The 72089-nt window shown below is 38.4% G+C and overlaps 3 protein-coding genes across 16 annotated transcripts; 2 read left to right on the forward strand and 1 right to left on the reverse strand.

The window, feature by feature from the left end:
* Window positions 1-18516: 18516 nt before the first annotated feature.
* Window positions 18517-28651, reverse strand: LOC110796197 (heterogeneous nuclear ribonucleoprotein Q). 5 transcript variants are annotated; one of them, XM_022001225.2, is made up of 9 exons: window positions 28400-28651; window positions 26631-27141; window positions 26428-26544; window positions 26043-26183; window positions 25748-25933; window positions 23662-23869; window positions 23381-23553; window positions 20006-20094; window positions 18517-19039 (listed from the first exon to the last, which is right to left on the reverse strand). In XM_022001225.2, exons 2-9 carry the CDS (start codon window positions 27105-27107, stop codon window positions 18886-18888), a joined length of 1545 nt encoding a protein of 514 aa, XP_021856917.1. In that variant the 5' UTR covers window positions 27108-27141; window positions 28400-28651; the 3' UTR covers window positions 18517-18885. The 5 variants fall into 5 exon arrangements, with proteins under 5 accessions (XP_021856917.1, XP_021856920.1, XP_021856918.1 ...); XM_022001228.2 differs by having other exon boundaries at window positions 26631-27121; window positions 28400-28646; XM_022001226.2 differs by having other exon boundaries at window positions 26631-27254; window positions 28400-28646.
* A 1655-nt stretch (window positions 28652-30306) lies between these two features.
* On the forward strand, window positions 30307-32128 carry LOC110779631 (protein FAR1-RELATED SEQUENCE 5-like). Its single transcript, XM_056841816.1, has 3 exons — window positions 30307-31216; window positions 31303-31590; window positions 31950-32128. Exons 1-3 carry the CDS (start codon window positions 30307-30309, stop codon window positions 32126-32128), a joined length of 1377 nt encoding a protein of 458 aa, XP_056697794.1.
* A 13352-nt stretch (window positions 32129-45480) lies between these two features.
* LOC110796198 (structural maintenance of chromosomes protein 5) lies at window positions 45481-49470 on the forward strand. Of its 10 annotated transcripts, none has more exons than XR_008933022.1 (8): window positions 45481-45855; window positions 46054-46431; window positions 46506-46583; window positions 46725-46830; window positions 46926-46980; window positions 47512-47570; window positions 47799-47869; window positions 48751-49470. XR_008933022.1 is itself a non-coding variant. In XM_056843789.1 (7 exons), exons 2-6 carry the CDS (start codon window positions 46276-46278, stop codon window positions 47549-47551), a joined length of 390 nt encoding a protein of 129 aa, XP_056699767.1. In that variant the 5' UTR covers window positions 45483-45855; window positions 46054-46275; the 3' UTR covers window positions 47552-47570; window positions 48751-49470. The 10 variants fall into 10 exon arrangements, 6 of the variants coding, with proteins under 6 accessions (XP_056699767.1, XP_056699766.1, XP_056699764.1 ...); XR_008933021.1 differs by having other exon boundaries at window positions 45483-45855; window positions 47512-47612; XM_056843789.1 differs by lacking the exon at window positions 47799-47869 and having other exon boundaries at window positions 45483-45855; window positions 46770-46830.
* The last annotated feature ends 22619 nt before the right edge of the window (window positions 49471-72089 follow it).

The raw sequence follows: 72089 nt of genomic DNA on the forward strand, positions 1-72089 counted from the left end.
GTATTAAGATCTATTTGCAAAAAAAAATCTTATGATATTGTTTTGGATTAAGTAATGGCATTTACTAAATCAAACACGAAAGTCTCCATTGGAGATATTCGACCCATGTGAATAAATCTAAGAAAAGGATGTTTGAACTATGTATAAGCATTTACTAAGTTAAACATCAAAGAGTCTAAATGAGATTCTTAACCTATATTATATGTCAAAGAATTTAGCTGGATTCAGTATCTGCTGAAATTGAATAAGCTAAAGTTACATGAATAGAATTCAATTGGGAATTATTCTGCAAAAGAATTTATCATGTATGATATAATATGAGGATCGCCAAAAACGTATCGTATGACTTTAGCCATGACGAACATATACCAATCTCTATTGATCTAAGAGAAGATCAACTAGATTGAGATCAAGAATACTTATGGTACTTGAAAAGGTACATAGGAATAGTTCTTGATTCAAGGAAATAAAGATATGCTAAATATTGATGCTACACGCATAAACACTGGCAAAGGATCAAGCAAGACCCTTTGGAGTTAACCATTGACAAGGACGAGCTATAGAGCATCGTGTTTTGAAATGGCAACATGGGTTGGAGACCATGAGTTGTTGCGTGGGAAATTAAAATAATGATTTCTATGTTCTAAGATATAGTTGAGAGTATTCCACATATCTGTGAACTGCTTGGATAAGTAATTCCAAACAAAGCATCACTAGCAACCTATAAAATTGAAGTAAAAGTAATTATTGCCTAAGAAGCAATAAAACAGGGTTGTTTAAAGTTCTTCACTGAACTTGGGTAGATCACCTATCTGCTGGCTTGATGGTTCTTCATTGAAAAAATGCGTGGAACCACTCTTGAAGCAAGAAAAACGTCTGCTAACTTAATGGTTCTTCATTGCAAAATGCGTAGAACCACTAATGTAGTAAGAAAGACTAGATCACATAATAAACAAACTCGAAAAGATCTTATCATCATATCTCAAAGAACATTCGATGAAAAGGATGTTAAGATTGGCAAAGCATGATAACTAAACCTATGCAACAAGTGAGAAGCAACACTCACATTGTAGCACTGGAAATCAAGCATAGCTTTGAATTCCATGAACTGTTTTAGAAGATGGGTTTGAGGCCCATGCTTGTAAAACATTGGGGTTGAACATTTATCATATATGAAATGTATTTTCATATTCCATTTAATCTTGGTTTAGTATTAAATGATGAGTCCCTTCAACTTGACGATATATTCAAGATAGACTGTCAGGACCAGTCCTGTGACTAAGAAATGTCTATCAAGTGAACTTGAATGTCAAAGGTTGAAAATGGTCCCTAATCGGAGTTTTCTATAAAATTGGACGCATAGAAAACGTTAGACGATTAGAATGCAAGATGACTAGTAGTTCTGTTTCTTGAACTATGTGGACATGGCAATGTCATAATCATTTGCATAGATACTTACTTTGGGAAGACTAGTATCGGACAAGACCTATGAAACTTTACTGTAAGAGATGAAAGTCTGTCATAAGTAAATTTCATTAAATTATTAGACACTAAATCCTCAATACCTGAGTGATTTGAGATTACTTGTTTGAGAACTGGTTGCTTTGACGTTGACCAACCGTCGCACCGTAAAAGGAGGCTATAAAGGCAACGCTCAGGTAATCACCTATCAAACGAAGTCTAATCTCAAGATCGCAAGATTGGGATTGTCCTCCCATAAATCGGGATGAGATGCTTAAAAGTTGTACAAGGCCACTCGGAGAGCTAGAAACTGTGAAATGCATGGCCGTGCTCGGATGAATCATAGGCTATGATTATCTGTTTATTTGATCAGTTGAACTCTGAAACCGAGGAACACCTCTGGACATAATAAGGATGACAACTCTTACCTTATGTTCAAGAGCAAGCATCGAGCGACAAAGGAATTAGGAAATGCACACTTGTCCCTAAGGACAAGTGGGAGACTGAAGGAAATAATGCCCTTGGTCCAAGTATGCATTCTATGTTAAGTCTAATAAATGCGGTTCAGTATTAATTAACAAGTTAATAATTCAGTGAGATCAAGTGAGCTGAATGCCTAGCTAGAGGCCGCTTCAGTTCAAGTGGAATTAATGATATTAATCCACAGCTTACTCTTGACTGAACCCGTAGGGTCACACAAATAGTACGTAAACGGATCAAGTATTTAATGGCATTAAATACTCCATCTATGAATATTCGGAACCGACGGATCTTGGTTTCAGTGGGAGCTAAGATCGTCACAGGCAAGAAATGAATACTCCGGAAACGATGATATTGCCGGAAACGGAAATATGGATCGTATCGGAAATATGAATATTATCCAAGTCGTAGATGTTGCCGGAAACGGAAACATGGTACGTATCGGAAAATATTATTGGAAATGGAAATATTACCAGAATCGGAAATATTGCCGGAAACGGAAATATTGTCAGAATCGGAAATATTGCCGGAATCGGAAAATAATTCCGGAAACGGAAATATTAAATATTTGTTCGAAACGGAAATTAATTCCGGAATCGGAAATATTAAATATTGTTCGTATCGGAAATAGATTCCGGAACTGGATATTTAATCGGAAGCGTATCGTACGAATTAGCATCGGACGAGGCCTGCCGGACGAAGGCCCAGCACGAAGCCAGGCCATCGCCCAGCAAGCACGCACGCAAGCCCAGCGCGCGCCAAGGCCACGGATGCGTGGGCCTTGCTGCGTGGGCTGCAGCTCGCACGCATGGGCAGTCCTTGTGGCTGCCGTGTGTGTGTGAGTTTGTGCTCATGCGTGATTCCTGAATCTGCAAGAATCAGTGTATGATTAAATGTCTATTCCTAAATTGGATAAATTAATTAAATAGAATTCATGTAGGATTCTAATTCCAATTAATTCGCATCCTACTAGGATTACGATTCCTTTTCCATAACTCTATAAATAAAGGCCTAGGGGTCATAATTTATATACAAGTTTCAAAGTATTCAAAAGTGAGGTTTTTGAGAGAAAATTAAAACACATCTTGCTCATAAAAGTGCCGAATTTTCTAGTACCTTAAGGGCGATTCTAGTTGGTCAATCTTAAGGCGGATCCGGACGTGCTGTGGACTATCTACGGAGGGACGACATTTGGAGTCCTAAAAGACTTGTTCTTGTTCGGTTCGGGCGCAGCTAGGGAGGGCACGCAACAAAGAGTATGCATCTAATTATGTTATATGATTATGTGTAAATAATATGATTCCTGGGTTAATGGTTGTTTCCGCATGATTTATGTAAATGTCATATGTATCATAACCTAACAAAAACGTATCGTATGACTTTAGGCATGACGAACATATACCAATCTCTATTGATCTAAGTGAAGATCAACTAGATTGAGATCAAGAATACTTATGGTACTTGAAAAGGTACATAGGAATAGTTCTTGAATTCAAGGAAATAAAGATATGCTAAATACTGATGCTACACGCATAAACACTGGCAAAGGATCAAGCAAGACCCTTTGGAGTTAACCATTGATAAGGACGAGCTATAGAGCATCGTGTTTTGAAATGGCAACATGGATTGGAGACCATGAGTTGTTGCGTGGGAAATTAAAATATTAATTTCTATGTTCTAAGATATAGTTGGAGAGTCTTCCACATATCTATGAACTGCTTGGATAGGTAAATCCAAACAAAGCATCACTAGCAACCTATACAGTTGAAGTAAAAGTAATTATTGCCTAAGAAGCAATAAAACAGGGTTGTTTAAAGTTCTTCACTGAACTTGGGTAGATCACCTATCTGCTGGCTTGATGGTTCTTCATTGAAAAATGCGTAGAACCACTCTTGAAGCAAGAAAAACGTCTGCTAACTTGATGGTCCTTCATTGCAAAATGAGTAAAACCACCATCGAAGTAAGAAAGACTAGATCACATAATAAACAAACTCGAAAAGATCTTATCATCATATCTCGAAGAACATTCGATGAAAAGGATATTAAGATTGGCAAAGCATGATAACTAAACCTATGCAACAAGTCAGAAAGCAACACTCACATTGTAGCACTGGAAATCAAGCATAGTTTTGAATTCCACTAATTGTTTTAAAGATGGGTTCGAGGCCCATGGTTGTAAAACATTGGGGTTGAACATTTATCATATATGAAATGTATTTTCATATTCCATTTAATCTTGGTTTAGTATTAAATGATGAGTCCCTTCAAATTTGACGATATATTCAAGATAGACTGTCAGGACCAGTCCTGTGACTAAGAAATGTCTATCAAGTGAACTTGAATGTCAAAAGTTGAAAATGGTCCCTAATCGGAGTTTTCTATAAAATTGGACGCATAGAAAACGTTAGACGATTAGAATGCAAGATGACTAGTAGTTCTGTTTCTTGAACTATGTGGACATGGCAATGTCATAATCATTTGCATAGATACTTACTTTGGGAAGACTAGTATCGGACAAGACCTATGAAACTTTACTGTAAGAGATGAAAATCTGTCATAAGTAAATTTCATTAAATTATTAGACACTAAATCCTCAATACCTGAGTGATTTGAGATTACTTGTTTGAGAACTGCTTGCTTTGACGTTGACCAACCGTCGCACCGTAAAAGGAGGCTATAAAGGCAACGCTCAGGTAATCACCTATCAAACGAAGTCTAATCTCAAGATCGCAAGATTGGGATTGTCCTCCCATAAATCGGGATGAGATGCTTAAAAGTTGTACAAGGCCACTCGGAGAGCTAGAAACTGTGAAATGCATGGCCGTGCTCGGATGAATCATAGGCTATGATTATCTGTTTATTTGATCAGTTGAACTCTGAAACCGAGGAACACCTATGGACGTAATAAGGATGACAAATCTTACCTTATGTTCAAGAGAAAGCATCGAGCGACAAAGGAATTAGGAAATGCACACTTGTCCCTAAGGACAAGTGGGAGACTGAAGGAAATAATGCCCTTGGTCCAAGTATGCATTCTATGTTAAGTCTAATAAATGCGGTTCAGTATTAATTAACAAGTTAATAATTCAGTGAGATCAAGTGAGCTGAATGCCTAGCTAGAGGCCGCTTCAGTTCAAGTGGAATTAATGATATTAATCCACAGCTTACTCTTGACTGAACCCGTAGGGTCACACAAATAGTACGTAAACGGATCAAGTATTTAATGGCATTAAATACTCCATCTATGAATATTCGGAACCGACGGATCTTGGTTTCAGTGGGAGCTAAGATCGTCACAGGCAAGAAATGAATACTCCGGAAACGATGATATTGCCGGAAACGGAAATATGGATCGTATCGGAAATATAAATATTATCCAAGTCGTAGATGTTGCCGGAAACGGAAACATGGTACGTATCGGAAAATATTATCGGAAATGGAAATATTGCCAGAATCGGAAATATTACCGGAAACGGAAATATTGTCAGAATCGGAAATATTACCGGAATCGGAAAATAATTCCGGAAACGGAAATATTAAATATTTGTTCGAAACGGAAATTAATTCCGGAATCGGAAATATTAAATATTGTTCGTATCGGAAATGAATTCCGGAATCGGAAAATTTAATCGGAAGCGCATCGTACGAATAAGCATCGGACGAGGCCTGCCGGACGAGGCCCAGCACGAAGCCAGGCCATCGCCCAGCAAGCCAAGCGCGCCGCACAAACAGCCACGCCAGGCCCAGCAGGCTGCGCAGCGCGCACAGCGCGCAGCGCGCGCGGGCGCTGCGTGGGCTGCTGCTCGCGCGCACGCATGGGGGCCCATCGTGGCTGCCGTGCGTGTGTGTGTGCAAGTGTTTGTGTTCGTGCACGTTTCCTAAAACATGCAGAGTTCGGTTAATGATTAAATTCCTAATTCTATTTGATAAATTAATTAAATTAGAGTTCTTGTAGGATTCTAGGTTTAATTAATTTGTATCTGAATAGGATTTCGATTCCCTTTCCATACCGCTATAAATATGAGGCTAGGGCTCACAATTTATAACACAAGTTTCAAAGTATTCAAAGTGAGTTTTTGAGAGAAAAATTCAGCCACACATCTTGCTCAAAAGTGCCGAAAATAATAGTACCTTAAGGGCGATTCTAGTTGGTCAATCTTAAGGCGGATCCGGACGTGCTGTGGACTATCTACGGAGGGACGACACTTGGAGTCCTAAAGACTTGTTCTTGTTCGGTTCGGGCGCAGCTAGGGAAGGCACGCAACAAAGAGTATGCATCTAATCTATGCTAAATGATTATGTGTAAATAATATGTTTTCCTGGGTTTATGGTTTTTCCGCATGATTTATGAATTGTCATATGTATCATAACCTAACAGTTGCCGCTCGAGGCTTGGCATCAAGGCACACAACACACAGCCCACTTTTTGGGCGCTGCTGCACTTGCTCGGCCCAAGCGAGCTGCTCTGTGCGGGCTTGCTAGGCGCTGGGCCTGACGCTTGGGCTGGGCCTTGCGTCTCGCAAGCTCGTTCGTCGAGCATTCTCTTGTCGTGCTTCCGATTCGTTTTTCGATTCCAAAATTTATTTTCGATTCGAACAATATTCACCGACAATGTTTTCCGATTTCGACAATATTTCCGATTCAGGTGATATTTCCGATTCCTACAATATTTCCGATTCCGAAAATATTTCCAATTCCGTAAATATTTCCGATTCCGACAATATTTCTATTTCCGACATGAACCAAATTTCCGGCATGAACCATATTTCCGTTTCGGGCAACATCTTCGACTTGGATAATATTTATATTTCTGTCATGAACCATATTTCCATTTCCGGTAATATCTTCAATTCTGGTAATACCCTTTCTTTGCCTTGTGATGATTTTAGCTCCCACTGGAACCAAGATCCATCATTTTCGAATGACCATAAATAGAGTACTTAATGAATATTATATTCACTTAAATACTTGATCCGTTTACGCACTATTTGTGTGACCCAACGGGTTCAGTCAAGAGTTAGCTGTGGATTAATATTATTAATTCCACTTGAACTGAAGCGGCCTCTAGCCAGGCATTCAGATCACTTGATCTCATTGAATTATTAACTTGTTAATAAATAATGAACCGCATGTATTAGACTTAGCATTAAATGAAAACTTTGACCAAGGGCATTATTTTCTTCAGTCTCCCACTTATCCTTAGGGACAAGTGTGTATTTCCTAATTCCTTTGTCGCTTGATGTCTGCCCATTAACATAAGGTTAAAGTAGTCATCCTTATTATGTACAGAGGTATTTTTCGGTGTCAGAGTTCAACTGATCAAATAAACAGATAATCATACCCTATGATCCATATAAGCACGGTCATGCATTTTACAGTTTCTAGCTCTTCGAGTGTCCTTGTACAACTTTCGGCATCTCATCCCGATTTATGGAAGGACAATCCCAATCCTGTGATCTTGAGGTTAGACTTCGTTTGATAGGTGATTACCTGAGCGTTGCCGTTATGGTCTCCTTTTACGGTGCGACGGTTGACAACGTCAAAGTAACCAGTTCTCAAACAAGTATTCTCAAATCACGCAGGTATTGAGGATTAGTGTCTAATAATGTAATGAAATTTACTTATGACAGATTTTCATCTCTTACAGTAAAGTTTCATAGGTCTGTCCGATACTAGTCTTCTCAAAGTAAGTATCTATGCAAATGATTGTGACATTGCCATGTCCACATAAACAGAACTACTAGTCATCTTGCATTCTAGTCGTCTAGCGTTTTCTATGCGTCCACCTTTATAGAAAACTTCCGACCAGGGACCATTTTAAACTTTTGACATTCAAGTTCACTTGATAGACATTTCTTAGTCACAGGACTGGTCCTGATAGTCTATCTTAAATTTATTGTCAAATTGAAATGACTCGTCATTTAATAAACCACAAAAATTAAATGGAAAAATGAATTTTATTCATTTCTATGAATGGTTAACCAAAATATTTTACAAAGTATTAAACTTTAAAACATTCAATAAGGACACCAAAGCCATTCTCCAACATGCTTGATCCCATAGCTGCAGTGTGAGAGTTGTGCTTCGCTTGCGGCAGAGGTTTAGTTAATGAATCTCAGATGTTTTCGTCAGTTCCAATCTTGCTTATCTCGACTTCTTTTCTCTTCACAAATTCTCGTAGAAGGTGAAATCTACGAAGTACATGTTTGACTCTCTGGTGGTGTCTAGGCTCCTTTGCCTGTGCAATAGCTCTGTCATTGTCACAATATAGAGCTATTGGTCCTTTAATGGAGGGGACTACACCAAGTTCACTTATGAACTTCCTTAGACAAATAGCTTCCTTTGCTGCTTCATGTGCAGCAGTGTACTCCGCTTCAGTTGTAGAATCCGCAATAGTGCTCTGCTTAGCACTTTTCCATCTTACTGCACCTCCGTTGAAGCAGAAGACAAACCCAGACTGTGATCTGAAATCATCTTTGTCGGTTTGGAAACTTGCATCCGTATAGCCTTTAACAATTAATTCATCATCTCAACCATAGACCGGGAAATCATCTTTGTGCCTTTTCAGGCACTTCAGAATGTTTTTAGCAGCAGTCCAATGTGCCTCTCCTGGGTCTGACTGGTATCTACTCGTAGCACTGATTGCGTACGCAACATCTGGGCGTGTATATATCATAGCATACATTATTGAACCAATCAATGATGCATACGGAATCCCACTCATTCTTCTTCGCTCATCTAGTGTTTTTGGGCACTGAGTCTTTCTTAGAGTCATTCCATGAGACATGGGTAAGTAGCTTTGCTTGGAGTCAGCCATTTTGAACCTATCAAGCACCTTATTGATATAAGTGCTTTCACTAAGTCCAATCATCTTCTTAGATCTATCTCTCTAGATCTTGATGCCCAATATGTACTGTGCTTCCCCTAGATCCTTCATCGAAAAACATTTCCCAAGTCAAATCTTGACAGAGTTCAACATAGGAATGTCATTTCCGATAAGTAATATGTCGTCGACATACAATACTCGGAAAGCATTTTTTCCCACTGACTTTCTTGTATACACAAGATTTGTCTGCGCTTTTAACGAAGCCAAAGTCACTGACTGCTTCATCAAAATGTATATCACAACTCCTTGATGCTTGCTTTAATCCATAAATGGATTTCTTAAGCTTGCATCCCTTTTTAGCATTCTTTGGATCCTCAAAACCCTCAGGCTGTGTCATAAACACAGTTTCTGTTAAAACGCCGCTTAAGAAAGCGATTTTGACATCCATCTGCTACATTTCGTAATCGTAATATGCAACGATTGTTAACATTATCCGAATAGACGTTAGCATTGCAACTGGCTAAAAGGTTTCAACATAATCCACACCGTTGACTTGCCTCTATCCTTTCGCAACCAATCTAGCTCTAAAAACTTCTAGTTTCCCGTCCTTGTCCTTTTTCAACTTGAAAACCCATTTGCTTCCTATGGCTTGGTGGCTATCTAGCCAATCGATCAAATCCCAAACTTGGTTTTCAGACATGGAGTCTAATTCAGATTGCATGGCTTCTTGCCATTGCTTCGAGCTAGAGCTCGTCATAGCTTGTTTGTAAGTCGTGAGCTCATCGCTTTCCAGCAATAGAACTTCATGGCTCTCATTCATCAAAATACCTACGTATCTTTCTAGTTGAGACTTATATCTTTGCGATCTGCCCGGGTTACATTTCTAGTTGGTTCTTGATTCTCACCAGATACTTCTAAAGATCTCTGAGTTTTAACCTGAATGTCATCTTAATCATTCTCTAGAGGTTTTTGTTCAACTCGAATTTCTTCGAGGTCTACTTTTATCCCACTTGTCATTTTGGAAACATGATTTCTTTCCAAAAATATACCATCTCAAGCAACAAACACCTTGTTCTTAGATGTATTGTATAAGTAATACCCCTTTGTTTCCTTTGGTATCCCACAAGGATACATTTGTCAGATTTCGATTGAAGTTTGTCTGAAATTAATTGTTTGACGTATAATTCACAACCCCAAATGTTAAGAAAAGACACTTTTGGAGGCTTTCCAAACCCTAACTCATATGGAGTCTTTTTGACATCTTTAGACGGGGCCCTATTTAGTGTGAGTGCAGCCGTGTTTAGTGCATGTCCCCAAAATTCTATTGGAAGTTCGGCCTGACCCATCATTGATCGAACCATGTCTAGCAAGGTCCTGTTCCTCCATTCCGACACACCGTTCCAATGAGGTGTTCCAAGAGGAGTCAATTCTGACAAGATTCCACAATCTTTCAGATGGTCATCAAATTCATAGCTCAGATATTCACCGCCTCTATCAGACCGCAGTGCTTTAATCTTCTTTCCTAGTTGATTCTCTACTTCACTCTGAAATTCCTTGAATTCGTCAAAGGATCCAGATTTATTTTTCATTAGGTAGACATAACCATATCTACTGAAGTCATCGTGAAAGTGATAAAGTAGTTGAATCCACCTCTAGCCTTTGAACTCATTGGTCCACATACATCTGTATGGATTAATCCCAATAGATAATTTGCTCTTTCTCCAACTTTAGAAAAAGGTTGCTTTGTCATTTTGCCAAGTAAGCATGATTCGCATTTGCCAAAATCCTGTAAGTCAAATGGTTCTAGAATTCCTTCTTTCTGAAGCTTTTCCATGCGTTTCATGTTAATATGGCCTAATCCACAATGCCACAGATATGTGAGATCTGAATCATTCATTTTTCCCTTTTTGGTATTTATGTTATAAACTTGTTTGTCGTGATCTAGCACATAAAGTCCATTGACTAATTTAGCAGATCCATAAAACATCTCTTTAAAATAAAACGAGCAACTATTGTCTTTTATTTCAAAGTTAGATCCCTTAGCATCTAAGCAAGAAACAGAAATGATGTTTTTAGTAAGACTAGGGATATGGAAACATTCTTCCAGTTCCAAAACTAGCCCAGAGGGAAACGACAAATAATAAGTTCCTAGACCTAATGCGCAATCCTTGCTCCATTTCCCACTCGTAGGTCGACTTCATCCTTGCTTAACCTTCTACTTCTTCTTAGTCCCTGTGGATTGGAACATAAGTGTGAGCCACAACCTGTATCTAATACCCAAGAAGTTGAAATAGCAAGTTTACAGTCTATAACGAAAGTACCTGAAGATGGAATGACAGTTTCGTTCTTCTTATCATCCTTTACCTTCAAGCAATCTCTCTTCCAAAGCCCCTTCTTCTTACAGTAGAAGCATTCAGATTCAGAAGTGGGATGCTTACCTTCTTCTTTTTAGAATTAGCGTTGCCAGTTTGCTTAGACGGGTTGGCTTTCTTGCCACCTTTCTTAGCATTCCTCTTCTTACCAGATTTCTTGAACTTGCCCCCACGCACCATAAGCACATCCTGCTTATCACTTTTGAGCGTCTTTTCAGCGGTCTTCGGCATACCGTGAAGCTCAGTGAGCTTTTTTGTCCAGACTATTCATGCTGTAATTCAGTTTGAACTGATGATACCCTCTATGAAGAGAATGGAGGATGGTGTCTACAGCCATTTCTTGAGAGAACTGCTGATCCAGCCGACTCATATTCTCAATTAATCCAATCATCTCAAAAACATGTGGACTTACGGTCTCGCCCTTCTTGAGCTTGGTGTCAAGAATTTTCCTATGAGTCTCGAATCTTTCGACTCGAGCCAGATCTTGGAACATGTTCTTCAACTCACTGATGATTGTGAAAGCATCTGAGTTGATTAACGTTTTCTGTAGTTCTGCACTCATGGTTGCAAGCATTAGACATTTTACATCCTTGTTGGCATCAATCCAACGATTGAGGGCTGCCTGAGTGACCCCGTCGCCTGCGGCTTCTGGCATCGCCTCTTCTAGGACATACTCCTTTTATTCCTGCATAAGAACTATTTGCAAGTTCCTTTGCCAGTCAAGGAAGGTTTTCCCGCTCAACTTCTCCTTTTCAAGAATTGATCGAATGTTGAATGAATTGTTGTTTACAATAATTAAAACTACAATTAAAAATAATAAAGAAATAAATAACCATTCATACATACTCTTAATAAACTTAAACTCTAGCAAACATGCATAATTCAAAATTTATTAAGCATTTTATTCGAGTTTTTGTGTTCCGTCAGGTGTGAATAAAATGAATCCAAGATCCTCAAAATCATTGAAGAATTAAGCACATTATTTATTTGACTTAATTCTAAATTATTTTAGGTAAGCAATGAAGGAAATAATTCCCTTGGTCCAATTATGCATTTAATGCTAAGTTTAATAAATGTGGTTCAGTATTGATTAACAAGTTAATAATTCAGTGAGATCAAGTGAACTGAATGCCTAGCTAGAGGTCGCTTCAATTCAAGTGGAATTAATAACATTAATCCACAACTTACTCTTGACTGAACCCGTAGGGTCACACAAATAGTACGTGAACGGATCAAGTATTTAATTGAATATATTATTCATTAAGTACTCCATTTATGATCATTCGGAAATGACGGATCTCGGTTCTAGTGGGAGCTGAAATCGTCAAAAGGCAAAATAAAGATTACTTCAGAAATGAAGATATTGGCGGAAACGGAATATGGTTCATAACGGAAATATAAATATTATCCAAGTCGTAGATGTTGCCGGAAACGGAAACATGGTTGGTATCGGAAAAATTATCGGAAATAGAAATATTGCCAGAATCGGAAATATTGCCGGAAACGGAAATATTGTTAGAATCAGAAATATTATCGGAATCGGAAAATAATTCCGGAATCGGAAATATTAAATATTTGTTCGAAACGGAAATTATTAAATATTAAATATTGTCGGAAAAAGAAATTATTTCCGGAATCGGAAATATTAACGGAAACGTAAATATTTGTTCGAAACGGAAATAGATTTCGGAATCGGAAAACGAATCGGAAACTCGACGAGCGAAAAGCCGGTAAGCGAGCCGGCCCATTGCTCGGACAAGCAAGCGAGCAAGGCAGAAGCACCAAAGGGCCGCGCCTAGCAAGCTAGCAAGGCAGCAGCGCCAATGGGCCGCGCCAAGACAGCGAGCAAGGCAGCAGCTCCATGGGCCGTGCCAAGCAAGCGGGCAAGGCAGCAGCTCATGGGCCGCGCCCAGCCAGCAAGCAATACACTGCAGGCCCGTCGAAGGAATGCCACAACGCGTTGGGACTTCGGCTAGCTGCGGTTGTGGCTGGGCCGAGGCAGCACGCACACCAACGTGGCCGATTGCGTTGGGTTGTTTTGTCTTGGGCTCCAAGAAAGGTCTGATTGCTTAATTCCCAAGTAACCTTGGATTAAGTATTCCTAGTCCTACTAGAGTTTGTTTAATTAAGAGTTTAATTAATGTTGCAATTCTAATTCAATAAGAATTTCAATCCTAGTAGGTTTGGTAATTCTATTCCTAGTGAGACTCAAATTCCTTATTTCCTACCCTATAAATATGAGGTTAGGCCCTCATAATTATACACATCAATTAAAATTGAAAATCATATTCTTTACTTACATTGTGTTCAAGGGAGAACATAATATAGCCTAACCCAAATACATAAAACCTTAAGTAAAATCCTAGTTGTTTAAACCTAAGGCGGATCCGAACGTGCTGTGGACTTTCTACGGAGGGACAACGTTTGGGGCTCTAAAGAATTGTTCTTGTTCGGTTTGGGAGCAACTAGGGAAGGCAAGCATCACATTGTATGTAACCTAAATTATGCTAATTGACTATGTGGCAATTAATTTGGATTCTGGCTTTATGGTTTTTCCGCATGAATTATATAATTGTAGTATTCATAACCTAACAAGCAAATCCTTTGCTAATATTCTAGAAACTACTATTGGTTGATAGGTACGTCTAAGAACTTATTAGGTAAACCTATCCCATTTTCCACGACATAAAAGGACTCCTTACTTATATCGTTGAGTTCAACCAAAATCAACATGTACTCACAAATAATGTGTACCTTACCCCTTTAGAATCAACAAGCAACAAATCAATATGGCGGAAAACTATTACTAGATTGATGTAAAGGTGAGAAGTAAGTGTTATCTTGGAATGACACCTTTTAACTCAATTTTAAAGTGTGGAACTTAAAATCCTTAACCATGCAACATAATCAAGCCACAACCTCATGCATAATATCAAGACATATTTAAAGAAACAAATATCTTAAAACATGCATAAGATTTAAATGTGATCTAGTATGGCCCGACTTCATTTTGAAGCTTCAACTTCAAACTCCGTCTTGAAAATGGATTGGAAACTCCGTCTTGAATTTCACCATGGGAGGCGCCATTTTCTTCAAATAGGACTTTGCAATAATTAAACTAATTACAACAAATTGATGGTACGCATACCATATTTAAATAAAAACTATGGTGCATTAGACCATATTTACATTCAAATTAATGGTACACAAACCATATTTACTATCCTATTTGGGTCATACTAGTCACTTTCCGCAACCTGCAAAATAGTACATATACAATATACATGCATCCATTCATTTATCAATGAATAGCCCACTTAGCAAGTTCGCAGAAAAATTATGCATCACATAAACATTTGCAGCAACTAATCAAGGTTCCCACAATCTACAAATTATTGAACCTTATTAGTTCTAATCGAGTTGTTTTAACCTTAAAGGAATAAAGACTTAATCAAGAGTTTAGAAATTATGAATAAAACTCCCACTTAAACCAAGAATTTATATGATTTACTAATTTTAAACATAAAATGTATTCCCTGGTCCAACCGGAAACTACAAATTCAATTAAATTTAAAGCTCACATAAAACAATTTTAAATCCCTTTATTAATTTTTATTGATCAAAATTAATTAATTATAATTTTACCAAGGTTTTAATTTTATTAAATAATTAGTATAAAATTTATTATAATAATTAAACTAACAAAAATAAATTCCGAGAAAAATTATAAGCACGAAATTAAAATTAATTAAAATCGTCGCTTAACGAAAAATTAAAATGAACCAACGGGCTAAGTCAAGGCCATAGGCATAAGCCCATGCCTCACCAAAGCCTCGCAACAGCAGCTCCCATGGGCCGCCTGCACCAGTGCAGCGCCCACGGCGTGCTTGCTCGCTGGTCCTAGCATCGTGTCGCATCGAGCAACAAGCAACGCAGCAGCGTTGCATAAGCCAGCGCTCGCTGCCTCGCTCAGAGCGCGCGCTGAGCAGAGGAGCTTGGCGCAACGCGCACGCGATCTCCTTTGCTCAGCGTGTCGCTCGCCCTGCCTCTCGCCCTCGCGTTGATGCTTGCCTCGCCCCTCGTTCACTTGCACAAGCACACACTGCTCAGGCCATAGCCTCGCGCGCGCGCTCGTGCCTTGCTCGCTGCCATTGCACTTCATGGGCAACGACCTCCCTTACTCGGCGTCGCATGCCCGCACCATTGCAACACCCCTTAAGGGTAACACTTAGCTTTCCATTGATTCGTGCGTGCAAGATTGTGAACGATTTATATAAAAATAGAAACTTTCATAATTAAATTTAACGACAAATTAATAATCTATATTAATTTCATAAATTTAGGAGAAAAATCAAAAATTTATTAATCAAATCAATTTCCGATTACATGATTTCTAGGGATTAAAATCTAAGTCATAAAGTTTTAAAAAATTTCAACTTTAACCAATTTTATGGTGGTTTTTTAATCATAGGATCCCAATTAAATTGTCAATTAATTATGAAAATCAAAACAAATTCTAAATTATTTGAAATTCAACGAATTAGTTATAATTACAAATTAGGTTGTATAATTAACAAATTTAGACCTTAAAATTGTTAAACATATACAGTAGATCAATATTAAATTCAAGATTTACATACAAGATTCGCAAATATTTAATTTAACATCATAAAAATTACAAATTTTGCATTCGAAAAACTAAAACCACCGAAAAGTCATAGTTAGGCTTCGAATTTGGGAATTCTGGGTTCGGCAACAAATTCTGATTTTTGTCAAAATCTTAAAACGCCGATTACATGCGAAATTCACTATAAAAACATAAGATTTCGACCATTATTGACAAAACAGCTAAAAATCTTGCGAACATATAATCAAATAATCACACGAATTTGCAATTAATTACAATCACGGAATTAATCACCCCTTTAATTCATTGCAAATTTATAAAATTTAATCCATGTTAACTATAATTGATTATGGAATTAATTAGAGACTCGTGGTACCACTGTAAGGTTATGAACAATATAATTCATGCAGAAAAACCATAAAAGTCAGGAATCCAAATTAATTGCCACATAGTCAATTAGCATAATTTAGTATACATACTATGTGATGTGTGCCTTTCCTAGCTGCTCTCGGACCGAACAAGAACAAGTAAAGGACTCCAAGTGTCGTCCCTCCGTAGCAAGTCCACAACACGTCCAGATTCGCTTTAGATTCAACCGACAAGAATATTCTCTAAGGTTTTAAGTGCACTCAGGAAACTCACAGATGTGATAGGCAAATATTAAATTCTTCCTTTAATTTAATTTAATGTATTGAATGTGATGTATAAATTGTGATCATGAGCCACACATTTATAGGGTGGGAAATAGAGAATTGAAATCCTACTAGGAATCTATTAACTAAATCTATTAGGACTCTAGTTAATTAATAATATTAGAATTCTAGTGATAATCAAATACTTAGTAGTTCAGGATCTACCCTTGATATCTAATTTTAGTAGGATTAGGAAAACAATAATTTGAGTCCCAAACTACTTGTCGCGCAAGTAGCTTGGTGCCCAAGCTTTACTTAGCGTGCAAGCAACTGACGGCCCAGCCCCTTGCAACTTGTCGCTTGAGGCCCACGTTGTCGCTCGAGGCTTGGCGTCAAGGCACACAGCACGCGGCCCACTTGTTGGGCGATGTTGCACTTGCTCGGCCCAAGCAAGCTGCTCCGTGCGGGCTTTCTAGGCGCTGGGCCTTGCGTCTCGCAAGCTCGTTCGTCGAGCATTCGCTCGTCGTGCTTCCGATTCGTTTTCCGATTCCGGAATTTATTTCCGATTCGAACAATATTCACGTTTCTGTTAATATTTCCATTTCCCACAATATTTCCGATTTCGACAATATTTCCGATTCCAGTGATATTTCCGTTTCCGGTAATATTTCCGCTTCCGGCAATATTTCTATTTCCGGTAATATTTTCCGATACGAACCATATTTCCTTATCCGGCAATATCTTCGACTTGGATAATATTTATATTTTCGTCATGAACCATATTTCCGTTTCCGGTAATATCTTCATTTCCGGTAATACCCTTTCTTGGCCTTGTGATGATTTTAGCTCCCACGGGAACCAAGATCCATCATTTTCGAATGACCATAAATAGAGTACTTATGAATATTATATTCACTTAAATACTTGATCCGTTTACGCGCTATTTGTGTGACCCTACGGGTTCAGTCAAGAGTAAGCTGTGCATTCATATCATTTGATCTCACTGAATTATTAACTTGTTAATAAATATTGAACCGCATTTATTAGCTTTAGCATTAAATGCAAACTTGGACCAAGGAAATTATTTCCTTCGGTAGCATTGATTGTTGGATGAGATTGTTTGCTTCTGTAATTTTTAGTCTGATCCTATAGCTTGGTCTAAACCAACTTTTGTTGCTGTATTTTTTGGAGTGAAACCTACAGCTTAGTCTTAACCAACTTTTGTATTTTTTGGTCAGCAAAAAGCCGAGTCTTATTCTGATGTGAAAATTGGTTTCTAATTAAAACAGGTCCTTACTATTGCATCCCATCTACATTGATAAAAATAGTCGAGAAAGAACCATACTAGCTAGCTGCTTGTGCAATGCCATTGTCATCAGTTGACTTGTTAGTGTTTTTGTTTAGTAATAAAAAGTAAGTTAACTTGCTCATATCTCGCTGTTAGTGTTTCATGTTTATTAATATAAAAGTTAGTGGAAAGTTAGTTGACTACTTGGTTGGTTATCTTACTTTGTCATTATTGGTTTAACATCAGGCGTTTAGTTGCTCAAATGAATTACTATATATTATGCTCAAATAAAGTGATATATATGTAAACATATGATCATACATGTGCATTAACTATACTAAAGGAGAAAGAACCCAAAAAATGAATGCGGAAAAAAGAACACACAAGGAAGGGGGGATTAAAATAACAAGGGTGAAACATATTTGAAGAAAATAGAAAATAAAATAAGCATTTAATATAACTGTAATTGACAGATAGGATGGTGACCTGCTTTTGCAAATCATTTAAAAAGGAGGACCAATATAAGAAGATAATGTATAAACGTTGGTGTATTCTGAGTTAATTAAAACCTGGGATCGTTTTAAGCAGATTGGGTTAAGGTTAGAGTATTGGTGTCAAATTTTCTAAAGTTAAAAAGGTCAATCAAGGTTGAACACTAGAAATGCAAGACAAAATTACGCATTCAAGCAGTATAACATTTGAATTCACTTGATGTTTCCACTTTCAACTCCTTATAAAGAAACGCCTATACATACAAAGTATATAATTTCAAGTTAAAATGGTAATATTCTAATCTTTCACCCAGAAGATACCAATTGGGGTCATAAAAATTGTAAAAAAAATATTGAGTATAACAATAAGCTTGTTGAACTAGTAAAAGTTTTACAGATTTGAACAAATATCAAGCATTGTGGCACAAGATTGGAGCCTTAGAGGGTATCGTTCACTGTGATGCAACGAGACCCTCTGAGCCCTTACCCTGCCCCAAAAGAACATCAACTAGGGCTTCATTATCACCGTTTGTGAACCAAGCCAGCTATCGCTAAACGTGACATTAAATCAAATAAATATACAACAAGATAATATAGGATGAATTCATTTGTCAAGTACAGAATTCCTATAATCCTAACCATAAAGTAAATAAACGTGAGATTCAAGTCATCCAGATTGAATAGCAGGCCCAGGCCTCAAACTCAATCTCAGTAAGGGTTGTAACGACTCCGCCCCCGTCCACCATTATAACCACCACGCTTTCCCCCACTAGAGGAGCCCCCCCTACTACCACCACCTCCTCTTCCACCTCTATGTTGCTGTAGTGGAGGAGGGGTTTGTGGATGTACTCCAGGTTGTTGCCTGCAGTCAGATATCAAGACATTTTACATCTCAGAAGGAAAAGAAAATTAAAAAACAATGCATTTTTCATGTTTATCCTTCTAAAAGCAATGTAACATTGTACTCCATTAGATTTAACAAAATAATATACTACGCATCTTCGGACCTATATGCCTTGAGTTGGTAAGACATTTTACAGTCAAGTTAATTTACTCCATATCTATTATCTCCGGTCACTTCTACCATTCTCTCCTCAATATGAAGTATAATTTATTCACCATCTTCAACCGCATCTGATTTTTCAATCTCTCCTCAATATTAAACCACCCACTATTTCCAAATAAATTTACTTTTCTGATCTCCTCGTTACATGTATTTTCAACCACATCTAATTTTTCCATCTCTTTGATATAAAGTACCTATTATCTCCAATCACATCTTTTTTTCTTCAGTATGAAAGTATTTCCAATCAAATCTAATTCTGAACACAGCCCATCAAAAGAATGACCCACCAAACCCGTGCAAAATTTTCAAAATAAAATACAAAACAATTTGCATCACAAGTTCCACTTCCAGCTACCTTTTAAAGTGTGGCACCCACGAAATAAATTCATTTTAAAGTTAAGGGTAAGTGCTCCGTAAGAATAACTTTCAAATCCTTCTATTCCTCCAAATCCCTAAAGTATTATACATATATAAACTATAGAGTGTCTGCATAACTGTGAACTAGCACATCCAGTCCACCACCCCAAGATAATGCAGCTGTGTCCAAATTAAGAAGTTTGGTCACTTATGGCCATTCTCTTTAGTGTTTATTCAACCGTTCTTTTATCCCAGTTATTAATTGTGAAAGAGAATAGGGATGGGGAGTGGATTAACAACACAAACTAGCATGGTTATCATTAAAACAAAATAAAAGCAGAAGAAAGTTATAAAGAACTCACATACATATTAACAAAAAAAAATGAAAAAACATTATTAACTTACAGTACGTATCCAACCCTTCCATCTGGTAGAAGCATCGGCATCATTGCCATACCAGCAGGACCTGCACTCCTGCCGCCATAAAGTAGTGGCTGAAAAAACAAATATAAACGTCAGAACACAACATCCACGACAAAGGAGACGGAACGATTACGGTACAATTATGATCATTTAAGCAAGTAATACAGAAACCACATGCACCTCAGCTATCTAACAAACAGGAAACCTTTACAGAACTAATTCAAAACTTCAAGTCGATTCTAAATACTTGCCCCCATCTCGTAATGTTCTACACTTCTACTCACTTTCTGCTTTGGGATGCTTCATAAAGTTCAACTCATTTCTACTTTTGGAAACCCTTTTACCATCTTCCCCATTTCCTCAAAATATTTACACCTTTCCACTTATAGACACCCACCATTTTCAACTCTCTTACTCATCCACATTTTTGCCACCTACTCACTTTTCTCAAACTCCCCTAGAAACAAGAGTCTAAAGAAGTGAGTAGAACATTACGAAAAGGTAGTAAATTTACTACGTAGTACAGAAAATGTGCCTACAAACTAGAAGCTACAAAATATTAACCCAAGCACAATCAATGTACTACTCTCTCAATAAGAATCGGAAAACATAATCTGATCAACTAACATAAGTGCAAAAGATACATAAACAAAGCACGTGACATAGAAAAATTCCTTAATATACAATGAGCCCAAATGCTCATAACGCAATGCAAAGACTTTGAACTTCCTACAGTTTTCTTGAAATTTTACAGCATTCTCCCTCTAAAACTAAACCAGAAGTTGTAAGAAGAAAAGAATCAAGGACCCCAAACCCCGACTCCATTCAAAATACATGATACTTTGTGAAAATAATTTAATAATCCAGGGTTTACATACAGTGAATGTATTAAAATACCTATGAGGGGAAATAAAATTTCACAAACGTACTACAATAACAACAACAACAACAAAGCCTTAGTCCCAAAATGATTTGGGGTCGGCTAACATGAATCGTCGTAGGAGATCGTCATTGTCATCAATCAAATCAGAAAGGAGTAGGAAGTAAAAAAGAAAAAAACAAGGAAAAAAAAGAAAAAAAAAAGTTACACAAAGTTCCTCTTTATTGCTCCTGCTTTCCTCTTTGTCCTGTTCATTTTTGTAATTGTTTGGAATATTTCCTTTAAATGGACAATATATACCACTTTAGCAGGTTTAACCCAAAATATCGCACAAAAGAACCATACCTAACCCTATAAAATTTCATCCACCTAAGCATTACTATACCAGCCACCATCAAATAAACCCCGAACTCAAGTACCCCTTGTCATCCATCACCAACCCAACATGCAAGATCCCTCGTGATCACCCCCCTGCCACAGCCCAAGATACCCCCTGTCATCCAGCCATAACACTGCCCAGTGCCAACACTATATAGACCCCAGCCTCCCCTACCTCTCCCTCGTAACCAGCGATCACCACAGGTCCAGACCCAAAGGCCCCTCTGTCTCCCTAGCCCAACGGTCCAACCACACCGGCGCAACTAATAGTTCAATTGTTGGAAACGCTCCCAAAATTATAGTTAGTGGGTTAATGAATTATGGGATCAAGATTAATCATATTTCTTAATTTTAGGTACATGAATATTATTATTATTAGTGAGTAGTAATAGGTTAGTGGGTCATTCCACATAATGTAATATGTTTATGAGCCTGTAAAAGGTAGTTTAATGTAACTTAATTAATTGGATTGAATGAAATAATAGTATAATACTACATTATTTCCCTTCTCTCATCTCCATTATAATTTCAACATTGTATCAAGAGCTTTAGGTTAGATCCGGGAAAAGAGAAGAAAAGAGATGAAAAAAGAGAAAGAGAGAGAAATGGCGTACTAAAAAATATTTTTGTGAAAAAAAAAGCAACATAGCTTGATTTCAATGTTTATGAGCAATATTTTTGTTTTCGAGTGATTTTTTGAGTGTTTTGCATTTAACCATGGAAGTAATGGTTGGCTGTGATGTGTTGATGGGTTCCCTGTTAGCCCATGAGAATAGAATTTCATATTCCATGAAAAGTAGGGCGGAAATTATTTGAGGTGAAGGAGTAGTCTTCACAAGTGTGGAAGTCGTAATCACCGCAGAGACGATTTCGAAGTTTATAGCAGTCGTGAAACTAGTCGATATGGTCAATTTGCATGACTACATCAAAGGTGTTGATGGAGAGATGTGCTCCATTGATTGAATGTTGGTGATAATTATGTGCATCAATAATTTTGAAGATGGTAATGAGAAGTGCATTACATTAAGAAGAGAAGTGCTTCTATGTTAATGGAGAGAAGTGCTCCATGAAGATTACTTCGTAGATTAAGAACAACAAAAAAAACTGAAGGTCCATTATGCGGTGTTGAATGTTGGCTCCTATAATTTTTGGAGCAAGGGAGTGTGTTAATTTTTGGAGCAAGGGAGTGTGTTGGAAATGCTCCCAAAATTATAGTTAGTGGGTTAATGGATCATGGGATCATAAGATCATGATTAATCATATTTCTTAATTTAAGGTACATGAATATTATTAGCGAGTAGTAATGGGTTAGTGGATCATTCCACATAATGTAGTATGTTTTATAAGCCTATAAAAGGTAGTTTAATGTAACTTAATTATTTGGATTAACTGAAATAATAATATAATTTTGCTACATTCTTTTCCCTCTCTCATCTCCATTATAATTTCAACATCAATATTGTCCACCTGTTTTTTTACTTTAGACATGTTTTGAGTAGCAAAGGTGAGGGTTTTGTAGTTGACAAGTTCATGGGGTAGTGGACTGGTGGTAAAGTAAAGGTTAATAGTGTTCTAATAACAATATTAATTCTCTCCCCTCCCATCAAAAGTTGTGTGAGGAATGGAAGGGAGGAGATATTATTAGCTGCTGTACCTTGGGTCCCCCCTCCCCAATTAAGAAACACAAGAGTACCATAAAGGGTACAAAATCAGTTCATTTGGGAAACGAAACCTAAACAGGCTGGTCCCTCGTACGACTCCATCAAAATCTGAACAGAACAAGAGACGAATAAATTAACAATCTTAACATCATTAAAAAAAATTACAATGCAGAAGTCTCTTTGTGAAGGGTGAACCAAACATGCAATACAATTGAAACAGTTTCCATGCCATACACCTCCTAACTCATAAATGACTGTAATCAAGTAACAATGTTTAATCTGATTCTGTCCAATTTTCAAACTCACATCAGCAATCCAAATAATTAACATAACAGAAACCCAATCAGACTCCACCGACATTGCCTCCAAGGATGTTAATATAAGATGAAATCAATATCTATCCTCGTGTACAATTTTTTTTTCAAAAAAAATACTTACTTGAGTTAGGCCTGGAGCACCATATCCTGCACCAACAGCACCATATGCACCACCAAACATACCATAGCCAACACGAGACCCGTAACCAGGAAGCAAAGCTGATCTCTGATGATTGGCCCCTGGTGATGATTTATCAGTTTGTGGCTTTGCCAAAGAGCAATCTAGAACTTGACCTGTCATCCCCGTAAAGAAACCAAAGCCCAAGCAATTAGCACCATGTATCAAAAGAAATGGAAACTAAGAGCATCATCAAGACCAAACTAGAAAACAAAGAATATTACCTTCAAGTTCACATCTCCCGGTGTTCTTCACAGCTTTCAAGGCACTTGACCTATCTTCAAAATGCACAAAGCCAAATCTGCTGTTCTCTTGCCCGGCTTTTGCAGGTGGCAACACAACTTTGGTTATTTTCCCATGTCTACCAAACAGCTCCTTTAACATATCTTGTGTGACATCTTTAGGCAGATTCTTGACATAGACAGCCTTAACCTATTCAAGTTAACCCAAAGATTAGGTCCAACCATTTACCTCATGCACTTCATACAAAGAACCAAATTCAAATTAACATTTAAAAAGTTAAAAATGATGCCATTACTACAAATTGAATCTAATATAAGAGAGTCAATGATCTCCACACGAGATATAATTTCGACTACAAAGACATCTTTCCTACAAGCCACTGCCCATTGGTTTATTCTTTCTAGTTGAAGCAATAGCCCATAGAGCAAGTTGGCATAGCAAAAAAAGTTATTTGACAATCACTAAGGACTATATGCAATGCTAAGCCCACATGCTGCCAACCCAAAATAAAAGTAAACCTAAACCTACACAGAACAGCAAGTATGCTCAAGCCAATGGTTTAGCCAAGTTCTCCCCAACCTCTTGATTAAATTACAAAAATCATATTTAACATCTTAAAATTGTAAATCTAACTCATATACAATGTTTTAAAAGTAAGGAGACACAACAACGTAACAAGGACCCTCTAGAGCCTAGGCAGAAGGCAATGGGTAAAATGGGTGTCTTTCACCCCTTGGAAAAGCGAGGATCTATTTTCTCGAAAAACCTATAGTCCTCTATCAAATATTATTCCCTTTGTATTTTATTAGGAGTCACATGTTGACCGACATGAGTATTAAGGAAGGAGAGTTGAATCTAATAAAAATAATAAAGCAAGTGGGGGAGAGAGTAATAAACAAATAGAAAAAAGATGATGGGAAAAGTATTTTAATCAAAGTAGATAGGGAGGTTTGTAGCGGTGGTCCCTAAAGGAATTTGGATATATTAAATAATTAGAAGGTGGGGTGGAGAAGTTACTAAAAATGGAAGTGTGACTTCTAATAAAATACGGTCAGAATGAAATGTGACTCCTACAAAATACGGAGGGAGTACTAATAGAACTCAAGCTACCAAAAAGAACACCCGAACTTTTCATGCCAACTAGAGATGACCAGTGACCCAGCCCACCCACCCTGACACAACCCATAATGGGTCACGTGGGTCAGAGCCACTTATAACCCATGACACAATCCGCCCAACAGGGATAAGGGATATTTTTTAAATGTGTCGTGGGTCGAGTTTTTTCAACACAACCCATTTCGACCAACTCCTTCGGACCCGACACAACCCACCCTGGCCCACCCGACCCACCCAACCCAACCCACTCAGCACACGAACCCACCTAAACTTGTGACCCACCGGACCCGCCATCCTAATTTAAACTTTTGTTTGTTTAAAATGCTAAAATATTCTAATTTGATTGTTTAAATATACATTAACCACATTTATGTGAGTATGTCAATAACATAAAAATTAACTAATTTAAGTTCATATAAAATTTGTAAATTTAACATTTAAGTGATCGTCCAAACCCACCTTTCGTCTAAACCCACCAAACCACTAAACTCATCGAAGTCACACTAGGCCCCAAAACCTGTTGTAACCCACCAAAACCCATCGGACCCACTCGACCCCTACAACCCACCACGACCCATCACGTTCTGTGTCCATCTTTTCCCTCCTAAGGTGGGTCCGTGTGTCAATTATCCCGGACCCGCGACCCCCCAAACCCACCACGTTGGCCATCTCTAATGCCAACATATCATACTAACATGCGATATCCAAAAAAAAGTAGGATTCAATATATGAGCGAACTTAACAAACGACAAGACCTCGATTTCCCGTCCAACAAAAACAAGATACTAATTTATGGACACTCCCCTCTGCTCATACATAAGGTTACAAAAAGACACGAGCCATCAACTTGTAGCAAAAATCAGCTAGAAGGATTCAGGTATTCCAGAATCTATTAGCAGGCCTCTTAAAAATTAAATTACTTTTACCGGGAAAAGCAACTGGGTAAAATACCTCAGACACTGCAGAAGATTCTGCATTTGAACTCTTAGGGCTAGGGTCAGCCCAACTGACTGTAGGAGACTTATCACCAAGCCTAAAATCAGCTTTTGACATCTTCTGTCTAGCATAGTCAGCACATGCATGATTGTAGTACTCAATAAATGCAAACCCACGGTTGCGACTAGAATTTTGTAGGTCCTGCAATTATACATAGCAGATAAGTATTAACAAAAAGTGAATAAAAAAATCATCCCCAAATTATAAAGAAAACAAAGATATAAAGGGAACAAAGGAAGCGCAATAATACCTTCAGGAGTTCAATGGCAATCAATCCAGGCCCAAACTCTGAAACCGCATTCCTTAAGTCTTCTTCTCCCAAGGTTTTAGGAATGTTACCAATAAAGAGCTTATGCTTGGCTTGTGATGAGGAGCACCTTATTTTCTTGCCCTGAAAAGATATATATTGATGTCAATTGATGTCTATCCCACTCTTCACAATCTTTCACTTTCCCTTACAAGTGATAAGGATTTATTAAAATGCATCATTAGTGCTACCAAATTAATTAGTATACACTACCAATTTGCATATGTACAGATATAAATAGCACCGTATTACATGCATGCAACAACTCGTGAAGACTTCTAGATAAAAGCACTGGTATAAGAGAAGAAAGAAAGCAATTACAGGTTACCTTCAGTTCAGTATTATTCAATTTCTCCATAGCTTTAGAGGCCAACTCCTTGGTCCTGAACATCACAAAAGCATAGCCTTTGTTTTCACCTGGTTCTTTGCCTTTCATTATCCTCACCTGTAGTCACAAACAAACACAGTCAAACGCATGTCATCATTCGAATCTAAAACAGGATAGAGCTCAAGGAAACAACAAAAGCATACCTCCATGACTTCTCCAATAGATTCACAAAAACGCCTCAAGTCATCCTCGGTAGCAACTTGAGGTATGTTACCAATGTAAACTTCTGAACCATGAGGAGGAAGTGCAAGTAGCTCAGCATGCTTCTTTTTTTCATCCCCTTCCTCCATATCGATGTCAGTATCACCCGCTTTTTCAGTACCATCAGCCTCTTCTTCCTCCTCTTCTTCTTCTTCTTCCTCTTCTTCTTCTTCTTCTTCCTCTATTTCTTCCACCTCCTCTTCTACCTCCTCTTCTACCTCCTCCTCTTCTTCCACCTCTTCCTCTACTTCCTCTTCAACTTCTTCATACTCAACCTCTTCCTCCAATGTTTCTTCTGGATCATTTTCTCCATCCAAATCTACCTTCTCCTCAGTTTCAATCGCGTTTTCTGTTTCACTGGCCTTCTCATCTGTATCCGGGACAGTAGATGCTGCAACAGCGGCTCTTGTCCTCGGCATCTTGTGTATCTAATCTGGTAGGGTCGCTAAATAACTGTGAAGGAAGCACAGAAGCCGGTTGTGCCCCAAAAAGAAAGAAGATAATGGTAGAAAGGAGGAGCAATTGAGAGGCCAAAAGGAGTTGCACAGTAAGAATCTCAAATGAATCTGTGCCATGATTTACGGCACCAAGGAGTTTGAAAATTGAATGAACAATAGAAATAACAGAGACAGGCAAGAAAGAAAATTGAATGACAATGAAGAGGATGAGGCGACGCGATGCTCAACAGGTGCAAACAATCGAAGCAAATGAATATTTCTATCCAATAATTAGATAGGGACTTCTGTTCAAACAAGCAAAAGGCGGGTTTCTAAGTTTATATCTAGCAATTATAATGACGGATGCAGATCAAGAAAAACAGGGGGAAATTAATAAAGAATAGATGTCAAAGTAGCTTATAGCCAAAGAAAATCGTAACATTAATTTCAGGTCGGACATAATAGGAGTCAACTGCCCAGATTTGATAAGCCGGCGACAGGGGAACAATCTGCAAATGTCATTTGTTATAGCTTATGTATAGGATTCCTAATTCGACTTGAAAAGACAACAACTTAATCCCAATTACTCCAGTCCCTGAGCCAGGGCCCCACTTTCATATTTCCATGCTAACATACAAGGGTTATAAACAAAAGCCTGCGAAATTAGGCTGAATGGTTGAAGTGGTTCAATATCATTGACGCCTTCTTAATCATCCAACTTTTTGAGGCATCAAGGGTTCGAACTTAACCTAATACACTATCCTCTCGTGAACAAAAACCACCACCACCTACATTTCATCAAGCTCCAAAATTCATCTTGAAAAGAAACAAAAAAAAAGGTTGCTCAATTTCTTGTTCAATCAAACTCATTTACAAAAAAAAAACTAATTCAATCAAACTAAATTTTCCCTTTAATTATTTGTCTTTTCTACTCTGCTGCTCCTTCACAAAAAAATAAAAACCGAATCAACCCCAAAAATTTGTATTAATCCCGATTATTTTTTAAGGATAATATGATTTGCAACTACAACTATGAACTGGGTATAGACTAATTAGACATAAAACAACACCAAAAAAAGACAACAAGAAACCCAACAGATATATTTAGCAACAAGATTTCATCGTTTAAAAGATTATATCAGGCAAAATCCATCATCCCCACATGAGACTAAACACTTCTTGGATCTATTAAAATACAAATAAAATCAACAGAAAATCCACACACAAAAAAATCGAAGATAAGGGAAGAAAATACATGAGGAAAGAAGATATACATTGTTGTCAAAACCGAGAATAACAGCAGCAGCAGAGGAGAAGAGGTGGTTCGAAGTCCCCCAATTTGAAAATCCGCAACGCCGAGTAGAGGTGGTGATACAACTACAATATGGTGGTTTTGTCGGAAGAGAGTATTTAGGGTTTTACAAGGAGAAGGAAGGAGATGAAGAGCAGCTACGATGTAGAGTTTGAAGAGAGAGAAAATTCATATGCGGTTTAATTTTTTTGCACAACGAAAAAAATAAAATTTGCAAAATACAATCCTCCAAAGAAAATTACATTAAATAATTCAACTTTGACGATTTTTCGTTAATAACATTTGAATTATTTTTTAGTACTCTTTCCGTATTTATTAAGAGATACACTTGGCCGGGCACGGATATTAAGAAAAAGAATTGAATGAAATGAAATAAAATAATAAATCAAATGGGGATGGATAGATATTTTAATAAGTAAACAAGTGGGGACCATGTCATTTTGTGGAGTGGGATGTGGGGTGTGTTTATGAAATTATTTGTTTAATTTGTTTAATAGGATGGTGGGTTAAAGGTAAAGTAGATGTATTATTTAAGTAGATGGTGGGGTTGATAAGTTACTAAAAATGGCAAGTGTATCTCTTAAATAAATACGGTTGGAAAAGACAAGTGTATCCCTTAAATAAATACGGAGGGAGTAATCTAACATTTACACCCCATTAACTTTTATTGAACTCAAAAGACAGATAACCTGTTAAAAAGCTTAACTTTTTAATTTAATTTTTTTTTCCAACCTCCTTCCTCCTCCTTTCTGCTTCCATTACTTGTCCGGTCTGATCACTTCCATCCCAGCCCTCTGATCTCTCCTCTAGTCCTCTCCCACCTTCCAAATTGTGCCAAGAAGACCAAACCCACCAGAAAAACCCTCGACTCCCAGAAACACCAAACCCACCTTTGAAACCCCCTCTCTCCACCATCTTCATCTTCATCTCCGACCACCATTAACACCCAAACCACATTCACGGGATCAAGATCTAACTCAAAAACTGCCTCACCATAATGCATCGCCTCCAAAAAGCATTGACCTGCAACACTTGCGCCACTAGATCGAACTCGCTGGAAAGTCGTGACCAACCCAGAAATGTTACCACTTTCGAGTGATTTGGAGGATTTTTTAACATTTTTGAACATTTTTGTTGGAATTTAGGTAAAATTCGAAATTAATGGTTAATTTCATAAAATCAAGCTCATTAACAATTTAGCATATGAAAATAGTTATGTGTATATATATATATATATATATATATATATATATATATATATATATATATATATATATATATATATATATATATATATATATATAATCAGGATCTGGTGAGAACCACCCCTTAAGATGAGAACTGAGAACTAATCTCAGCCGTCGATCGAATGAATCTAACGGCTGTCAATCCACCCGAAATCCCGAAATTACTAAGGGCAAAATTGTAATTGAGCCGCGTTGAATGACCTCCTGCAACTCCTCACTTTTCAGATTTTCTTTCTCTCTCTTCCTCCCTCCTCTCCTTCGAATTCTCTCAACCTCCCTCTCTGTCAATCTCCTTCTCCTTCTTTCTCATAATTTCTTCTTCAAAATTCATATTCTTGGATTTGTTTTTGGTTTCTTCCATCGCCCAGGTAATCCGCTCTTCAATTTTTATTTTCGAACAATTGAAATTAGGGTTTTAGTTCTTATTCGTATTTTTATGTTGTGTTTACTTTTTCTTCTTTTTTGTTTACTTTTCGTCGATGCTGTGTTTACTTTTCATTAATTTTTGTTTACTTTTACTCGATGTTGTGTTTACTTTTACTCGATGTTGTGTTTACTTTTTTTCATAATTTCTATCCTTTTGGTAATTTTGTCTTACTCTGTGTTCTGTTTATTTCAGAATATGAACGAGGGTGATGGAGCATTACCTACTTCTTTGATAAATTCAGTTACAGAGATTAATCATTCAACTAGTAGTGTTGTTACTGATTCAAGTAGTAATGATGATACTTCAAGCCTCATCAACTCACCTAGGGTGTGTTACTCCCCTAAAGGATCCAAGAAGTACATTGCAGGCTGCTTGCATCATCTTAAACCTAGTGTGGGTATGATTTTTGATTCTTTAAAAGAGGCTGAACTTTTTTATAAAGTTTATGCTGCTCACTGTGGTTTTCAAGTGCGCAATGGGACTGATAAAAAGCAAAAACAAACTGTTGGAAAAGAAATTGTTGAAGTGATAGTTCTCAAATATTTGCTTTGTACTAAGCAAGGTTATTATCAACCCAAGCCTAGAAATCAAGATGCTGAGTGTAGTCAAACGCGGAAAAGAAGTGTGACACGTTCTGGTTGCTCTGCTTGTATTCGGTTACGGTATAGTTCTGGTGGTAAATATGTGATTTATTATTTTCATGAGGGTCATTCTCATCCTTTTTTAACCCCAAGCTCCATACCCTTTACTAAAGAATCCAGGCAGTTGACTCAGGTGCAAAAGCAATATATTTTTAATAATGCCAAAGTTAATATAGGGCATGTTAAGTCCTATAGGATGAGTAAAGAACATTGTGGAAGTTATAACAATGTTCGTGGTACAAAAACTGATTTTAAAAACTTTTATCGTGATTTGAAAGTTTATATAGGCGATAAAGATGCGTTTATGTTCAAGGAAAATTTTGAGAGGAAAGTACAGGCTTCTAATGGGGGTTTTTACTTTGATTATTGTGTTGACAAGCATAAACAACTTACTCGTGCTTTTTGGGCTGATTCAATCTGTAGGAAAAATTATGCATTATTTGGGGATGTTGTTACTTTTGATAGTACATATGATAAAAACAAATATTGTTTAGTTTTTTCTCCTTTCACTGGGGTTGATCACCACAAAAGTGTGTCACTTTTGGTTCAGCTTTGTTGTCCAAAGAAGATACTGCCTCTTTTGTTTGGTTGTTTGAGACATTTTTGAAGTGCATGGGTAATTGTGAACCTTATTGTTTGCTCACGGATCAAGATCCTGCCATGTCAATTGCTATAGAGAAAGTGTTTAAAACGACTAAACCGCGTTTATGTATGTGGCATATAATGCGTAAGGTGCCTGATAAAGTTGGCCCTGTTCTTTGCAGAGAAACTGATTTTTTGAAGAAGTTAAATGCAGTGGTATGGGATTCTGATTTGGATCCAACTCAGTTTGTATCCGGTTGGGAAGCTGTGATGAAAGAATTTAGTTTAGAAAATCATGATTGGCTTAGTTATATGTTTAAGATCAAACATAAATAGATCACAACTTACTTTAGAGATCTTTTTATGGGTGGCTTGTTGCGAGTTACTTCTCGTTCTGAAGGGGAAAACAATTTCTTTTGTCATTTTATAAATCCACATGTCACTTTAGTTGAGTTTGCTCTACGTTATGATAGCGCGCTTGATGCCCAAAGACATGAACAAGATGAGTTGGTTAAGAAATCCAAAAATCTTCCTTCACTTGTTACTCCTTTACAATACAATTAGAAAAGCATGCATCCTTGTTTTATACACACGCACTTTTTTATGAATTTCAAGAAGAATGTGAGGCAGCATGTTTTGCATGTGGTATAGAGAGTTGCAATTCATGTTATGGTGCTGGTGAAGAGTTTTCTGTTGTTTATGATAACGAGAGGCGCAAGAATTATGATGTTATTTTTGACACGAGTTCTAATGATAGTACATGCAGTTGTAGAAAGTTTGAGAGTGAAGGGTAATTGTGTAGACATATCTTGTTTATAATGAAGGGCAAGTTCTTATGTGAAATTCCATCTAAATATTTGTTGCGTCGTTGGTCAAAAGATGCCCTTAAGCAACCAATGTCTAATTTCGAAGGTTGGTCATTTGTGGAAGATTCTTCAAGGAGTGATAGAAAAAAAACAACTTCTCTCTGATTGTTGGTCTAAAATGTTTTCTTGTGTGAGTTTGGCCGAGGACACAGAAGATAATTTGTTTGAATTAGTTGAGAAATTAAGTGTGTTTGAGGAGGAATTGAAGAAAAAGAAGTGTGGTGAAGGCGAGGCAACTAGGAAAGACCAAACTGCTTCTGATGCTGATATACTTGAGCTACTTGTTGGCTCAAATTCTGGCGAGGTTGATGTTCTCCCTCCTAATGTTTGTCTTACCAAAGGATCTGGAAGAAGTTCCAAGAGGCTAAAGAGTGCGAAAGAGAAAGCAGTTGAAGTGAATACCACTGCAAAGAAGGGACGTACATGCAAAGTTTGTGGCCAGTCAGGGGTAAACCACGATAGCCGTAACTGTCCAAACAAATGACAGTGGGTACTGCTTAATTTTTTTTCTTTATTCTAATTTCATTTACTTTTACTTTTACTTTTAATTCATTAACTTTTATTGATTCTTTGTTTACTTTCTACTAATCAGGATCTTAGGATGAACCAAGTCCAACCAAATGACAGTGGGTACTGCTGAATTTCTGTTTTATTTTTTTTTATTTTATATACTTTAATTTTTAATTCATCTACTTTTATTTTAAATTTTTCTATTTTTACTTTCATTTCACTTTACTATTACTGATTCTTTGTTCACTTTATACTAATCTATATCTGAATTTGCACCAATTATTTATGCACTTGCAGGTGTCTGCTAGTTTTGCGTTTTATGGATCTTACGGCGCAATGGAGTGAGCTATAAATGAAGGAGGGACAAGAAATAAGGAGCATTTTACTTATCTATACTAATATATTAAAAGGCGTTTTGAAAAACGTCTATGTGTCACGTAGTACTCTCCCTTTGCGCCACATCATTCACTCACCAAGTGGTATGTCATGTCATGGATAACCAAAAATCAATACAACAAGGTTCGAACTCTAGACCTCATGTCTGAATGATAATTCTCATTACCATCTTAACCAACCACCAATTGTGGTTTATTTTTTCACATTAATTTATAAATAAATGTTAACATGAAGTCTAAACCAACTAAATTTTTATTTGATTTTTTATTTTCTATGGAATATTTTGAAAAAAATAAAAAATAAATAATTAGGACAACTATGAAAAAATATGATGTCATGAATCTCATAAGCATCAACTATAGAAATACCTTGCATGACTGCTTATATCTAATTTGGTGTTATATTTGAAGCACTTAGTTCCACTAGAAAACAAATTATACAATTGTAAGATGATCTAATTGAAAAATTACTTGGCATGATAAATGACGTAGTGTGTCTGTGTAGTTGACAAACTTAATTGATGTTTTTCACTTTGCGGTATACATGCATTTCGTCAAATATTGAGCTCACGAAAAATCTAAAATTTTAACTATTCAGTGTAGCGATCGGGGCATCGCCCGGGCCACACACTAGTTTCCTATTAAAAGGAGGTCTTAATATTTTATTATGGAGTCTTAAGAGAACTTCGAACATATTTTGAGCTTCTCAAGTAGGATTTTTGAATTTTATTTTTATTAACTTTGGATTACAAAGTAACCATGTATTTAGTATAATTTTTTTTGGTTAAATGTTTTTTTCATGTTTAGTACAATCCTACCTCCTTTATTTTTAATTTTAATTCTAATGTCAATTTATTTACTTTAAATGATTCTTTGTTTACTTTTTTTGTGATTGGCACTACTTTATTATTGATCAAGTTGTAACCAATTTTGAGTGACAAAAACCCCAAAAGAAAATATTGGTCAAGGACAAAGTAGTTGTCTTTGGTGGTGTTGTCGACACAAGAGTTTGAAATAAAGGTGATTGGCATAGAAATCAAAGGCGATCACGTAAAAGTACAAGATTGTTAAAGAAACACTAAAAGTAAACTAGATTAATTTTAAAGTAAACTCATTATCATCTTTAGTAAACAAAATATATTTAGGGAGCAGATATAGCTCTAGTCATAGCTCTAGTCAGGCTACTTTTTAATAATAGTACTTACAAAAATCTAAGTCAACCAAGTCCACTGTCTATATGATATTTTCTATTTTTTCTAATATATTGTTATATTATAATCCCAAAAAATATCTTCATTTGACGTGTTATCTCCTTTCACCGCTTCCATTTATCTCCTTCGCCACCTATAGCATTAAAAATTAATAGTTTGTATTAGTTTACTTCAAGATGAAAATAGTAAGAGTTATTAATATAAAATAATGTCAAAAAATTTTAAGACATGCTTTAGGAGGCGAAGGAGAATTTTGATAGACAATGTATAAAACAAATAATTAAGCATATTAGGAACAACCATTCACAAATATTTAAATATATATGTTTTTCAACTTCACCTTTCAAGCTTGTATGCATTTCAACTTCAGTCATCCTTTCCCTCTTCTGCGGTTGATACATTCCTTATAGGTTGTTCCTTTTAACAAATTTTATTCAAAAGTAAACTTTAGATACGTTTTGATCTAAACAGAACATAACGTATAATCTTTGTTAAACACATAATTGTAACAATAAGCAAGGATAAATCTCACCTTCTTTGATTCCCAGTCTTCAACTCTTTTGACTAGTTTGTTTTTCACCATATTCTTATCATGAAAAACAATCTTAATTGCGCAATGCATTTGAAAATGTGTGTATCTTTCAACCTCCTGAAATATATAAAGGAATAAGAAAAACGAAATCAAGTCTACAACAAAAAAATTCAACTACACAATAATAATATATTAAAAGTAAGACCAAATATAAGTGCTGCTTACATTTATAATTCGGCCGAGTTCAATTTTATCAAGTCCATCATAAAATTGCATATTCATTATCAAATACACACCAGATGCATTTTCTTCTTTTTTCTGGAATGGTAAACCAAGAATCCTCAAGTTGTAGGTCAACACTTTGTCAGCTTTTGGATGCTTGATATTCTTTAAGAACTTGTTCATTTGAGCAACCTGGACAATTTTAACAATTTTGTTTACTTTTTGCGCATGTAAGCTTACTTTTGTATAGTTTTCATTTACTTTCAGTCTATAACTACATAATTCATTCACAAGTTCTTAAAAATAGGAACCAATCTACAAATCAAAATGTCAACTCTGAAATAGTTGACCAGAAATAACAAAAGAAAAAGCAGCAGAGGCATAGCTCATGTTTAGTGTAGTTTGCTCTACGTTGAATCCTTACCATGGCTTTTATGAACTCTGAAATTTCAGCCCATTCTTCATTTTTTTCGTACAGAATGCTATCCAAATGATCAATTGTCTCATTTTTGAAGTTTATCACAACACAAAAGAAGTGATCCTTAAGCAATAAAGGAACAAAAACCTGTGTTCAAGTGAAAAATGCAAATTAAAGTAATTTCGAAAAAATAGTAAACAAACTAAAAACATTTACACTATCAATAAATCATTAAAGAATATAGATTTCTTACACAATCACATTTTTTAATGTCATTGAACTCCAGCTCTGTTTCGATCCAATCCTCCCAAATCTTCAACAACGTTGTCACAGTTTTCTTTCCTTTCAAATATATGCAATTCTCAAGTGCTTCCTGCAATGTATAAATTTGAATATAAAATATCTTTAGATTTACATTTCAGACGAAAAACTAAAGTCTACATATTTTATATTACAAGAGTGTTTATGTAATTTACCATATGATCCAGACTAAAGTAGAATCTCTTTGCATCATTTGCGTCCTTCTCAATAGTAGCATCATGGTAATTCATATAAAATGCCCAAGCTGTGACGAGGTTAGATGTTGGATTTTTCAAATTCAACAACGAATGAAAATCTCCTCTTGTTACTTCAATAGACTCTCCAAACCATGCTAATGTTTCACTGTAAATTAAAATTTGGTTCTGTAAGTTTTAACAAAACAAAAGTAGGCAAAATAACACTTAAAGTAAATGAAACTACTTAAAAAGTAAACCAAATATTTTTAAAAAATAAAATATGTTAACTTTAAGTTTATGGAGTGAGCTACGTAACTAAACGGTCTCATAATAACTAGACCGTCAGTTACGTCTTGGCCCAAAATTATACAATTCATATTAGGAGTAACAACTCAGAGCATAGCCCGAGTCCATTACTAATGAGTCGACTAAAATCTCTATATATATCCCTAAGGCAAGGACACAATTAAGAATCACATAACACCAATAACAATCATGGGAAAGCTTATTACTAGCCCAACAAGCTTGTACTACTATGCTTTCATAGTTGTGCGCGCTCCTCGCCATTTCCACCAACTTCCCTTACACCACCAATGCCCAGGCTTGCAAACCAGGCAAACCCCTACCTGGAATCAAACCCCCACCGGGCCAATGTGACCCAAATGGTGCTGACTGCTGCAAAGCCGGGAAAACCTACACAACCTACAAGTGCTCACCCCCGGTTACTAGCCACACCAAAGCAACACTGACCTTAAACAACTTTGCTAAAGGTGGGGACGGGGGTGGGGCCTCGGCTTGTGACAATCGCTACCACTCAGATAGTACCCCTGTGGTGGCGTTGTCAACAGGATGGTACAACAAGGGTTCTCGCTATTCTAGAGTCATTACCAAGAAACACAAGAAAACACTAGCAGCAGTATGTTATCAATTTACTTTCATAGATATTTTATTTACTTTCAAAGAGATTTTGTTTACTTTTTATATTAGTGTTACATATATAGCTAACTATTCTAGAGTCATTACCAAGAAACACAAGAAAACACTAGCAGTAGTATGTTATCAATTTACTTTCATAGATATTTTATTTACTTTCAAAGAGATTTTGTTTACTTTTTATATTAGTGTTACATATATAGCTAACTTGATAAGAATAAGATGAATATAAGAGAAGAAGAACAAGAATAAGATATTGAGGCAAGAGCAAAAGAAAGAAGAAGATGAAAAAGTTAAATTTTACCTCATATTCTTTTCGTCTTCGATTGCAATGTAATCTAACATTTTTGAAACTGTGTTGACCATTCATCGACAATCCATTTGCTAGCCGCATTCATGAATCTTGATAGGAACGGAAAGGATTTCCTCTGATCACCTTTTTCTGGATCTTCCCTTTTTCTTTTGTTTCCCCCTTCATTCTTCATTTTTCCAGTGAGCTTGAATTCTTCTACCTTGGCTATCAACTCATTTCGTATGAGATTGTAATCAGATGTCGCAAGATTGGCGCATATTAGAGCTTGATAGAGCTTCCTGGTATTTGCCAGTCCTAGATCGCAGTTGTACTTCTCTTCTTTGAAAGATAACAGGTGCATCATCAAAAAGATACCACAATCCATTGTGGTTCTTTTTTCCGCCTTCCAATCAAAATCTACCTCTTCATAAGTGTACTCCTTAACATCTTTTGCTTTTGGGTGTTTCACGTTTTGAAACACAACCGCCATTTCTTCTGTCTACAAAAGGCAAAAGTAAACAGTTTATACTTAAAAGTAAATACATAATTTAATTTTGTAAACATTATTTAATAAAATAGAATATAAAAAAAAAACATTACCACCATTGACACCAGAGAATATAAAAAAAACATTACCATTATATAATAAAAGAGAATATAAAAAAAACAAACAGGATGACTACATATCACCAAAACCAATCAACTAAATACTCTATATGTTAATTTATGTTTCCGGCAATACAGAAGTTGAGTGCGCAAAAACTACCCATTATTGATTTCTTTCTGTTTTTGTTATCTACCCAGATAGAAAATCAATGTAAATTGTCCTAATGAAAATCAATGCAAAATCAACAAACAATCAAGTGCAGAAAAAAGAACAAAATCACACCTTGATAACAAAATATCACACAAAGTTCAACACATAGTGGCATTAAGTAAACTGTTTATACTTGAAAGTAAATAATTAATTTTAATTTGTAAACATCTTTTAATAAAAAGAGAATATAAAAAAAAAACATTACCACCATTGACACCATTTCACGATAATAATCAGAGGTAGCTTTTTTGTATTTCCTGTTATCCAAGTATTGTACTTTCGAGCTTATACAATTGATCACAACAGCACTATAATGTTTCTTCAGAAGAATAGGGACAAATACCTACAAAAGAGATATACTATGAAGGATGGATAATACAAGAAAGAAAAATATTATCAATTATATACATACCAAATCAGTTTCCTTGAATGCAATTTCATCATTATACAGCAGCAGCCAGTCAAACCAAGCTTTCCTCAATTCCTCCAAATTCTTTTCGATGTTTCCATTTTTGATATCCAATGCTAATTCAATATTTCTCTGCAAAAATAATAAATTAAATAAGTTCTTTTTTATGCATTATAATGTTTGTTGAAAAGAAATAGAGAATAGGTGATTACACTGTGGTCTATGCCGAAAAAGAAGCGTGTTGGTTTTTCTTTGTGCTTGACGCGATTTAAAATCAAACACCAACATCCAATAACAGATGAATTGACCATTGTAGATGGGACAGATGGACTCAAAGATAGCATGTCCTCTCTTGTAAGCAAGTGGTCATCGTCGTAAAGCACAAGATGTTCACTGCACAAAAAGTTAAGTTAATAAATTTAAATGTAAACAAAATATATTCAAAAGTAAACAAAATGAAGGAACTTACTCATGCATTTGTCGATTTTGCATGAAACAGTAATCAGCCACTTCTTGTTGTAATTGATACATTTGCTTCATCTTGCTTTTGTTGCTCTTCATGCATTTTGATTTGAATTCAACTTCAACCCCAGCTTCGCCACAGTCCAATGAGCATGTTGTATACAAAAAAAGATCATCCGAACAGTCACCTTCATTATCATCTCCCACATCATTATTATTGGACTTTGTTTCAATCTCTGTTCGAGTCTTTGGTTCCTCATTTGGCTCATCTGTTTCCTCATTTGTTTCCTCATTTGGCTCATTTGTTTCCTCATTTGGCTCATTTGTTTCCTCATTTGGCTTCATATTATTTATCTCAGTCTCATTGTCATTTGTATCATCAATATAATCTTCATGTCTTTCAAACTCCTCCCAAGAATCCATAAACACCTTAGATGCATCGTCAAGACACACGTGCATCCTCACCACCTCATCAAATGCTTCTTGGACTTTTGGATTAGATAAGATCTTTTCAGTTTGAGAGAAAACCGGTGATTCACTTGATTTTATTCCCAAGATTTTTTGTTTCAATGAATCCAGTCGTTCTTTGTGAACCATTGTAAATAACCTAGTATCTCTCTGTAAGAGCATCATCTCTTCTTGAATTTCCTATATTTTGTGCAAAAAAAGTTTATTTCAAAAATTAGAATTTATATGAATATTATTACATATACAGTTGAATTTTATTTGAATTTATATGAATATCATTACAAATAAGTATTTAATTTACTTTAAGAGGTATTTAGCTAACTTTTAGAAAGAATGTATGTTCAAGTGGAAAAGTCATCCACCAAAAAACCATCAACCAAAAAATCAAACATACCAACAAACAAGAAGAAAATTCCAGAAATTTTAAGAGGTTTATTGTGCAAATAATTTAAACAAAAAATTGCAATAAAACAAAAAAAAATCACAAAATAATGCAAGCATAAACAAAATAAACACAGAATAGTGCAAGCATAAATAAATAAACACTGAACAAAGTCAAATTCAAAGCCAGATTCTTTTACTTTTTTTTACTTTTATCATATTTTCTTTTACTTTTTAAAACAAATTGTTTACTTTTATCATGTTTTTATTTACTTACAAACATTACCATGATTACAAGTCTCGTTTCGCAAGAATATCTATTTTTAAGCATTGCCACCTTGCTTATGCATTATGTTTTTTTTTTTGTAAAATCTCTTTAAGTTATCCTAAATTACCTACATGTATACCGGCTAATAAGTCAGGTATCAAACAAGAAAATGGTCAGTCCGGTAAGCTGACTGTAAAAACAGTTAGTTCAAAACACACGAGAATGTTCATATTTTCACAAATTGTTACTGCTAGAAAGAATAAATTGAGTCTGTATTTCAGAGTATAAATTTTAGATTACAGTAAACTCTGACTTTTTTTTACTTTTATCATGTATTCTTTAACTTTTTTACACAAATTATTTACTATTATCATGTTTTTATTTACTTTTTAGAATTAGAACAATATTACAAAAAAAAAACTCAAGTATATGAACTACTTACATCTTCTGCTTTTTCTTGAATCTCCTCATTTGTCATCAATCCTTCCGGGAGGATGTAAGTGATTACCCTCTCCATATGATGAGACTTATCTTCCAAGTATTGAGTAATTCTCTTTTCATCTCTATGAATTTCATGTTGTATTGAAATTCTTGCTCTTGATATCATCGACACTGGATATGTCTCTTTGTCAAGTTCACCTTGACCAAATTTCACAGCAGCCTCTTCATTCACTATGTTCCTTATCCTTTCATTGCTCCAATGTTGAATCAAAGGAAGATCATATGGCTCACAAATCCCTTTGAACTTTAGGCGATGGAAATATGCAATTTGCAACACAATCATGCAACCACTCACTCCCTTGCGATGTGCACTATTGTTTTTGTTCTTCTTTAGTCGATGAACATCATTGCAAAGATTGTCAAGTACGAACTTGCACCAATTTAATCTTGGAATTTGTGCTGCATTATCAAAGCACTTGATTATTTTTGTATCAATTTTCCTATTGGCAACCGGTGCCAAGAATGTAGAAGAGGCATACATCACAAAAAACTTTTTGAAATCATCTCCACCTTGCTTCATTGATTTTATTTTGAACTCCAAATCATTCACATATATGTCAGAGTTGGCTTCCAAATTGAGTTTCTTTTTCCAATCATCGATAATAGCCATCTTTTCTTTGTCAACTCCTCGATGAATAACCATTTCTCCACCATTGACTTTTGGCAATAAGAAAATATCTTGAATATCTTCTTCAGTGAGTGTAAATTCCTTCATCAAATCTATTTTAAGCATCCGACTCCCTTCTTGGAAATGATGAAGAAGCCAAGAAAGAATTTTTGTTTGAATCACAGTCACTTGCATCTTTAGAAGCCCCCCAAATCCAATGTTCTCTATATCCACTTTCTGCTCTTGAGTTAACTCATGTATGAGATCAACAATTGCATTCGGTCTGCAATGTGTGTTTCCGATAACCAGCTCACCATCATAGTCAACATCATCATCAATGTCTATGACTACATGCTTCCCTGACTTAAAGTGTTTAATAGCATGCCCTTCTATCTTCTCCTTTTTTATTTTCTGTCTTTTCATTGGAGACGGTTTTTCTTTCGAATCTTCAGAGTTTGTTTGAATATAATCTTCATCTTCATCATTTCTTTTCTTTTTACCTATACCAAATAAAGGCACGACATAATTAACAATAGTAGATAATTAACTCTGAAAAGTTAATGCAACTATTTTAAAAGTAAATGGAACTTATTTAAAGTAATTCACATCAATAAAATTTCAAGTTTCTCTAAAAGTAGATAAATAGCTAAAAAAAGTAAATGGAAATAATTTGTTGATATCAAACATCTTTCACAGACAACTGTATCAATCATAGCTCACACAATGGTCAATTATCAGGGTTAGGAAGGTTGTACCAGCAACTAAGACAGGAAGTGATTTACCAGCACCATCAAACTATGAAATTCAAAGTAGTAAATCAAAGCAATAGATCATTCATATATTCTTTCTCGTTATATTGATGTGACTTTCCAGATTTCCAGTCAGATAAGGATTGCATTTAAGGAAATGGGTGCATTTTGCAAACGTATTACGACTACACATTTGAAGTTATTTCTGTACCAGCCTTAACCTTGTACTAATGCAAACCTGCTGCATTTGCCACCAACCTGCAAGATCTAATCCTTCCTGTTCCACAGGACCTTCAGCTATTTCTCCTCGTAATTAATCCTAACATGTTGTGACTTTCATTGGCTTAGGCCTAGTACAAATGAATTCACAATTTACTAATCATCTCTCCATACATATACCAACTCCACTGCTTTTTGTTTTTACCAGATATTCTTAGTTTATTTTAGCAACTGTAAACAGATAAATAGACAATCAACCAATATAATTTAAAGTTTCATTTCATGTATAGAGGGAGTATTACCAAACGATGCAAGGATAACTCTATATTCCACAACTTATTCGCACTATACTTTCTATGCAAAAACTTCTCTTCTCAGCTCGCACTCTACATACCAAAGTTTCCATATATTTTAATTTGCTGGTATTAAAATTCCCTCCTAACTTAATACATCCTGTCAAATTAAATGAGAACTTTATGACTCGATCTTTTAACACACAAAACAGATTAACTGCCCAACAAGTAACACAAGTCAACAATGGTAACAGACTACGCTGGCCTGATCAGTAAAACAATCCTTGCGAAACTCGACACCAACCATGCAAAACAAACAACAAGTCATGGAAGCTATGCAGCCATCGTAAACCAATATTAGACTGCACCACCACCTAATCAGCTAATTAAGGTCAACATCCAACAAGTAATGAAACAAACATCATAAAATCAACCTTGCTTTAGGAAAAGAAAGACAATTAGCGCTTAATTATTATTAAGTTTACTTTTGGAGAGATTTAATCAACTTTTAAATAGATATAGTTTACTTTTGCAAATTTATTACCAAACTATAGTAAAAAAGATGAAGAACCACCCCTTAAACTATAGTCAAAAGGGACTGTAAATTCAAAATTCTTCCATATACACTAACCAAAATAGCATACATGATGAAATGTACACTAACCAAACCCTTAAGTCCAAATGTTCCCTAATATCTACAAAACTATTGAAAAGGCAATCATAAAGAAACAGCAACTTAGAATTGCATATTTAAACTGGCACTGCAATGTTTCTAATTCGCAATGCCTGTTGAACCCTTTGCCTTAGTGCTTCTGCTCAGTAATCATAGCCAGCAGCCGCACAATTATTTAATCACTTAAGAAATACAAACTCCTACTGTTTTTCTGCTTAATCACAAAGTCCAAATTTTACTGCCTAAACCTCCCTTCTAAACCAAGTTCTGATTATCACAAACAACAGGAATAAGTATTTTACCTACTATTGACTAAACACTCCAACAACAATTGCAAGACCCAGGTGTTCCTCATTTAAGTATTTAATATACGCCAAAAATGTCTGAAAGGTCAGATTCGGTTGTTTAGATTTCTTTTTTAGTTTTTTTGTTTACTTTGAGCCTATATCAGTTACTTTTTTAAATTTTGACACTAAAAGAGCTTGTAACAATAATATGAAGAGCTCAACAAATTCAACAAACTATTCAGGGCTAAAAATGTAGATAATCTCAATTTTGAAAAGTAAACAAACTATTATTTTAATGGTAAACTTTATATTATCAAAAGTAAACAAAAATTAGGCTACATTACCTTGTTTTGGATTTTTCTCCTTTTTTGTCATTTTTTCCTGTTAAAATAAATAAATACAAAAAATCAAACACAAAAAATTATCTCGAAAAATTTCAAAACAAAAATTTACAAAAAAAATATCAAAAAAAATTCAAAACAAGCAACAAAAGTTCTTAAACTAGTAGGAGAGAGAAAATACCTTAGTAGTTAATTCGCCGGAAAATCGAAGCTCCGGCACTGGAAAATTCAAATTTCAAGCTGCGAATTCTTCAAATCAGTAGGATCGAGCAAAATTCGTAGAAAGTTGAGTACAATTTTGCAGAAATTTGAGGAAATTCGACATTAAAAAAGAAATCAACAAAATTGTAAGAATTATGTAAACATACCTCAAAATTTCAGCAATCCGTTTGAATTCCGATATACTTCCCGTTTTTTCAAGTGATTTTGAAAAAAATCCGTTTGAGTTCAAGTGAGGAGAGAGAAATTGACGTGAGGGAGTGAGGAATAGTGTTCGTTGAAGAGAGAGAAATTGACGTGAATGAGGGAGGAAGTGTGTTGGTTGAAGAGAGAGAAGTTGTCAGTTAGCAAGAGAGAGAAATTGCAGTTCGTCATTAATGCTCGAAATAATCTCAGCCATCCGTTTCATCATCATCCAACGGCTGGGATTGGTTCTCATTATAACCTAGATTCTCATCAGAACCTAGTCCTATATATATATATATATATATATATATAAACAAATCAAATTGGGGCTTTGTGGTGCTCTTGGACCTGGTGGCTAAAGAAGGTCGTGGTAGAAGCAGAGGTGTGTTGGTTGGGGGTTGGGGTGGGGGGGGGGGGGGGAATAAAGGGGTGTCGTTATTGTTGGAGTTGTTCTGCTTGGCGTTGTAAATGGTGTTGACCGTGTAACCATGTTTGATGTTGCCGTAAAAATGTCGAAGATGGTGGTTGCATTTGGTGTTTGAAGATGGTGCTGCTATAAAATTGTTTATTTAAAAAATATATTTTTTAAAATCAAAATATTAATTAAACATTTAGAAAGAAAAAACTAAATAAATAATAACGAATAGTTGCATTACACGTGTATGAGTGACCTGCTGTACCGGGTGAATGACCGATTGGGTGCAATAAAAGTCGATGGGGTACAAAGGTTGAATTATTAGATAATAATCCAAAGGTTGAATTATTAACGAAAAATCGTCAAAAGGTTGGATTATATAATGTAATTTTTCCATTCTCAAAACTTTGACGGTTACGATCTCTAATCTAATCTTATACGAAATATATAAATACCAATGAAAAATAAGATTTCTAATTTATTTTTTGAATGAAAAAAGTTGAGTGCCATGTAGATAATTATTAATGAGGTGACACGTATATATCTATCTATCTATTATTATACTAAAAGAGAGGAAATCAATGTGGTGATGACAAATGTCACTCATTGATTGGCCTCTCTTATAGATATAAAAAAATATTTAAAAAAAAAAACTTGATTCTATGATTATTTTGTTAACATTTACCTAAAAAAAATATATTTTTATTCTCTTTTCCTCGAAATAAAAAAATATTTTATTCTATACATAGGGAATCCATTTTTAAATTATATCCTGTATCTTTTCTATATTTGGTAATAAATATAACCAATATAAGATTATCTTTTTATAAAAAATTAATCTATTATACGAGAACGTAGTATGATTTTTATAAAAATTCAAGAGTCACTACTACAAAAATGGATTAAGGAACCACTAATATAGCACCGCATAAGTTACCTATTAGGTTTCTTATATAAGGAAACCAAATATCTTAGAAATGTGGTTTCTTAGGAAAAATATGAGAAACCTCACACCTTAAATATATGGTTTCTTAGATAATATTATATTTAAGAAAAAATCACAAAGAAACTGAAGATCTTTTAACCAATTTCTTACGCATATATTAGATAAAGTATCATTTTTATTTTTAATTTAATTAAGGTTGGGATTTTTATTTTATATTTTGATTTTGGATTCCCTCATAATCGTTTATCCGCATCCGCAACCGCAACCGCAACCGCAACCGCAAATGAAAGAAAATGAAACCCCTAAATCCCCACTACTATCTCTCCGTTTCCTGAACATTCAGCAACCCTAAATCCTTATTTCACTCTTCGCACTCTTGATAAGATTTTTCTTGAATTTCGCTGGTAAGTTTTCCATATGAATCTCTTTCGTAATATTTTCCATATGAATTTCTCTCAAGATTTTTTTGGAGTATCAATTTCGCTGGTAAGAATACACTTTGTATCGATCTCGATTGAATTTTGCTGATTTCGCTGGTAGTTTTTTTTCCGATTTGAATTGCTGTCAATTTTGTTCTGATCTTAATTTGTTTAGAATAGCAGCAGGTGCATCAAGAATCTGGATGGCAATCAGCTCCAGCAACCTTGTGATGATTGATTGATTCCCCATCACTCAGAGCTGCTTTAAACCAATATGCTGAGAGACTGGACCTGAAAGAATACTCAAAATTGATAGAGCTTTCCCACATATATCCACTAGCTCTAGATTTCAGTGCTGTTCTTATATATATATATATATATATATATATATATATATTTAATCGAATGGAAATCGTTTGTTCTGAAGTTACATACATTTGTTTCCTTTGCCTTCAGATGCCTGGTACAGTTGAGGAACTTGAGGCTAATTTGGAGCAAGCTAGTTCCATCCTCCTACTCAATCAAAATGTTGTGGCAGAATATGAAATGCGACAAAGAAAGGTAATGCCTTTTCGCATTACATTGAACATCCATCTGATTGCACTTATGTTAATTTGTGCTCTTATGCATTGAAGATTGAAGCCCTGGCAAGAACACTTGAAGAAGAAGAACATGGATTAAGGACTCTTTTGGCTGAAATAGATGCCTTGAAGGTGCGATTCTCTTGTACTGGAATCGAGAAATTAATTGGGACTTTTTGGTCCATGCTGTTGGACCTTGGAAGCTTACTCTCCACAAAATTTCAGCCATTTTATTATTGTTCAATGTTCACTCTTACAACCATATTATTTTAGCTTCAGGCTAGCTGGCTTCCAACATTGCAGAATCTTGTTTCTCAGATCAATGGAACATTTGGTCATAATTTCCAGGAGATGGCTATTGCTAGAGAAGTATTATTAGGTATCATTGTGATATGTTGAAATGAAAACACTTACTGATAGAGAATATAGTTGAGTCTAGGTTGATACTCTGACATGTCTTTTATGTATTGTTAGATGAGCACGACATGGACTTTGGTGCATACGGTATTGTTATAAAAGTAAAGTTCAGGTAACTACTTTTGCTCAAATTTCGGTTTGTTGGAAGTTAAATTTGGGTAATATGAGAAATCAACCTATGAGAAATTTCATTTTGGATTTCTTTTAATTTTTCAATTTGAATGGTTGTCATGTTTCTCTTCCAGCTGATCCAAATTTTTCTTTCATGAATTTCCAGCAAGTGATTGTTGGTGCTGATAAAAGGAACCCCACATTAGTAAATCATGATCCCCTTGGTGTTTTAAAAAAAAAAATTGGTATCTAACATAAAAGTAGAGCTTCACAGTAGCACTCCTTTTTCCTTTGAGTTTATTTATGCATTATTATGAATTGGGTGTTTCTTTATACCTTTTGACCTCTCTGTCCGCTCTTCCTTAGGGATCTTGCTAATGGTAATGTTGTTAGTTTCTAGCAACAGAGATGAAGTTGATCAAGAGATTATTCAGTTGTCCTCATGTCTATTCATATCATTACTTTCATAAGACTAAGGGAAGAAATATCATGATCAATTTCTGTTTGCTGAGTAGGTGCTTTCTCTTTCTAGGGGCTGTGAGCAGTCACTACAAGAGAAGCTCTTAAAGTAGATCAAGGAATCTCGATCAGGTGAGTTTAAAGAAGCAAATACAACAATGCAACAAGCTCGTGGTGAGTATTAGTTAGTGTTAGGCCATTAGGGGTTAGAGGTTTAATGTTCTTTTTTCTTGCTTTTACTTGCTGTGGATGATATAATTTATGGAGTACATCGGGATATAGACATGACTTTAATATTATTAACATATTAGTTATTTCTCTCTGTTCTGATATTTGAAATTCATCTGGCTAATGATGCAGATACTTGTGGTTTTTCTACATTTGTCTGTGTATATATCTAAATGAATCGTTTGACTAGTTAGCTCCCTAAGGTAATTCTGTACAGCTTCCAAAATTCGTTGTATCAAACACGAAATTTATTTTTTTGGTTCTATGTGGGGGTAGTCATTTTGATGTACACTTTATCCTCTCGTAACCAATAGTCACGTATAGTACAATAGAATCAATGTAAAGTTGAAGTGAAGTATTTGGCACCCTCAGATTGTGTTCTGAAGTTTGTAAATTAACAAATACGAGTAGTAATTTTGAAGTACAGTATAATCCTAAACTTTTCGTGAAATAGTGTGGCTTTATTATAATACGATTTCCTAATATGAACATTTTCTTTTAAAAATCTCGTTAAGAAAAGCATTTAGCAATATTCGTATTAATGCTACTCTATTGTCCGAGTTGTGATTCAGACTGTTTTTTTCTCAAATGGCTTCTGATTTGTGGATCGAGCAGTCAAGTTTCCTTCACCACTTGAACTGGCTGGTAGTTTGATGGTTGAAATATGACACAGATTGAAAAATGCAGGTTTGACCTGTTTAAGTCATAGGGTGTAAGAATGCCTGTACTTTTCTGTTTAGATGGTGTTGTGTCTTTTCATTTTAGATAAATCTGGTGATTGTCGGAAGTCTCCAGCCAGCTTGAAAACTTAAGTATTTAGTGTGATCGTTGATGGTTTCAGTAGTTTAATTTTCACCTTCTTTTAGGCATCATTTGATTGAAGTATCAATGGGTGATCTATTCTCTTTTTTGGTTTATTTGTGAGTGTATGAACATATCAGCTATGTTGTCATTAGTTTGTTGTCATTAGAAACAATCGAGAAATAAATACACTTAAGGTCAATACTTAATTTTATCCAATATTTTTTTTCTTACAAAAGTTTACAACCTAATTGTCATTTTGTATACTGCCAATATTTTGCAGGCAAAGCCTAATCCTATTCCTAATCAACTGCCTGACTCTGGTTTGTACAAGAGAGCTACCAAGAAGGCTAGGCCTAATTTTGTTCAACTGTTTGAATGTGATTCACACAAGAGGGCCAACGAGAAGGGTGAATCCTGCTCATGTATTCCGAAGTTTCCAACACTTGAAGAAATGTGTGGCAGCGAAAATTCTGGTGAACAACAATCCTCCTCCAGCTCTAGTGAAAAAAGAACAAGTATAGGATCTGGTACACTACAACTTGCAGCTTTAATTAGGAAAATAATTGACATACACTAGTATTTTAACATAAGATAAGTGCATAAGTCTTACTTCCTAAGGATTTTTAGGAACTAAAAGAGTTTCCTAACGACTAAAACATCTTTTCCATCATCAGCATTTGTCAATTAATCATTTGATCCAGGCTATAGAGTATTTCCAACAAGACAGCTTGAGAGTTGATATGTGGCTAAGGTTGTCACAGAACGAACAAGTTTAATATGTTTAAGAATTTTTCCCTGAGGGGTCGTTTATTCCGGGGTCAATCCGCCAAACTTGCGAGTGATGCCTGTCTGATGTGTCTGCTGATTGTGCTGATGTTGGAGAGCCTTTGGAACAATGAAGCTTATTGGGGAGATATTGTGATGTTTGGGATGGGTGTTAATTATGTAATAAACAATAATGTGGTTCTATATTAGTAGTTCTTGTTTTATTGGTTTTTAATTTGTGAGAAACACCGTAAGCTCTTGCATAACAGTTTTGCGGTTTTGCCTAATGTTGCAAGTTATCAATGATCAGATCGATGAAGATGAAGAAAATAATCTACTAATAATGTGGTCCAATAATATATTATTTGCCAATAATTTATTGGTTGTAGAATCCATTTAAAATTTAATAAAAACAAAATTTAAAAAATCAAAGTAACCAGATATTTAATAATTCTGATTTCTTAGATTGCCCAGAGGAGTATCAAAGTAACCGTGGATGCTTAAAATATAGTCTCTTAACAAAATCAAAGGAACCGCACTTTATAATGGAGTGGTTTCCTAGTACAGTCAAAGAAACCGCATATTTCATCAATTTGGTCCTTTATTCTTTGTATTTAAATTCACAGCAATGGATCTAAGAAACCAGTTATCTGTCAAAATCGGTTTCTTAGATATACCAGAGAAACCAAGCAAAAGCTCCGGTCTCTTATGCTAAGAGACCTACTACTTAGGCACCATATAAAGTGAGGTTTATTTGCCTTGTTTCGCTCGGTTTCTTAGGCTATTTTTGTAGTAGTGAGTAGTCTACTTATTTGTATTGCGTACTTATGTAAGTCGAACACAAATAAATTAAAAAATCAATCAAGTATGAATAAGAGTGTATAAAAAATTACATAGTACTCCCTCCGTATTTATTTAAGAGATACACTTGGTTGGGCACGTGTATTAAGAAAAAGAATTAAATGAAATAAAGTAATAAAACAAGTGAGGTTGGGTAGATATTTTAATAAGTAAAATAAGTGGTGACTGTTGTGGGAGTTTTTCCTTTGGATGATGACGAGCAGGTATCAGGTTCCACGTAGTGTCGAGTCCAGTCCACGTCGGCGGCGTACCTACAAAACAAGAATATTCCCGAAGGAATATTCCCTCCGATGCTTAAGTAAGACACGAGTTTTTAGGAAGATGTAATTAATGAACAGAAAGCATTAAAGGTAAGTAGTAGAATGTTTCTCTATCTAGAATTGTGTGTCAATTTCTTGGGAATTGAGTATATTTATAGTTTCCCCCTTTTGGGGGAAAACCCTAGGGTTATCTCATATGATTGGTTTGTTTATCAGATAATGACATGTGTCACCATCATAACATTCCCTATGGACCATGGGCCTCAAAGGTTATTGGCATAACTAGGCCAGTCATACATCAGCACATTGCAACTCCTAAATGGCAGCCAAATAGGCGGCTGACCAATCAGGAGGTGCCACGTGTCCTGCGACAATTGAGCCACGTAGGCGGGGTATTTTTACCCACATCATTTGCCCCTCAAGAAGGGTAGTAGCGTAAAATGGCTCGCGTACTGCCAGTTCTTGATCATCGATTTCTCAATCTGGTTCTTTGAACCGCAGCGAGTGCGCCACGTGGTGACCCTTCCCATTCTATCCCTCTATATATACGAGGGAGGTAAAATTTTTCGATTTTTACTTTTCTGAAATTCACCTCCTTGCTTTCTAGAGAGAAGTTTCAGAGACTTTTGACGCATTCTTCAAATCGGCTGATTTCGCAGGACGAAGACGGTCTATACGAGCTCTTCGTCTACTCTCGGGGACGCCTGCTTTTGACGCCATTATCTCCGACATTTTTAAGGTAACTGCCTAATCATTTCGTCTTCATTTTTTTGTGTTAAATTTTTGAACTACTTTCGTTGTCCGTCTATTGTGGTACCGTCCATTATTTTGGTCGGTGCTTTTTAAGGTTCTTGAGTCGTTAAGGCTGGGACTTCTGGGTATGGTGGTCTGATCTACGCCGCACCAATATCCCTCATTTTTTAAGCCAGTCATTAAGTTCGGCCTCCCATTGCGTCTTATGCAGGACACGATGGCGATGACGAAAAAGACGGCAAACATTGCTGACTTGCGGCTTAGGGGTCAGCAGATGGACCCTTCTTTCTCAGGGGGGAGATCCATCAAAGTGACGGCAGGGGAGATAAGCCGGACTCCTCCTGGCGAGACTAGCGCTGCCCATCAAGGGGTAACGCACTTTGATGAGTTTTGGATGGAAGAGATGGAGGATGTTGGTCCATCAAGTCAGCCCGCCGACTCGTTCGAGGAGTCGGAGCCAGATGAGAGCGACGACGAGGCTGTGTGTGAAGAAGTTTTAGAGGAGGCGGCTGGAGTACCTCAAGCTGTTGCAGGTCATATTGGAGCTGACCCAAAGTGGTTAAAATGGATAGAGAAGCATGGGGAGAACTATGCGGCCGGCATGAATACTGGCCCTGGTTACAAGATGAGGTTTCCAGAGGACAAGGCGTCCACTATTTTTGACGTGGGCCCTGGAGAGTTTCCTGTGTATGCCGGCGCTTTTAAGAGCGGCTTACGTTTCCCCGTCCATCCCTTCGTGGAGGAAGTGTTGGATGGGTTTGGCATTGGTCTTTGCCAATTGTCTCCTAATTCATGGACGAACGTACTTGGGTACGTTGCAAAATGTGAGCTGTTGGGCCTGAGGCCGTCTTTTAATGCTTTCCTCAGGCTGGTGCGCTTCCAGAAGGTGAAGGGAGCTGAGGGTTGGTTTCAATTTGCCAACAAAGGTGAATATGCTACTACTTTTGACAAGCCGTCAAAGCATCATTTTTGGAGGATGAGGTGGGTTGTCATGTGGACCGCAGATGAGACGGCGGAGCTGAAATTTAGCCGTTGGCAATTGGAGCCTCGGTTTTCTGGAGGGAACGAGGAATTGCCGGCCTTAACGGCTCAGGAGTGGGACCAAATTGCCGTCCACCTCCAAGCTGAGTCGGTGACGGTAGGGACTAAGAACCTGAACATCCCCAAGTCCTGGCTCCCGTCATGTTCTCAGTTCAAGGACCCAGTGTTCTTGGCGGCAGCTGGTCTAGATCATGGGTTAGACCAAGGTACAAGGCATTACTGCTTTCTTGTGAAAATATTATTTGTTAAACTAATTGGTGTAAAATTCTTCTTTTGCAGCCGTTGCCATGTCTAAGCTCCCGGCCCAGGAAAAAGGAGGGATTAGCACCAAAGATTGGTTGACCCAGATGGTTGACCAGAAGCTAAAAGGGATCGTCGGAGGCGCTCCGGCGAAAGTAAGTTAGTCTATTTTTATTGATGTTGGTATGTTGGTTCGGCATTTTCTTTATAGTGTCTGTTTTTGTTTTTGCAGAAGGGTGAGAAGGGTCCGGCCGGCTCAAAGCGCAAGGCCGAAGAAAGGGATGCTTCCGCGGCGGGGAAGCGTCCTAAAGTCAAGGCGGGGATCAGGCGTCCCAAGAAGGAGGACGTGCCGGAGAAGTCTACGGATTCTCTGGTGGAGGTCGTCCCTATGGCTGTGACTCCTCTACGGCAGCACCCTCCCCCTGAGGGTTCGGCCAAGCGGGGGGACGCCAAAGGCGGAGCCGGTCCCAGCAGGACAGCTGCGTCTCCTACGCCGGTTGAGATCCTCGATGGTGAGGATGATCAACCATCGGCTCAGGCAGCTCAGACTCTAGAAGCTCCTCGTCCTCCTCCCCGTGGCGGTGACGATCCAGGTATGTTCAGGATTCTTTTAGGCTCAGTTGTTTCTTGGGTTAAGGACTTGTGTAAACTCTTACCTTTCTTTCGTATAGCTTCTGGTCGGCAGGCGGCATTGGACGATGAGGTCCGCAATATTCCTCCGTCTCGGCATTTCTCATCCCGAGATAAGGCTAAGATCATCTCTTCGGTGATTAAGGCCGTGCCGAAGGAATATGTGGACCAATTCCCTCCTGCGGCGGACGCGCAGTTTGGGGCTATGCAGGCGATTCTTTTGGATGTAAGCGTCCTACTTTTTGCTCCATCCCTGTACTTAATAATTTTTATCCTTTCTTACTTGTATTTTTCCCGCAGCTGCTCATTAAGGCCGAGGGCTTTAAACGCTGGCGAGCTGACGTCACCAGTCAGCTTCAGTGGCAGGTGCATAAGGCTACCAATGCCGGCGACTGTGCCATGGCGACGGTGGAGAAGGTTCGGCTGGAGATGCAGGAGACCATTGAAGCTCAGAGCAAGGAGCTGGCCGTCCTGAGGAGTGACAAGAAGCAGTGCTTGGTCAAAATTAATGAACAAGTTCTTGCTATTGAGACCCTTAATGCCGAAGCCCTTTCTGCCCAGTCGTTCCTCCAGAAAGCCGAGGCCAAGGTGAAATAAGCTGCGAGCTTGCGCCAGCAAGTGACCAGTCTTGAAGAGATGGTCTCGGCTTCTCAGGCCAAGGTTTCTCGGGTCAAGGCCGAGGCCAAATTGGCTGCAGAGGGCGTAAGAGAGAGAACTCGCCGAGCCTGGGACGCCTGCATGGAGGACTTCTCCTTCGCCTGGTTTGAGCGACAAATTGGCAAGCAGGGCGCAATCATTGAGGCTGAGCAACAAGGTCTTCCTCCTCCTTTGTTTGAGGATTCTGATGCCGAAAGTGAGGAGGTGAACTCACCGGCTCAAGAGGAGGGGACTTCAGCTCAGCCATCCTCAAAGCTTGCTGTCGACGGCTGTGAGGGGGTCGAAAAAGCACGAGGCTAATGCGTGCGTGACCTCGTCCCTCGTGGGCGTGACGTTGTCAGATCAAGTGTAATTGGATTTCCTGTGAGTTTACACCCAATCGACTAGTAATATAGGAGTCGCCATTCAGTTCTTAACGACAATGAGAAAAACTGACAAAACCCGGTTATCGTGACATAAAGGGAGTGAAATTATGTTCGACCACGACGGCCATAGGTTCCCTTGTGATCCCTGGTGTGGGGATCGCTCAACGTATACCCGCAGGGCAGAGATTGAGAGTTCGGGGGACTCTAACTACCAAGAGGAGTGCTCATCGATAACTCCAGAGGCAGGTTATCCTTACTAGATCAGCATAAATAATTGAAGGGACATGCGTTAAACTATTAAACTATACTGAATTGATTTTAGCAATATGCAACACATAACACTAAATCGATCGTGATTATCTTATTTAGATTGATTTAAGGTACCTAGCATGATAATTCAATTGTCCAAGGTATTATCTTATTAGGCGTGATAGATCAATCAAGTTAATAGTTCGACAATTTTATAAAAGGGTGATGAAAGAGATTAAATCATATGAGGGACACATTACAACGCACCCTTGAGAGGTGCGTTACGGTTCTCAGAAAACTAACCACTTGGCTTTGCTATTTCTCCTTTTATTTAACGAATCTCGGGTTTCCAAGCAATGTTCCAGTATTTAGGCTTAATTCATCAGCTACAAGGGGCAGGATGTGTTTTGTTCGACTTTTGGGTCGATTGCGACAGAACGCCGGATCAATTTCGCAGCGTGAGGCTAGGCTTAAGGCTAGAGTCAATACTCAGGTTATGGAATTGTGTGTTCCGTTCACGTCGGTTTTGAGGGTGTATTTATTGGAAAAGGGTGTGTGGAAAGATAGATTTTAAGATACGAATCCAAAAAGAATCCGGAGATAAAACGGCCCCAGGCATTTTCAGCGCCCAGGGCTGGGCGCCGAAGATTTTGGCGCCCAGATCCAGGCGTTGAAAATGGGATCTGGGCCGAGTTCTATGTCAGATTTGGACTCTTAGAATACGGAGCTTTTGAGATTTATCCGAGTCTTTTAGTGCGTATTAACTTTATGAAAGAATGCGTCTGGGCCCGTTACGAACTCTAGGTTCGTTAGGAATTTAATTAATACGTAACTCTTATTTTCGAATTATATCAAGAATGCAAATTCTATCTCTTTTAGGATTTATGTTGGAGTGCAACACCTAATTCTGACAGGTTTCTATCTTTTATGACTTTGCCACTTTTAACAACTACCTTTTACGGCAGTTACTATTCTTAGCAGGTTTCTATAAATAGCAGTTTTGGCTGAAATGAAAAGGGTGATAGGGATTCGTTATTTTATAGGAGATGCGTTGCCAAGTGGAGATTTATGTTCTCATCATCGAACCTTCCCTTTCGGGAATGGGGACAAAAGTAGGCGTCTACAGTTAGCCCCCACTTTGACTGAGTCTCGAGAGGAGACGATGGTCAAAGTACTAGACGGAGTGCGTCATACAAGCCATGGTGCATGTGACCTGTTTTGCGAGGGTCTCACGAGCTCCCGAGTGATAACATTTGACTTAAGGGTCATCACTTGAAGTGTTAACACATTCCTCACGTGTCATTGGAATTTATTAACTGATAGTATAGAAACTCCCTTACTTTGTCATTGGAAGTGTCTAAAGATGTTTTCGAAATCAAAGCTATAAAGTGTAACTAGGCCTGGCCAAGCCCAATCATGAGGTAAAATGTTTTTAAAGATTCTCATTTTTAGGGTTAGCTAAACGAGAAAACCCCCTTGTTTTTATAGGGCGTAAAACGAAGGAAAATCCAGCACATCGCTCTTTTTTGGAAAAGCGGAAAACCAATCCTTTGATTTTTGGAAAAGGGAAACTATCTTTTGATTTTTGGAAAAAGATAAACCATCCTTTGATTTTTGGAAAACAGAAACCATCTTATGATTTTTGGAAAAAGATAAACCATCTTTTGATTTTTGGAAAAAGTTAAACCATCCTTTGATTTTTGGAAAAAGATAAACCATCCTTTGATTTTTGGAAAAAGATAAACCATCCTTTGATTTTTGGAAAAAGATAAACCATCCTTTGATTTTTGGAAAAGGATAAACCGGAAAAAGTTATCGCTGTAGTGACTAAGGACCTGCGCGGTTAGTGGCGCAGACCCCGCCCGCTGAAGGTGGGCGAGCCTGTCCGCTAAGGGTGGACACCCCGCCCGCTGAAGGTGAGCGAACCTGAATTCGTCTTTTTGATTTGGGACTCGCGTGGTACGTGCCGCGATCTTGCCCGATTGAGGTGGGCAAGTCCCTATTTCATTTGTTCTTGTGATTTCTTTTGAGAATTTCTTTTTATTCATTCTTGTAAGAGCGAATTCTTTCGAGGGATGCTCGGACTTAGTTGTAACCTGAATGTGGGTTGACAACGTGCTTAGACGGACCATTGTCTTGTGGTCATCATCTTTCATGGTTTTGAGCTAGTCTTTTACGGCTCAATTTTGCCACTACCTGGGTCCTTGATTAGGGGACTATGTATAGTATCAACGGTGACCTTTGTCTTGAGGTCGTAATCCGGTTTTATCTTTTGAGATTATCCAAACACGGGACTTCGTACAGCGTAGTCTGGAAATATTGTTTGAACTTTGCATACTCTCTTTTGAAATATATATTTTCTTTTGAGCCCCCAATCACTCGTGCTTGACGGTCATTTCTTGTCAAAGAGGTTCCTTGGGGATACGCATTTTGTAATGTCCTTGATCGTGTTTGGGATCGTGCTCGTAAGTGCGAGCGATCTTTGTAGTGGTGTGCTACTCTTAACAAAGCCGTGAGGTGCGACTTTCAGTAAAGAAATCGGCAATTTTCGAGTCGAATGGATACGACAGGGCCCTATAGAAGTCAGGGTTTCTTTTGGGCCTGGGCTAATTTTCGGCGCCCAGGCTTGGGCGTTAGAAATAATTCACGCCCAGGTGGGGCGTTGAAAATTCTGTTTGGGCTGGTCTTTTGATGACACAGTTGGCCTCTTGTTCATTCGTTTATTTCTTTTTTTTTTCGTGTAGAGATTCTATTTTTGGAACGAGCCGTTCATTTGAGATCACCGTTGATTGGTGAATAACAATTATTTCTCGAGAAACCGTAGCCTAATAGTGGACCAACGGTGTTTATCTCTTTGGGGCGATTATTTAAAGTAACTGTCGCTCTTAAGGCGTACAGTTATTGCAATAGTTGGGCGAGTCTATATGGCCCGAGGAACATACCTTTAGGCGTAAGACTTTAATCGCTCTTGTTGTTATTTTGAACGTATATTTTTTTTCTTTTGAACGCGTTTGTGAATGTTCGATACTTAGGATGATGATACGTATGTGCGAACGAGCGTTCATAGAATGGCCGTTGCGTGCGGTCCATTAATCAGTTCGCTTGAATCATTTTTTTTTGAGCAATGACTGATGTTGAATAGTTTTCTTAGAAGCTTGATAGGGTTCAGGCCCATTCATGAAGTGGGCTCAAGCATCGTGCCCGTTTGATCGTTCAAACATTTTCTTTGAGACTTTTTTATTTTATTTTGCTATGTTCGTTTCGTAGCTTGGAGCCCCCAAGTATGCATGTTGGGATGCTTCCTTTTGGCGTACGATTTTTGTAGGTTCTTTCGAGAAAGATGCCTTGGGGTTCCTCTCGTGTAGGTGCGAGCTATCCCTTCCGTGGTAGGTAATGTTTTGCTACCTTTAATCCTTAATGTAGAAGTCGGTGGCTTGCATTTTGAATTTGGGCGATAAGTAGTCTTTGCCTCTTTTACACATGCTCTTGGTCGTGCCCGCATTAGTGCAATATGCCTTACTCTTTTTTTTTAGACTTGTACCGTGCGATGGTTGAACTTATAGTGCGACGTAGGCTTGTGTGGCCTAACAGCGTGTCTTAGAACATTCCTCCAGGTGTTGTGATATCATTATTATTTTTTGCATTGGAGTACTTCATCACGCCTCGTTCAGGTGCTCGAACAAGTGTAGCACCTTCTGCGTGGGTGAGCACGGCTTATTACTTCGTTCGATGCGAGGATTCATAGATGTTTCTTTCCCTTTTTTTTTATCCTTGATTTTTCTTTCGCTTTTGCTTTGGAACGACGTAGACTGTGTAACGGGCGCTTGTAGGGCGAGCGTTATGTGCAGTAGTTTGATCGGAGTTTTGGTGACTCGCGATTTTCAGTTACCCTTGTTAGTGGGGTGACTTTATATATTCTAAGTAGCGCTTAGAATTTGGGAGGGGTTGTAGCCATTCTAAGGTTCGTTTTACACGATCAAACCTTAGGATTGTGCCCCTATGACGTGTGTATAGCATTAACGTCGAGAATTTGCGATAAAATCGTCATTTCGAGCATTTTTAGAGTGTTTTTCTCAAGCCCCCAATTGTAGCTACGGGATTGGCTTGGTGCTATAATGCTTGGCACACGTTTTTATGCATTCATGGTGACATGGATCATGAATCGTTTGAACCAGACTCGTTTAGTGCGAGGTACGTTCGAGTAGTGATTTGCTACTTCTCTTGTAAATGTCGTATTGTGCGACATTGCCATGGTCAAGGTAGTCACATGTTGAAGTGTGCCTTGACCAAAATCTAGGTGCCTTTCTTTACCCATAATCATATTTAGAAATCTTTTTGACTCACTTGCAACATCGAGATAAACGCATACTTAGCTTAAACCAACGACACTTTATCATGTTCGAAGAAGTCTTTGAAAATTATTTGAAATCCGAGTCCTACTGTGTACAATCCGAGGTGTCCTAAGTAAGTTGACTTATAGAAGGGTTCGTACAAGATTACATGAGTGAATCAAAATACTGTTACGATTTTCGGAATGCTGTCTAAGGATTTGCTGGAAGCCAGGGTGCAGGCGTCAAGATATTACTTGTGCCCGTGTGGCACATGCTTTAGGCTTTTAGGGCCATCATTTCCAGAATTGCGGGGATATAAACCTCTTTAAAATTGACTTAGATTTACTTGGTGTATGTCTGCACAAAGGGTCAAGGTATACTTAGTTCTTTCCCTAGCTCTTTCATTTCAATTTTTAGCCCCCAGTTGCTATTATGTCTTCTCATTAATGATGCTTTCAGATTTCGATTTTAGATGCCCGTGTCATATGTCTGAGTAGGGTGAGCCTTGGTTAAGTGCCAAGTCCTATTGACAATGTCTGATTTTTCAAAGGGGATTCGCAAGCATTTGAATTACCATGAACGGGTGCCCTGAGTTCGAAAGAACGATGGGGAGATGCCGTGGAACAATCCTCTTTATTGCAAGCTTACTGCCGTTACTACTTGTTGGCGATTATGACTGTGTCTAGTGGTGAAAGAAGGTCTTTAAGTGAGTTACTTCACTTTAGGGAGGGTCAAGTCGAGTACTTTAGAGGTCATGGACGCTCGCGCTAGCCCCCATTCAATTGAGGCGAAGCGATCTTTTGAGTATTGGCTAAGTGCCTAGGAGTGTGAGTGCTCCTTCTGGCAAGGGTACGTGCCCTTATTATTTTTCGATGTGTGCTCATTTTGGCATCTTGATGACTTGGATTCTTCCTTTGACTTAAGTTTTTCTTTCGACTTGGATTGCAAGTAATTAAATTTCAATAAGGGACTCTATTTTTTATTCTTTGTTATTCTATAGGTTTTAACATTTTTGCAAATTGGTTGGACCGAATCATGGATTGCCTACGTATCCGCCTTAAATAGATTTAATTTGGAATCAGGTCTTGCGTAGTTCTTAGGCGGAAAATGGTTTCTTAGAATGCCGATTTTAAACAAGTACGTTCGAGTGGAATCGTAATGTTTGAAATAGGGTGAAATAAGTGTACGAAAATTTTGGAGCGCGCGTATTTTGCGTATTTTATATGATCTTCTACCCCCGAAGTGTTCGTTATTCTTCCGCATGTATATAGGAAAATATACGAACACTTTTAGGAATTGGGAGTTGAAAAGTGATAAGCAAGAACGGCGCCCAGGGCTGGGCGTTATTATTTTTGTCGCCCAGGGCTGGGCGTTGAAAATGTGTTCTGGGCTGCCTTTTGCGCTACTCCTTTTCGTTTTGTGCCAAATATTTGCGAATCTTTTTTTTTTGTGCGCTAAATACTTATTTTCCTTTTTTTTAGACGGAATTTAAAGACGCTTTGCAAAGTTTCTTTTTTATTATTTATATTTTTTTACGTTAAGCGTAGAATGTGCTTTTCATTTGTCTTTTTTTGTTTTTTTTTCGTGACTCAAGACGGCTTGAAAGATAGGTTGAATGAGATAGGATAATTTCTATAGGTATTAGTCAAGCATGTAGTTTTTGTGGTATGATTTGGATTGGTTGACGCAATTCTTTTCCTTCGTTTACTTGGGTAAAGTTCGCACTTTGGGGGGTACGGGCTAAGTGTTTCATGGCTCGCTCTTTTCTCTCTCCCTTTTCTCTTTCTTTTTTCTTTTTTTTTTGCTTGGGATTTCTCCCCCTTTTTATTTGGGCTAAAAGGTAGATGGTTGTGGTCTTTGAGTCACGAGGCGAGACTGAATGAGCCTTGGTTGGTAGGCCTATAGTGGACCTTTAATTTTAGTAGGCCTAGGGTGGACCTTTAAATTGTCTTACTTTGCAAGCGTATTTAGTCATTTCTTAAAATGTGCAAATAGCGTAGATTCAAAATGTTGTTTTTACCTTATTGAAATTTAACGAAAGAATTACATCGAAAATAATCTTTTTGCTTCTTTACAGATTCCAGTTTCCGGGATTTAATTGGAAGTTGTGATTTAGACTCGAACTTTCATTAATTTTTCTGATTATAACCCGTGTATGAATACAAGGAGGTGTCCTAAACTCAAAATAATGACGTGGCGTAAGCCTATAATACTTGATCAAGCGATTTTCAGACTTAGGCTAGTTGGACCATAATTTTCGTTGGTTGACACTTTAGATTTTAACCCTTGGGTGTTCATTTGTCATGCGCCATTTTGCTTAATGTTGGCAAGGTAGTTAGTTGGGGAGATCGAATTTTCATTTTTGCAAGACTAGAATCATTAGTGCGGCTTCCCTCTTAGTGTGTATTGCTTTACCCCAATGGTAGCCTTATGGCATGCCGATTTGGGTATTTTCATGGTTCGTCCTGTTGCATTCATGGAAAATCTTTTAGTCCGTACTTAGGAGTACTTCAAGGAGCGAGTGGCTCAAGAGGACTATGATAGTCGTGACCCAATGTGATCATAAGCCTTGAGGCCATTAATTTTTTTTTGTTTTTTTTGCCAATGGTATTGACACCTTAGGCTCACTTTGGGGGTTGTGCGACTATGGAGGAATGATTTTCAGAATGTGACTGTTTCCATTTTGCAAATACTTGAATTACATAATATATTCTTCTTATTGGTGAGAGAGAGTATTGAGGCCGTAGATTCTTAGCAAGGGATGACAATTACATATGGGTGCTTATCGATTTAAATGTTAGGAAGGGAGACTCAATATGGTTTAACCTTTTAACTTGCAGAACGACACCAAGCATTAGGACCGATTCTATGTATCAACTAAGACTTAGGATTTAGATTGTACTTTGGCATAGCCTAGTCTAGACTTGGATTTATTTATTTTTTATTCGAACATTATTTTTCCTTGAAAACTTTATTTGAACATCTTTTTTTGAATACTTTGCCCATGTGACATTCAAGGTCATTCAATCAGCGTGCTCGGTTTAGTGCCGAACATAGTCGTCATAGGAGGCCTAGTGACGACACAAGGAGTTATTTATTTTATAATTCGTTCTTAGAATCGAGTGCCTTTTTTTTTCATACGTCCTCGTAGCAAATTTGTTACGAATTTTTTTTATTGCTACGTATACTTTATGCGCGGGTACCGAGGCTGCTGTGCCTGACCAAAAGGCCAGGCAGCAACTTCGGCGCCCAGGGCTGGGCGTTGAAAATAATTGGCGCCCAGCCAGGGGCGTTGAAAATGCGTCCCTGACTGGTACTCGTATTCTGTTCATCTATCCTTTTTTCGTACGACTTAATTTTGCGTGCTTGCCTAATAGCGTCCTTTACGCGTTGTGCAGTGTTGTGGGATCCGTTACAGGCCGTCCTAGGCGTCGCTTATTTTTGTGGCGATCGCCCGGGGCTGCGGAACACGTATTTTGGCATAACTCTTTGGCCAATAGGTGTTTATGAATGTTTGGGCAGTTTTTAGGGTCGTTGGTTTTCCGGTATTATTTGTCACACAGAATCACAACACAATCACATAATTCGCTACACATAACTAGCATTACAACATGAAGCAAAAAATAATATGTCACGTAGTTTATGATAGGCTTCTATGGGTAATATTTGCGCCGGCTTGGTACCGCTTCTATCGTAGATCCAACACATGCCCCTGTCGAGGTAGTGCATTCAACAGACGAATTTCGTCCCAAGAGGCCAATCACGATGTAAGCCAAGGGGGCATGCACCAATGAGAGGGACCTAGTGGACGAGCGATTGGGTTTGGGATAGGTGTACTACTAGCGAAAGTGCCGAGTGGACAACATTCGAAGCGTATGCACCCCCGAGTGGCGATGGGTATCCTTAGTCCCAACTCCCGAGATGAAACACACCAAGGGAGCCAAGATTCGTTATGCGGTTCTATCCGTTCACATTAATATGCTGATTTTTAGGTCGTCCCAACTTGATAAGGAAATAAACGCGGAGTAGGATCGTTTCACTCTTCGGCTATTTTGATTGCCTACGAGCACGAGTATTTCATTAACGTTCCCCAGTGGAGTCGCCACTGTGAGGGGGTCGAAAAAGCACGAGGCTAATGCGTGACCTCGTCCCTCGTAGGCATGACGTTGCCAGATCAAGTGTAATTGGATTTCCTGTGAGTTTACACCCAATCGACTAGTAATATAGGAGTCTCCATTCAGTTTTTAACGACAATGAGAAAAACTGACAAAACCCGGTTATTGTGACATAAAGGGAGTGCAATTATGTTCGACCACGACGGCCATAGGTTCCCTTGTGATCCCTGGTGTGGGGATCGCTCAACGTACACCCGCAGGGCAGAGATTGAGAGTTCAGGGGACTGTAACTACCGAGAGGAGTGCTCATCGATAACTCCAGAGGCAGGTTATCCTTACTAGCTCAGCATAAATAATTGAAGGGACATGCGTTAAACAATTAAACTATTCTGAATTGATTTTAGCAATATGCAACACATAACACTAAATCGATCGTGATTATCTTATTTAGATTGATTTAAGGTACCTAGCATGATAATTCAATTGTCCAAGGTATTATCTTATTAGGCGTGATAGATCAATCAAGTTAATAGTTCGAAAATTTTATAAAAGGGTGATGAAAGCGATTAAATCATATGAGGGACACATTACAACGCACCCTTGAGAGGTGCGTTACGGTTCTCAGAAAACTAACCACTTGGCTTTGCTATTTCCCCTTTTATTTAACGAATCTCGGGTTTCCAAGCAATGTTCCAGTATTTAGGCTTAATTCATCAGCTACAAGGGGCAGGATGCGTTCTGTTCGACTTTTGGGTCGATTGCGACAGAACGCCAGATCAATTTCGTAGCGTGAGGCTAGGCTTAAGGCTAGAGTCAATAATCAGGTTATGGAATTGTGTGTTCCGTTCACGTCGGTTTTGAGGGTGTATTTATAGGAAAAGGGTGTGTGGAAAGATAGATTTTAAGATACGAATCCAAAAAGAATCCGGAGATAAAACGGCCCCAGGCATTTTCAGCGCCCAGGGCTGGCTTCGGCGCCCAGATCCAGGCGTTGAAAATGGGATCTGAGCCGAGTTCTTTGTCAGATTTGGACTCTTAGAATACGGAGGTTTTGAGATTTTTCCGAGTCTTTTAGTGCGTATTAACTTTATGACGGAATGCGTCTGGGCCCGTTACGAACTCTAGGTTCGTTAGGAATTTAATTAATACGTAACTCTTATTTTCGAATTATCTCAAGAATGCAAATTCTATCTCTTTTAGGATTTATGTTGGAGTGCAACACCTAATTCTGACAGGTTTCTATCTTTTATGACTTTGCCACTTTTAACAACAACTTTTACGGCAGTTACTATTCTTAGTAGGTTTCTATAAATAGCAGTTTTGGCTGAAATGAAAAGGGTGATTGAGATTCGTTATTTTATAGGAGATGCGTTGCCAAGTGGAGATTTGTGTTCTCATCATCGAACCTTCCCTTTCGGGAATGGGGACAAAAGTAGGCGTATACAACGCCCCAGATGGTGTGGGCACGTCGACCTCCGCTCATTCTGCCGTTGCTCGTCCTGCTGGGTCTTAACTCCACCCTTCCTTATCAAGATCAGTTTTTATGACGCCCAGAGCGTCTGTAATGAATAATTTTTTATTTCTGTTTTAACGTCTAGGGTGTTTTGTTTGGATAATTTTAATTTTTTTTGTTTGATGAATATGGCGCCGTTTTGAGAGCAGACCGGTGGTGATTCGTCACCTTTTATGTTATCTTTTTCTGTTAGACTTTAAACGCCTTCTCTGTTATGTTGTCGTGTATGGTTGGACGTCTACTTTGTGCCCCAAAGCAGGTGTTTGGAAGTCTCTGAACTAGACTCCCATGCCCAAGTTTATTTTAGTTGATTGATTGACGCAAGTCAATCAATCAGTATGATTGCCGCTGAACTTGGGTATTGGGATTGTTGTGCGGCTTCTCATCGTCGGCTTTCTTTTTGCTTCGGCATGTAGGAGTGATCTTATCTTCCTTAGAAAAATAGAAGTTTTTCATAAATGGAAGGTGTGTATGGGGGGTTATCCCCGTCATAGATTAGGCGCGGCTTGTTTGATGCCGCGGCATATAGGAGTAATCATATTTGCCTTAGAAAAATAAACGTTTTTTTTTATAAAATGAGTAAGTTGTATGGGGGTTTGCCCCCGTCGTAAATTGGGCGCGGCATGTTTGATGCCGCGGCATATAGGAATGAACCTATTTGCCTTAGAAAAATATTCGTTTTTAAGAAAACGATAAGTTGTATGGGGGTTTGCCCCCGTCGTAAGTTGGGCGCGGCATGTTTGTTGCTGCGGCATATAGGAATGAACCTATTTGCCTTAGAAAAATATTCGTTTTTAAGAAAACGATAAGTGGTATGGGGGTTTTCCCCCGTCGTAAATTGGGCGCGGCATGTTTGATGCCGCGGCATATGACTTATTTGGGGGGTTTGCCCCCGTCGTCAATTTGGAGCGGCATGTTTGTTGCCGCGGCATATAGGAATGAACCTATTTTCCTTAGAAAAATATTCGTTTTTAAGAAAACGATAAGTTGTATGGGGGTTTTCCCCGGTCGTAAATTGGGCGCGGCATGTTTCATGCCGCGGCATATGACTTATTTGGGGGTTTGCCCCCGTCGTCAATTTGGAGCGGCATGTTTGTTGCCGCGGCATATAGGAATGAACCTATTTGCCTTAGAAAAATATTCATTTTTAAGAAAACGATAAGTGGTATGGGGGTTTTCCCCCGTCGTAAATTGGGCGCGGCATGTTTGATGCCGCGGCATATGACTTATTTGGGGGTTTTCCCCCGTCGTCAATTTGGAGCGGCATATTTGTTGTCGCGGCATATAGGAGTGAACCTATTTGCCTTAGAAAAATATTCGTTTTTCAGAAAACGATAAGTGGTATGGGGGTTTGCCCCCGTCGTAAATTGGGCGCAGCATGTTTGATGCCGCGGGATATGACTTATTTGGGGGTTTGCCCCCGTCGTCAATTTGGAGCGGCATGTTTGTTGCCGCGGCATATATGAGTGAACCTATTTGCCTTGGAAAAATAGACGTTCGTGTTTTCGGGAACAGTTTTTACATTTTAATAGGTGATCAGCCTATGTTTATGCTAATCTGGGCCACTCCTTAGGCTTCAATCAATTAGGCTTGTAAATGTTGTGCTAATCTGGGGCCACTTCTTAGGCCTTTATTCGATTAGGCTTTTTGCATGCATATGTTAGGTGAGTTAGTAAGAGTAATAAATAGGACGAAACAAGAGTAGTATTATTTATACTTTGTAAGGCGAATTTAGCCGGTTACAAGGGAGACTACTACTCCATTAGGACCATTAGCGACTGTTGTCTAGACCACAGATTCTTCCATAAAAGACAGTCAGAATACATCCTAGAAAAAAATATTTTTTGAGATTGTCTGCATTCCAGGTGCGTAGAATTGGTCGGCCTTGCATGTCCTGAATGCGATAGGTTCCATCTCTGACCTTATCATAGATCTCATAGGGTCCCTCCCAAGTGGGCGTCAGTTTACCCTGTTCGTTGGCTCGTCCCACAGATTCCATCTTTCGGAGAACAAACTCTCCTACCTTGAGCACTCTTTTAGAGACTTTCTTGTTGTACTCCCTCGCCATCCTTATCTTGTACAGTTGTTGCCTCAATGCTGCATTTCCTCTTACTTCAGGTAAAAAGTCAAGGGCCAACTTCATCATTTCCCAGTTGGCATTCTCGTCATATAACATGACTCTTAGTGTAGGTTCACACATTTCTATGGGCAACACGGCCTCAGCACCATAGGCTAGCAGGAATGGGATTTCACCGGTTGAGTTCTTGGCCGTGGTGCGGATGGACCATAAGACGTTTGGCAGCTCATCGACCCATAGACCCTTGGCTTCATCTAGTTTCTTCTTGATCCCCTCGGAGATGATCTTGCTAAACGCTTCGACCTGGCCATTGGCTTGAGGTCGTCCCACAGAGGCAAAGCAGCTGTGTATGCCGTGGTCTGCTAACCACTCCTTCAGCTTAGGCGTCTCAAACTGAGGCCCATTATCAAAGACGATAGCTTGTGGTATTCCATAGCGAGTCATGATATTTTTCCAGATAAACGCCCTCACATCGCTTGTCCTTATGTTTTTGAGAGCCTTTGCTTCAACCCACTTGGTGAAGTAATCAACAGTTACTATCACATAGCGTCGGCCTCCAGGGGCCGCTGTATATGGCCCTAACAGGTCCATTCTCCACTTGGCAAACGGAATGGGACTCATGATGGGAGTAAGAGGGTGGGCCGGCCTGTGGATGAGATGAGGAAACCGTTGGCACTTGTCATATTTTTGCACCATAGCCAGGGCGACTTCTCTCAAAGTGGGCCAGTAATAACCAGTTCGCAAGGCTTTCTCTGCCAAAGCTCGTCCTCCAATGTGGGAGCTACATAACCCCTGGTGCAAATCATCTAGAATTTCTTTCCCTTTCTCAGGAGTGACGCACCGCAGGAGGGGTCTAGAAAATGACTTCTTGTACAAAACTCCATTCCACCATTCAAACCAAGAACTCTTCTTTTGTATTTTGGCGGCCAGACTTGAGTCGTCCGGAAGCGAACCGTCCACTTTGTAAGAAATGATAGGGTCCATCCAGGTTGACGACCGATCAAGAATAGCTACCATAGGAGCGCACAATTCTTGCTCAATACTTCGCTTATCTTTCACTTCCCAAAACACGTGACGCGGGGTATCACAGGAAGCCGAGCTAGCTAGTTTTGACAGGGCATCGGCCTGATTGTTCTCCGTTCTGGGAATCTGCTTAGCTTCAAAGCTCTTTAGATGTTCTATTTCTTGATGCACAGCTTGCATATATTTGATCATGTTAGGGTCTCTTGCCTCATAGTCCCCATTCACTTGACTCACAATGAGATGTGAGTCAGAAAAGGCAAGTATTTCTTGAGCTCCGGCAGCTTTGCACATTTTTATGCCGGCTAATAAAGCTTCATATTCTGCCTCGTTGTTGGATGTTTGGAAATTGAATCTCATGGCATACTCATACTTGTCTCCTTCAGGGGATTGACATATTATGCCGGCTCCACACCTGTTCTGGGTTGACGAGCCATCTACACATAATGTCCAGCGAGTCGCCACATTCTTTTCAAAAGTTGGCCTCGTCATTTCTGCAATGAAATCGGCAAATGCTTGTCCCTTGATAGCTTTTCGAGGCTCATATGAGATATCAAATGCATTCAGCTCAATTGCCCATTTCAGCATTCGCCCAGCAACGTCTAGCTTATTAAGGGGTTGTTTCAAAGGTTGGTCTGTGTATACCACCAGTTTGTGTGCCAGAAAGTAAGGGCGCAGCTTCTTGCTGGCCATAAACAGCGCAAGTGCAAACTTCTCAATTGGAGAATATCTTAATTCAGCGTTTTGCAGGACATGGCTCACGAAATAAACGGGGAGTTGCACTCCCTCCCTTTCAGTTAGCAATACAACACTCAAGGACCACTCAGAAATGGCCAAATACACGTACAAAGTTTCCCCCTGAAGAGGACTGACAAGCCGAGGTAAGGTGTGGAGGTGTTCTTTTAATCGGACGAAGGCAGTTTTTGCCGACTCAGTCCATTCAAATTTGCTCTTCTTCTTGATTGTGCCGAAGAAGTAATGACACTTGTCACCTTCCCTTGATAAGAACCGCCCCAGGGCCGCTAGACATCCTGTCAGGCGTTGGACTTCCGTGACTGATTTTGGCGACGTCATATCTATTACTGCCTGTACTTTATCAGGATTGGCCTCGATTCCCCTTTCATCAATAAGGAATCCCAAGAACTTTCCAGCCGTTACCCCAAAAACACACTTCTTTGGATTCAACCTCATCTGATATTTTCGGAGCATCTCAAAAGTTTCTCTTAAGTCAGCCAAGTGTTCTTCACGTTGCTTGCTTTTTACTATCATATCATCAATGTAAGCTTCGATGTTTCGTCCTAACTAGCTAGAGAAGACAGTGTTGACTAGACGTTGAAATGTGGCTGGCACATTCTTTAAACCAAACGACATCACTTTGTAACAGTATAGGCCTTGCTCAGTAACAAATGACGTTTTTTCCTGGTCATCTGGCCAAAAAGGAATTTGGTGAAAGCCCGAGTATGCGTCCATGAAAGACATCAAAGCATGGCCAGCCGTTGAATCTACCAACCGGTCTATCTTGGGTAGAGGGAAGCTGTCTTTTGGGCAAGCCTTGTTTAAATCTGTATAGTCCACACACATTCTCCAGGATTTGTTGGGCTTCGGCACCAACACTACATTTGCCATCCAATCTGGATATTGACTTGGCCGAATGAACCCCGCCTCCAACAACTTCTGCACTTCTTCAGCTGCGACTTTGTTTCTTGCTTCCCCATGATTTCTCTTCTTCTGACGAACGGGTTTTAAGGACTCATCTACATTGAGCTTGTGGACGGCTATGCTTGGATCAATGCCTGGCATCTCCTCCACAGCAAAAGCAAAAATGTCCTGGAATTCCCTCAGGAGAGTGACCAAATGTGCCCCAAGCTGGTCGTCAGGAGAGACCCCTACTGGCACCGTCCTATCTGGACGCGCTTCATCAAGGATGATTTCATAATGTCCACCAAACGGCTCAGGCCGCCTTGTTTCCATGTGAGCCGTGGCAATGGTAAAGGTCTCTTTCTTGACTTTCTCCTCCATCTCATCTAGTTTTCTTTTTGAGCTTGCTCTTGCTTCGTCAGTTTTCCCCCAAGCCTCGGGACTTAGCGTAGTGAGGTAACAATCTCTTGCTAGCTGTTTATCACCATGAATTGTGCCGACCTGACCTTTAACACAGACATACTTCATGAGCATAGGATGAGTGACGACCACTGCCTTGGCCTGATTCAAAGTTGGACGACCCAGTATGATATTGTAAGCAGTTGAGGTCCTTTACAATTAGAAAGCGGACGTTCAAGTTCTTACTTTGATGCCGGCCTCCAACTCGTAGGGGCAGAGTGATAATCCCCTAGGGATGAATTATGCCGCCTCCGAATCCAATGATCGGATAATGTATCTTTTCAATTGTCTTTGGATCATGCTCAAGACGACTTAGACAAGCTGTGCTGATAATGTTTGACGAACTCCCCGTATCTACTAAGATACGCCTTACTTTGAGGTTTGCTACCTTCAATTCAATAACTAAGGGGTCGTCATGTGGAGTGGCGATCTTGCCCCTATCAGATTCACAAATCTCCACCTTAGGGAAATGGTCAATTGGAGCTTTTCCAGACAACATGACCTGTCCCAACCGGCTTGCATAGTCTTTTTGACCTCTCATTGTTGGGCCCCCAGCGGTTAGACCTTCTGAGATGACGGCCACAATTTCTGGGTCAGTGTCGTTGTCATCACGTCGGTATGACGGTGACTTGCTTTTCTTGTAGAATGTTTTACCACTTCCCCCTGTGCTTGTGCTGAGATAGGATTTCAGGAACCCTTTAGCGGATAATCCATCGAGAGCCCTTCGTAGGGACTTGCAATCTTTTGTTTTATGTCCCACATCACAATGGAACTTACAGTAAAGCGAGCTGTCCCGAGTTTCCACCGGCGACTTCATGGGGAATGGTCGATCAATCTCATACCTATCACTGACATCTAGCAGTATCGTATACAGGTCAGTGTTGTATTCGAACCTTTCTTTGTCATAGGGTCGTCCTCTCTTCTGTCCTTGGGAGCGGTCTGCCTGATATCCTTTCTTTTCAATGGCCCATGTCCCATTCGGACGGCTGGTCTTTTTGTCTGACTTATCCTTGCGTTGAGGATGATCTATGGCCTCCGTTCCCTTAGACTCTTTGGGGACGGAGCAGATTTCAGTGGCATGAATAAGGGACTCGGCCTCATCCAGAGCGTCGGCCATAGTTCTCACACTTTTCTTCACCAAATCGAACTTAAAGGACCCCTTCTTAAGTCCCCTAAAGAAATTATCAAACTCCACCCCGTCAGGTAGGTCTGGAATCTGTCCTGATTACAAATTGAAACGTCGAACATAGCTTCGCAAAGATTCATCTTTTCCTTGCTGTATTCGCCCCAAGTGCATGCTCGTCTTTTTCTCTTCTTTATAAGCCATAAATCTTGCTGAAAATAACATCTCCAATTCGGCATATGTGTTGATCGTTCCCGCAGGCAACTTCTCAAACCATTTGGAGGCAACCCCTTTCAGAGTGGACGGAAAGTATTTGCACCAGGTTGCATCAGTAGTTCCCTGGACATACATATGATGCCGATAGGCCAAGAGGTGTACATCGGGATCAGACGTGCCATCATAGGCGTCAATAGCAGGTGGTTTTACTTTTGGCTCCTTGGGAGCATTCATGATATCAGCACAGAATGGGGTGGTGTAATCGAGGATGATGCCGGCTACCCCTTGTTGAATATGGCATATTAAGTCCTGCCTTCTATTCTGGGATGTTCTACGCCGCTCGCTGTCCGCGCGGCTGACATGAGTCCTAGTGAGACGGCGCGAAGGGGCAACGAGGGGTGAAGCTTGCATGACAGGAGTGGAACCTGTATCTGACAACTCAGTTGCTTGGGGCCTATCTAGCTGAATGATCGGTACTCTTCTGGACGGTCCAGGTTCAAGCCGAGAAGTTGGCAGGATCCGACGCGGAGCTATAGGCTGGAAAGAAGTTATTGTTCTGTAAAAGCGTCTGTCATGATCGTCATTTCGCGCTTGGTCTTGCCGCCAGACATTAGACCGAGTGAGTCCATTAAAGAAAGGAATTCCCGTCCCATGAGACTGAGAACGGATAATCTTGATCTCATCTTGTAGAGTGTCCATCTGTGCTTTGAATCCAGCCAGGATATCTTTGAGTTGTCCAGCAGACACCGGCAAGTCTGGGTTCTCTTCCATAATTGTGTCGGCATCAGCCCTCAAGTGACCACCTGGAGGGAACGAAGGTTGAGCCGTCTCATCTTCCACTTGGACCTGCTCGGGTTGTGACTTAGGAGGAGGTTCAAGACGACCGTCCTTCCCTACAGACTGGTGGCTTCTGTCGTCCCTCCCTCTAGGAGGACGATCACCATTGATTGCGGTTTCGTCGTTTTCGTTTCGACTGATGGGCGCGTCTCCGAAGTGCTGGACGTCTACCATCTTAACTTACCTCCCCACAGACGGCGCCAAATATTGTGGGAGTTTTTCCTTTGGATGATGACGAGGAGGTATCAGGTTCCACGTAGTGTCGAGTCTAGTCCACGTCGGCGGCGTACCTACAAAACAAGAATATTCCCGAAGGAATATTCCCTCCGATGCTTAAGTAAGACACGGGTTTTTAGGAAGATGTAATTAATGAACAGAAAGAATTAAAGGTAAGTAGTAGAATGTTTCTCTATCTAGAATTGTGTGTCAATTTCTTGGGAATTGAGTATATTTATAGTCTCCCTCTTTT

The sequence above is a fragment of the Spinacia oleracea genome, chromosome 4 (genome assembly GCF_020520425.1).
Source record: "Spinacia oleracea cultivar Varoflay chromosome 4, BTI_SOV_V1, whole genome shotgun sequence".
Taxonomy (NCBI): domain Eukaryota; kingdom Viridiplantae; phylum Streptophyta; class Magnoliopsida; order Caryophyllales; family Amaranthaceae; genus Spinacia; species Spinacia oleracea.

Bases quoted from the DNA above. Each gene is read 5' to 3' on its own strand.
- LOC110796197 (XM_022001225.2), bottom strand. From the start codon at position 27,107: ATGCCGAGGACAAGAGCCGCTGTTGCAGCATCTACTGTCCCGGATACA. The intron at 23,870-25,747 runs GTATTTTACCCA...TAACTTGAATAG, and splicing joins AATCTTCTGCAGTGTCTGAG to GTTAAGGCTGTCTATGTCAA. The intron at 19,040-20,005 runs GTAAGTTAATAA...ATCTGACTGCAG, and splicing joins GGAAGGGTTGGATACGTACT to GCAACAACCTGGAGTACATC.
- LOC110779631 (XM_056841816.1), top strand. From the start codon at position 30,307: ATGAACGAGGGTGATGGAGCATTACCTACTTCTTTGATAAATTCAGTT. The intron at 31,217-31,302 runs GTACATATGATA...CTTTTGGTTCAG, and splicing joins GGATGTTGTTACTTTTGATA to CTTTGTTGTCCAAAGAAGAT. The intron at 31,591-31,949 runs GTTGGGAAGCTG...ATGAATTTCAAG, and splicing joins TCCAACTCAGTTTGTATCCG to AAGAATGTGAGGCAGCATGT.
- LOC110796198 (XM_056843788.1), top strand. From the start codon at position 46,276: ATGGAAATCGTTTGTTCTGAAGTTACATACATTTGTTTCCTTTGCCTT. The intron at 46,432-46,505 runs GTAATGCCTTTT...TATGCATTGAAG, and splicing joins ATGAAATGCGACAAAGAAAG to ATTGAAGCCCTGGCAAGAAC. The intron at 46,981-47,511 runs GTAACTACTTTT...TTCTCTTTCTAG, and splicing joins GTTATAAAAGTAAAGTTCAG to GGGCTGTGAGCAGTCACTAC.